Source organism: Chiloscyllium plagiosum, unplaced genomic scaffold (assembly GCF_037043375.1).
Source record: "Chiloscyllium plagiosum isolate Xiang-an unplaced genomic scaffold, Cpla_swu_hap1 HiC_scaffold_14, whole genome shotgun sequence".
Lineage (NCBI taxonomy): Eukaryota > Metazoa > Chordata > Chondrichthyes > Orectolobiformes > Hemiscylliidae > Chiloscyllium > Chiloscyllium plagiosum.
Window position 1 is genome coordinate 95439213 of NW_028270152.1, and position 72089 is coordinate 95511301.

Sequence of the window (72089 nt, forward strand, 5' to 3'; positions counted from 1 at the left end):
ATCCCGGGTTTAGTTACCCGTTCGAGCCTTCTAAGAGAAAAATATAACGCGAAGGATATATAACAGAAGTTTTTTAAATGCATGGAGGCGGGACAGATGGAAGCAAGACGAAGAAAATACTCACTCACTTCGAAGTCATGAGAACGATTAGGCAGAGATGTAGAGTGGTTGGAAAAGGAATAGAAAGAATCACGAGAAAATACAATCGCCCAGGTACTGCAGAGTATATTTTAAAAGAATGACACGTAAGGAAGGTGAACGGATGGAATAGATGGGAATTTAGGTCTGAGATATCCCAAATGTTACAGAGCACGGGTTAGGGAAGGACCTGACTGTAAGCTGAATATTATGGCAGGATGGAGTCATAGAGACATCAGATGTACAGCATGGAACCTATTGTTTCATTCCAACTAATCCAAGTCGACCAGACATCCTGAATTTATTTCGTCCCGTTTGCAAGCATTTGACTCATATCGTTCTCGACCTTTCCTTTTATATGCCCATCCAGATGTCTTTTTAATGTTTTGATTGAACCAAACTCCTCCACTTTATTTGGGAGCTTATTCCATGCAGTACTTCCATCTTTGTGGAAACGTTATTCCTCGTGTTCTTTTTAAATATTTCCCCTCAACGTCCACTTATGCACTGAATTCATGACTCGCCCTTGCTGGCAAAAAAGACATTGTCCATGTACCCTATCCATGCCCTTCATGATTTTATGAACCTCTTAAGGGTCATATCTCAGCATGACGTTTAGCGAAAATAGCCCGAACCTATTCAGCCTCTCTCTATAGATCATAACCTGTCAAATCTTTTCTGAGATATTTCAATATTCACAACACTCTTTCGGTAGCAAGGTGACCAGAACTGCACGTAGTATTCCAAATGAAGGCAAACCAATGTCCTCGATAACATCATCAGTGGCGACCTCCAAGTGAAGCGAAGCTGTTATCTCCTCAAGTCTATTTATATGATTGTCCAGGATGGGGTTCCTGGGATTTGTGGTGATGTCATTTCCTGTTCGTTTTCTGAGGGGATGATAGATGGTACCTCGATCTATGTGTTTGCTTATGGTGTTGTGGTCGGAGTGCCAGGCCTCTAGGAATTCTCTGGCATGTATTTGCTTAGCCTGTCCCAGGATAGGTGCGTTGTCCCAGTCGAAATGTTTTTTTTTCCTCCGTGTGTAGGGCTACGAGGGAGAGAGGGTCGTGTATTTTTGTGGCTAGCTGGTGTTCGTAAATCCTGGTGGCTAACTTTTTTCCTGTTTGTCCTACGTCGTGTTTGTCGCAGTCCTTGCATGGAATTTTGTAGAAGATGTTGGTTTTGTCCATGGGTTGTACTGGGTCTTTTAAGTTTGTTAGTTTTTGTTTGAGAGTGTTAGTGGGTTTGTGTGCTACTAGGATTCCGAGGGGTCTTAGTAATCTGGTTGTCATTTCTGAAATTTCATTGATGTATGGTAAGATGGTTAGGGTTTCTGTCTGTGTTTGGTCTGCTTGTGGTTCGTTCTTGAGGAATCTGCGGACTGTTTTTTTTAGTATCTGTTCTTCTTGAATACGTTGCATAGGTGGTTCTCCTCTGTTTTCCGAATTTCGTCTGTGCTGCAGTGTGAGGTGGCTCGTTGGAATAGTGTTCTGATACAGCTTCGTTTGTGTGTGTTGGGGTGGTTGCTGATGCCGTTAAGTATTTGGTCAGTGTTTGTCGGTTTTCTGTGTATGCAGGTTTGTAGTTCTCCGTTGTCATTTCTTTCGATTGTGACGTCCAGGAATGCGAGTTTGGTGTCGGTTTCTTCCTCCTTGGTGAACTTTATGCCTGTTAGGGTGTTGTTGATGATTTTAAATGTCTCTTCTATCTCGTTTCGTTTTGTGATGGCAAAGGTGCCATCTCTGAAGCGGAACTAGATTTTTGGTTTGATGGTTGGTAGCGCTGTTTGTTCTAGTCTTTGCATTACCGCTTCTGCTGTGAATCCATATAGTGGAGATCCCATGGGTGTGCCGTTGCTTTGTTTGTAGATTATGTTGTTAAAGGTGAAGTGGGTGGTGAGGCACAGGTTCACTAGCTTCAGGATGTTTTCGTTGGTAATGTGATTGATGGTGGTTGGGGTGTGTGTGATGGTCTGTTCTAAAAGTGTGGCAAGTGTTTCCTTTGCCAGGTTGATGTTGATGGAGGTGAAGAGTGTTGTTACGTCGAATGACATCATTGTTGGTGTTTTTGATGATTTTTTAGGAATTCCTGGGTGGAGTGGATGGAGTGCTGTGACTCTTCTACTAGGTATTTCAGTCTTGCATGTACTTCTTTGCCAGTATGTAAGTTGGTGTTCTGGGTAGCGAGACTATGGGTCAGGAGGGCTCCTGGTTTATGCATTTTTGTGGGGTGTTGGTCCCGTCTGGTTTCCGTTTTTGGAATTCCGTCTTGTTTAAATGCCCGGAATTCGGGATGAAGGGCTTTTGCCCGAAGGGTCGGTTCTCCTGCACCTCGGATGCTGCCTGACCTGCTGTGCTTTTCCAGCAGCACACTCTCGACTCCTAACTCATGTGCCCAATGTCCTGCAAAATAACAGGCAAGCATAACAATCGCCTTCTTCACCATCTATGTACCTGCAACTCCACATGAAAGGTACAATGAATATGATCTGCAGTCATTGTTTTTACCACAATGAATATGCAGTCTAAGGTCTCTTTGTTCTTGAACACTGTACAGGAACTTACTACAAAATGTACAAGTCCTGCTCTGATTTGTCTTTCCGAAATGCAGACCTCATATTTCTCAATTTCCATCTTCTGCCACTCCTCGTCTCTTTCGACCATCCAATTAAAATCCCGTTGTAATCTGAGGTGATCATCTTCTCCAGTTTTGATTAGATTAGATTAGATTACTTGCAGTGTGGAAACAGGCCCTTCGGCCCAACAAGTCCACACCGACCCGCCGAAGCGCAACCCACCCAAACCCCTACATTTACCCCTTACCTAACACTACGGGCAATTGAGCATGGCCAATTCACCTGACCTTCACATTTTGGACTGTTCGAGGAAACCGGAGCACCCGGAGGAAACCCACGCAGACACGGGGAGAATGTGCAAACTCCACACAGTCAGTCGCCTGAGGTGGGAATTGTTCCCGTGTCTCTGGCGCTGTGAGGTAACAGTGCTAACCACTGTGCCACTGTGCCACCGTGCCTCTCATTTAGGTGTCACCTTCAAAAGTACTGGCTGTACCTCCTACGATCACATCCAAAACATTTATGAAAATGACGAAAATTAACCCAGAATCTATTCTTGTGGCACTCCAGTGGTCACAGGCCTCCAGTCTGAAAGATAACACTCCACCACCAACCTCTGTCTTTTACCTTCGAGCCAGTTCTGATTTCAAATGTTTGGATCTCCTAACCTTGCTAACCAGACTCCCATGGGGAACATTGTCGACTACTGAAGTCCGCATAGATCACGCACACCTCTCTGCCCTAATCAATCCTCTTTGTTACTTCATAAAAGAACTCTTCCAATTTAACGAGCCATCATTTCCCACGCATAACGCCATTGCTGACTATTCGTAATCAGTCTTGCTTTTCCAAATACATTAATTCCTGTCTCTCAGGATTCCCTCCAACAAAGTGCCCACCACCGACGTCAGACTCGCAGGTCTCTCGTTGCCTGGTTTTCATTACCTCCTTTCGTAAATAGTAGTATCATGTTAGTCAGCCTACAGTGTTGTGGCACCTCACCTTTGATTATCGATGACACAATATTCAGCAAGTGACCCAGAAATCACTTGCCTCACTTCCGACTGAGCTCTGATGTGTGATGTGATCACATCATGGGGATTTATTAACTTGTATCCGTTTCAATTCATCCAGTGCTTCCTCCACTCTAACATAATCTTTATTTCAAGATAACAACATCTATTTCCCCACAGACTACATATTTCATGCCACAGGTCAAGAGTTATCAATTGGGGAATGGCAATTATCATGCGATTTGGCAAAGTTAGGATGCAGAGAATGGGGTAGCAGAATGCAAGGGATGCAGAAAATGGAAACGTGGAGCTGGTTTAAGAAACCGGTATTGCGTGTCCTTGATATGTATGTGCCTGTCAGGCAGGGAGGAAGTGATAAGGTAGGTTTACTAAAGAAATTGAATCTCTTGTAAACTGGAAGAAGGAGGCTTATAAGTTGAGAGACAAATTGTTCAGATGAGGCGATGGAGAGTTACAGTTCGTCTGGGAAGGATTTAAAGAGAAACTTAAGAAGAGCAAAGAAAGGATATGAGCAGTCTTTAACAAATAGATAAAGGAGAAACCTAAAGCTTTCGATAGGTATATGAGAATTAAAAGGATGGCTAGGGTAGGAATAGGGACAGTCAAAGACAGAAGTGGGATGTTGAGTGCGGAACCTAGAGATCGGAGAGGTACTAAACGAACATTTCTCATTGGTTTTTATTCAGGAAAAGGAGAATATTGTAGAGGAGAATAATGAGATACGAGATATTCGACTTAAAACGGTCAATGTTAGTTATGAAGAGGCGTTAGCAACTCCAGAAGGACTGAAAGTAGGCCAGTCACCAAGGCCAGTTGGGATTTATCCGAGTACTCTCTGAAAAGCCATGGAGCAGAAAGCAGGACATATGGCTTTGATATTTGAGTCGTCATTGTCTACAAGTTTAGTACCAGAGGAATGGAGGATTCCAAATGTTGTGCTCTTGTTCAAGGAGGGCAGTAGAGATGACGCAGGTAATTATAGTTCAGTGAGCCTTACTTCTGTTGTAGAAAGGTTTTGGAAAGAATTATAAAAGGTAAGATGTATAATAATCTATAAAGCAACAATTTGATTTCAGATAGTCAACATTGTTTCGTGAAGGGCAGGTAATGTCTCACAAACCTCATTGAGTATTTTTTTTGATAACGCGACCAAGAATGTAGATGAGTGTAGAGCAGTTGAAGTGTTATACATGGAATTCAGTAAAGCCTCTGATACGTTTCCACATGGTAGGCTGTTGGAAAATAATGCAGAGGCATGGGATGGAGGGTAATGTGGCAAATTGGATTGAAACTGGCTCTCTGAAAGAAGGCAGCGAGTGGTGATGGATGGAAAATATTCAAACTGGAGTCCAGTTACCAGTGGTGTCTCACAAGGATTTGTTTTAGGACAACTGCTGTTTATCATTTTTATAAATGACTTAGACTCAGGCATAGGTGGATGTATTAGTAAATTTGAAGATGACAATTACGTTGGTGGAGTAGTGGACAGTTTGCAAAAACGTTACAGGTTGCAGGGGGACTTGGTTAAACTGCAGAATTGGGGTGAGAGGTGGAAATTTGAGTTAAATGCACCTAAATGTGAGGCGATACACTTTGGGAAGAATAACAGTAAGGCAGAGTATTGGGGCAACGGAAAGATTGTTGCTGGTGTGTATGTGAAGAGGAATCTTGATGTCCATGAACATAGATCCTTAAAAGTTGCCACCCAGGTTGATAGTACTGTTAAGATGGCATACGGTGTGTTAGGTTTCATTGGTAGAGGGATTGAGTTCCGGAGTCGCAAACACATGCTGCAAATGTACAAAACGCCATTGCCGTGGCAGTTGACATATTGTGTACATTTCTGGTCGCCGTATGTCGGCAAGGATGTGAAAGCATGGAAAAGGTGCAGAGGAAGTTTACCAGGATGTTGTCCGGTCTGGGGGAAAGGTCTGATGAGGAAAAGCTGAGAGAAATGAGTTTGTTCTTTTCGGAAAGAAGAAGGCTCAGAGGAGATTTGGTGGAGACATACAAGATGATCAGAGAATTAAATAGGGTAGACAAGAAAGTCTTTTTGCTAGGATGATGACGTCAGCTTGTACGAGGGTACATAGCTACAAATTGAGGGGTGATAGCTCTAAGATAGATGTCAGAGGCCGGTTCTTTACTGAGAGAGCTGAAAGGGCGCGCAATGCCCTACCCTCCAGTGTGTTTAACTCAGCCACATTATGGAGATTTAAACAATTCTTGGATAAGCATATGGATGATCTTGGGATTGTGTAGGGGGGTGAGCTGAGAATATTTCAGAGGTCGGCGCAACATTGAGTGCCTGTTCAGCACTGTATTTCTTTATATTCCATGTTGTATGTCCTTCCCCACAGTAAACATTCAAACAAAGGACAGGATTCATATCTCCCCCATCTCGAGTGGCACCAAACAGAGACTGGCTTATTGATTTTTGAGGTGTCCCTCTACTCTTCGCAAACTCTTTTTTGTCCTTAATGTGATATAAAACCAGTTATGACTGATTTCAGCAAAGCGACATGCCGCAATTGAGCGAGGTAGAATTCAAAACTATGATAGTCCGAATCGAATTCAGACGCGTTATCCATTACAACACTGGGCCGACCGAGCGCCGACTTCCTCTCAGCTTTTACTATGTGCAATGGAGACATTCAGATCGGGAGAAATAAGATTGAGAAGGTGAAGAACTAGCAAAGGTAATCAGCGTCACTGCATTAATTCAATAAGTCCCACTTTGTGAAGCAGTGCCTTTCCCTAAAAAAGGAAACACATTTGTCTTCAGGTGCCCCCTTCAGTGTTGTCTGCTTCTCTGCTGAAAGTTTCCATTGTTGTATTCACAGTCACTACAGGATTTCATGATCCACTTCAGTGAAATGTACTTTCATAATTTGAGTCAAGGGCTCTTCCCTTCAAGAGCCTGAACAAGTTCAGCGAGAAAACTCTGTTTATTTCTAGCCCCGGAACTAGAATAAGACGAGTTGAACGGCTCGCTTATTAGTGCCGCCGGCTCACTGGAGGCCAGCGCGTCAAAACGAGGCACTGTGACCATCAGCCTGTTCTGTGCCTTTCTGCAGTACATCTGCTGAACAACATCAGATTATCACAGCTCCGTTTTTTTCACATTGAAACACAAGGCGATAATATGAGCTGTTTCGAAACTTGGGGAAGGCAACTTTGCTGCTGAAGTTGGTTATGGAGTCAACGACAGACACAGGAATGTGTACAAGTCAGGTCACAAGGTTTACGGTCAGCATCACTGGAGGTCCCTGCTTAGGAGTCCGAGTTTTCATCACACAGACCTGGATATAATTCCCACGAAGATAATGAAGATATCTTTCTCGTTTTCTGAATTATTCGAAGGAAAACTAATTCCTGCTTGCGTGCAAAGCACACACCCGGATCATGCCAGAATCGGTCCAATGATTCTTTCCATCCGTCTATCAGGACAATGACAGCAGATTCACGGGAAACTACCACCGCAAATCCCCCTCCAATCATATCACCGTTCTGAGTTGGAAGTATCTGGCTGATTCTTCAGTGTCGCTGAGTGTAAATACTGGAACTCCCCCCATCGGTATCATGGCTGTATGTCCGTGCTGAGGAGTAGAAAGGTTCAGGAAAGTAACTCATCTCCTCCATCACTGTGGTAATTCGGGATATGAACTGAATCCTATCCCATTGAGTGACGACTATATTCCAGGAAAACGTTTCTAAAAGTTGAAGGTTCCTATCAGACACCTGCAATCGTTTGGAAATAAGTTGAGAAGTGGAGCAGGACATTGAAATCTCGTGATCGGCAATGATGGCTGGGAGGCATGAGGCAGGAAGTGAGCGTGGAACTGGTGGTGCAAGACTCAGTGTCAGTGCTAATCGTTAAACTTTTACTGCCCGATGTTAACAATTACTTACACATTTCACCTCGTTAAATCTACACAATGACCTTGTTCCTGTTGTTGAGGTCCCCTCTGTGTGTATTAACGTGTTTCATGGGCCCGGAGAGGATGAACACATCCTCTTTCTTCTGTCAGTTTAAATAGGTGAAGGGATCAGTTTGAAATTGATGTAAGGGAAGATTATCTTTTTCTGTGCCTTTTCAGTGGAGAATGTTCAGCTGTAAACTCTCTGTATTTGTAAATTAGAGGACTGATTGCAATTCTCTGTGAGCAACATTGATCCGAAAACACATTTCCAAGTACTGTGAAGAAGTGGTTAACCAACTTCACATATGGATGAGTAAATTCCCGCGACATGCGGCGCCGTGGCTTAGTTGGTAAAAGAGACTGTTTAGTAAATAGGCGATCCTGGGTTCAATTCCCAGCGGTGCCTGTTTGTTGCATTCGTATTTGGGCTTGGTGTTTCAACTCTTTACAACTGCCGTGTCAACCAAGTCAGCGTCTTTTTGGACATTCACCCTGTTATGAATTGGAGACCAGGTTAAGTTACAACAGTGACTTTTTTTTTAGTCCCGAACTATCAATAAAGTCTGTGGTTTCTTTCCGTTATTCCACAAGCACTTCTGCTTCTTATCCTCTTTCTCCCCCTCCTTCATTCCCAGTTTGGTAGGAATAACGAGATTACGCAGGAGGTGTTGCAGATTTGCCGGGGAACTTTGTGGTAATGACCGAGACACCACCAGCTGATCACTCTCATTCACTGATGTCAAAGTTCATTCATTTAAACCAACAGTGTATACATCGTTGTGCTTCTTTAGTTGTAGTAGACTTGCGTTTTTTTCTTATGGTGGATTCAGAATTCTACTTTGAATTCGAAACAGTCACAAATGTTTGAGGAAGAAATGTCGCCTGATCTGAGATCGAATTGACAGACACATTATCCGGAGAATGTGAGCCCCGATCTACACACTCCAGTCAATGAGCAACAATCTTCTCAGCAGCTGCACACTCAAACTGTCTCGAAATGTCAGACTTTTAATCGAGCAGAAATAGGTAATGAGCTGTATGCACAGACAGAGTGTTGGAGAATGTGAAAGAGAAAGAGGGTGAGGTGGATGCACAGAGACAAATAGAGACAAATGGTGACACATGCTGAGTTAGACACTGAACGGAACAATTCTCCATTCGACATTGCTGCAAACTGACAGGAAGGAAACAAGAAAAGGCAATCATTTTCGCACAGCTTTTTACCAGCTGAGAGCAACGGAGGCAGCATTACAGTCAATAAAGTCCTTTTGAATTTGTAAAGGTGACAGTTGTCAGCCACTGAGTGTTTTTTTATAAATATCCTGATTCTGCAGATAAGACTGATAATTTTCCCAGCATTATAGTATAGAAATGTATAACTCTCGTGTTCTGTCGATCTGAAACTTTAACTCGGTTTCTCTCCACAGATGTTGTCGGGCCTGCTGAGTTTCTCCAACAATTCACGCTTTTTCCGTTCTGATTTACGTCATCAAAGAAAAATGAAACTCAGTATTCTGTTGATGGCTTCATTTTTAAAACTCCTTAAAAAAAAACTGTTTTGCACTCTAAAAGTCAAATATACACTACACTGACTATACACCTGCAAACATGCAAAACCACTTTCAAATTCAGGCCGTAGCAGACCCAAGACCGAACGTCTCTGTATGTTATTGGATTCTCGACAACGGATGGGAAATTACGTTTCCGCGACCTGCCAAATGCACAATTGTGAAATTGACTGACTGTAACAACAAGCTCCATCCATACAGCCTCTCCTTGGCAGAGTGGGAGCGGGAGAATAATATTGCGTCACAGATAAGTTTCCAACTACATATCCACTCTATCATTACGGCCACCTTATTACATCTCAGGAACAGTACCTGACTGTATCGCACCTCAGCAGAAAGTGATGTCTTTAGAAGCTGGAGATCAAAGTCAATAAGTGTAGCACCTGGAAAGCACAGCCTGTCACGCAACATCTGAGGAGCAGGGGAGTCGACGTTTCGAGCATTCCTGATGAACAGCTTATACGTGAAACAACGAATTTCCTGCTCCCCTGATGCTACTTGACGAGCACCACACTTTTTGACTCTATCCCACCTCAGCTCATCTGCTTCGGAAAATTAATGATGAACTTGCCACCACTCAGCTTGATTCATATGTCACATGTTTTAACAGCTTTCAACATTCTATTCCTCATATGAATCAGATAGTCCAGATTACTATATAAAAATAAACTGTGGATGCTGGAAATCTGAAACACAAGCAATATTCGCTGGAGAAACTCTGCATTCTCTCAGTTCAACTGAATAGTTGAACATTAAACTGGGAGCAGGAAATGAGAAAGCCGCAATTTTAAAACTGCGACATTTCTCCAAAAGAATATATAATGTGCAGTGTTTCGATCAGGCTCTCACCGTCTCGAGTGCTGATAGGAATGGGGAAATAAATGTTGGCGCAGCCATTGCTGAACAAATGAAAAAAAGAAGACTTTTTGCGTTACTCATCAGTTGCTACCCCAGCAGACCATGTCAATTTTAATCATTAAGCAGGACAGCCAGACCCCTCTGCATTTTAGACTCTTGCAACGTCTCATTTAAATTAAAGGATCATTATTGAATGTTCCTGACAAATATCTCATGCTTCACTTCATACTGCATGAATCAAAATTTTACTCACAATCTTCCTCATCTCGACATCACTCAATTTTAATACGTTTAACGTTCGATTCACGGCTTAACTTCCTAACTACGTTCAAACAGAAAAATGCGCTTTTTATAAATTGAATATTAAGCTGAAATGATGCCTGTTGGAAATCCAAATATCGCTCGATCACTCTTTGTCCCTTACTTAGATTGTCCGTGTGAGACACGTTAACCTTGAGCGTCCTCTTTTTGAATTCTGCCATGCTGGGTAAAAAGAAGACCGAGGCCAGCCGCCTATCCACCCCTCATCATGATTTCATAAACGTCTAGAAGGTTACACACCAGCCTGGAACTGGCTGCTGGGAAAAGCCCCTGCTCAAACACGTTCTCCTTACAAGCCGTCTCGACACTGCAACATCCTTATAAATCTTCTCCGCACACTTTCAAAATTTACAACATATTTCCTGTTGAAGGTGATCGAAATTGTCAGCAGTATTCTCAGTGTGGCCTCATTAATGTTCTGCACAGCCACAATATGAGATGTGAACTCCAATAATCGATGTTCTGACTAATGAAGGCAAGCGTGCCAAATGCTTTCTTCACGAACTTTTCTACATGTGACACCAATTTTCCTGCTGTTATAATCTTTGCTTTGACTTATAATGTCGTGCTTGTCTTCTTAACTACGCTTTTCTTCTGCCTTCACGCATCTGTGGCTCAAATGCATGAACACTTTGTTCCTTTGGGTTTCCCAGTGCTCTACCGTTCATTGAGTAATCCCATGACGTGTTACTTACAAAATGCATCGCCTGATGTTTTTATTGTTATTTTCAGCTTCCACTATCTGCCCATTTGACAAATCCACCTATAAAATCCTGGAACATAAGACGTTCTGCCTCACTGTTAACCACGTTGCAAATTTTCGTAACCTCCTCACTTTTTCTTGTCATTTCCCCCACATTATTTCTACATTGTTTATGTGCAATCACAACCATTAAGGGACACACCATTGATTCTTGTTGTAGACAACTGCATACCAGGTCCTAGTCACAGAAACAGCACCATCCTTTGTCTCCAGGCACCCAAATAAGTTTGCATCGAACTTACCACATGACCCTGAATCCACTTATTTTAATCCTGTTACCAGTCTCCCGTGTGGAATCTTGTCAAATGCTTTCTATTATCCTCATAAACAAAATCAACTTCACTACCCTCGTTTACACATCTGATCACTTCCTAAAAAAATACTCTGATCTGAACATACTGTTATTTCCGCAGGAGGTGGAATTAAGTGGCTGTTTTATTTTCAGAGGGAGAACACTTAAACCCTGACCTCCTCTGACAAAACCATGCCAACTCTCGCTGGTCAAACTTTATCTGGAGAAGTTGCAATTAACTTTCTCCTTCAGAGGTTTCTCGAAAAGTTTCCCTACTAGTAATAATGGACTCACAGCTCTGTAATTCGCTGCATTATCTCTACAAGCCTTATTGAAAACTGGAACCACGTTAGGAGTCCTGCACTCCTCTAACTACGCCCATCTGGCCACAATGCAATGTAAAAAATTGGTCAGAACATGTGTAATTTCCTCTCTTCTCTCACAAAGCAAAGTGAGTCACAACTCCATCCCGAGCTAGGGGTTTGCCCACTTCGCGCCTTACAAAACCTCTAATACCATCTCAGTTGCGATGTGAAACAGCTCAAGCAACTCTCAGTTCTTCGTCCAGCATTCTGTAGCTATTTATTACCACTCAAGGACTGTTCCCCAGGTGAATATGTAACGTGATTAACTCAAATATCTATTTACTGACACAACTGCACTATTACACTGGAGGGATGTCATTCAGGTATTATAAGTGGAAAATGCCGTTTCAACCTTTGCGCCAACATATCATTTAGCTTTGATAACCATTGGCACATTGTCACAGTGAGACAGGGTTTAAGTGTTCTCCCTCTGAAAAGAAAGCAGTCACTTAATTCCACCTCCTGCGGAAATAACAGTATGTTCAGATTTGACATGAGTATTTTTCTTTCTCTCTCTCTGTTCATCGCATCCAAAATAGAACTGCGGAACAAATCCCATGCACATGATTGCTGTATTAGTTGACCAAATAAGTTGATGCTTATGGCTCACATTGTAATAGGGTCAATCCACAAGAGAAGTTTTTAACAGGAACAGAGTACTGTCTTCGGTACAGGGGATCATTGCGGATGAGCTGAAAATGTGTTGCTGGAAACGCGCAGCAGGTCAGGCAGCATCCAAGGAGCAGGGGAATCGACGTTTCGGGCATGAGCCATCCTCAGGAATGAGGAAAGTGTGCCAAGCGGGCTCAGATAAAAGGCAGGGCGGAGGGACTTGGGGGAGGGGCGTTGGAACTGTGATAGGTGGAAGGAGGTTAATGTGAGGGTGATAGGCCGGAGTGGGGGTAGGGACGGAGAGGTCTGGAAGAAGATTGCAGGTTAGGAAGGCGGTGCTGAGTTCGAGGATTGGGACTGAGACAAGGTGGGGGAAGGGGAAATGAGGAGTCCGGTGTCCTTGCGGGGTTAGTACTGCAAACCCTCTTACACAGATGCCTTCCTTGAAGAAGCTCTCTTTCTCCCTCTACAAGGATTTCAGTGAGTCCCTCTCTCACTGCACACCCCAGGTCATCTCCTCTGCCCAGAAGCTCGTCAGCCACGTTCTCAAACAGACGCGCTACCACAGCAACATCTCCTTCCTCAGCACCTGCCTACGGAACTGACGGACCCCGCACGGACACCGGACTCCTCATTTCCCCTCCCCCACCTTGTCTCAGTCCCAACCCTCGAACTCAGCACCGCCTTACTAACTTGCACTCTTCTTCCTGACCTCTCCACCCCCACACCCACACCGGCCTATCACCCTCACCTTAACCTCCTTCCACCTATCGCAGTTCCAACGCACCTCCCCCAAGTCCCTCCGCCCTGCCTTTCATCTTAGCCCGCTTAGCACACATTCCTCATTCCTGACATCCTCATTCCTCCACGACATCTCTCCCTATCTCGCTAACCACTTCCAGTCCATACACGTCTCTCATCCTCTCAACGACCTCCAGCCCCAACACGACTCTCTATCTCTCTAATCAGCTCCAGCCCGCCCTGCCCTACCTATTGCTTTGACAACGTTTATCCCCCACACGCCTCGCTACTTCTATGTCCATCACAAGCCCGGCATCCCTCCCTAGCTCTCTCACCTCCAGCTGATGCAACCCTCTGCTTATTGTGACAAAACTGCAAAAACACTTGAATAGCCTGTCCTTGCATGGACAGGCATCACTATCTCTCTGAGATCTCCAGCCTTGCTTTTCTCTTTTACTGACATCCTCCAATTTATAAAACCACGATTACCTTCTTCAGACATCACTCTTCGTTATCTTTGTGACTTCCTCCACAACCTACACTCTTTCATCGCCCATTATCGTTCCGATCCCTCTCTCAGTAAAGTACCTCAGACTCAATAACACTTTGTGTCTACTTCAGTCCCTTCAACTCTCCCTATCTCTGTACTCTACTCCAGCACTTGCACCCAACTCTGGTCAGATACCTTGATGACAACTTTGTAATCATTAAAAACACGGAAATAGAGAAAGCACACCGGATCAACAACTCCACACTCACAGGAATCCGATTCACGAGAGCAGAAGGAAAGAACAACCAACTCCCATTCCTCGACGTGATGGTACAGAGAACATCAAACGGTGAATTCACCACAAAGGTAAACAGGAAAGCCACACACACAGACCAAGTCCTGAACTATGAAAGCAACCACCCCAATGCACGCAAACGATGTTGCATCAAGACACTATTCAAAAGGGCCGCAACACACTGGAGCACACCAGTACTTCAAAAAGAGGAAGAGGAACACCGATACAATGTATTCGCCAAAAATAGATATCCTCGCAAGTTCATCAACAGATGCCTAAGGGAAAGACAACGGAACGAGGACATGCCGCATCCCAATGGACTAGCTACACTACCATACATCAAGAACATCTCTGAACTGACAGCCAGACTACTGCGACCACTAGGACTTATAACAGCACGCAAACCAACAGCCACACTCAGACAACTCACCAGAACGAAGGACCCGATACCCAGCATGAGCAAAACTAATGTAGTGTAAAAAATCCCATGCAAGAACTGCACAAAACACTATATAGGACAAACAGGAAGACAGCTAACGATCCGCATCCACGAAAATCAACTAGCCACGAAACGATACGACCAGCTATCCTAAGTAGCCACACACGCAGACGACAAGCAACATGAATTCGACTGGGACAACACGACCATTATAGGGCAAGCCAAACAAAGAACAGCCAGGGAATCCCTCGAAGCATGGCACTCATCCACAAACTCTATCAACAAACACATCGACCTGGACCCAATATACCGGCCACTACAGCAGACAGCTGAAACTGACAACCGGAAGCAGCAGGGACAGGCCACTATAAATGCCGGAGGAAACACCACAGAAGCGCTTCATAGGAGGCTCCCAAGCACTGAGGATATCACCTCGACAGGGGACGAAACGGTTGCAACAAAAACTTCCAGCTCGGCGAACAGAACCACAGCAACTTGCACCCAATAGCCATCCATGTAAAATTCGACAGCACCGAAACCACTCCCTATCCCATTACGATTCTCCAGCAGACACAAACTCTCTCTATCCCATTAACCTTGTCCAGCATTGACACCCAATCCAAAACCCTGGAAGATTCTCCAGCACTTGTAGGCAATCCCTCTTTCCATTTATCATTCTCCAGCACATTCAACTGTCCAATTCCTGCAACATTCTCTCGCTCCAACACCCCCTCCCTATCTTTGTTTAAATTCTCCAGTACCTACACTACTCCCTATCCCTGTAGTGTTGTCCAGTACCGTTGGGTTGTTAAGAAGGCTTACAGTGATTTAGTTTTTATTAATAGAGGGATCGAGTTCTGGAACCATGAGGTTATGCTGCAGCTATACAAAACTCTAATGTGGCTGCACTTGGAGAATTTTGCACATTTCCTGTCACTGAATTATAAGAAGGATGTGGAAGCTTTGGAAAGGGTGCAGAAGAGACTTGCTAGGATGTTGCTTGGTATGGAAGGAAGGTCTTACGAAGAAGGGCTAACGGATTTGTGGCTGTTTTCGTTGCAGAGAAGAAGGTAGAGACGTGATGTTATAGAGACATATGAGGTAATCAGAGGGTTAGATAGGGTGGACAGGGAGAGCCTTTTTCCAAGCATGGTGAATACGAGCACGAGGGGGCATAGTTTTAAATTGAGGTATGATAGATATAGGACAGATATCAGAGGTATTTTCTTTACACAGAGAGTAGTAAAGGAGGTAGGCAAAGTAATGGAAAGGGTACTGAGGGATAGGACTTATGAGTATCTGGAAAGACACTGCTTGATTAGGGACAGCCAGCACGGATTTGTGAAGGGTAGGTCTTGCCTTACAAGTCTTATTGAATTCTTCGAGGAGGTGACCAAGCACGTGGATGAGGGTAGAGCAGTGGATGTAGTGTACATGGATTTTAGTAAGGCATTTGATAAGTTTCCCCATGGTAGGCTTATGCGGAAAGTTAGGAGGCATGGGATAGAGGGAAATTTGGCCAATTGGATAGAAAACTGGCTAACCGGTCGAAGGCAGAGAGTGGTGGTAGATGGTAAATATTCAGCCTGGAGCCCAGTTACAAGTGGAGTTCCGCAGGGATCAGTTCTGGGTCCTCTGCTGTTTGTAATTTTTATTAATGACTTAGATGAGGGAGTCGAAGGGTGGGTCAGTAAATTTGCAGATGATACGAAGATAGGTGGAGTTGTGGACAGTGGGGAGGGCTGTTGTCGGCTGCAGAGGGACTTAGATATGATGCAGAGCTGGGCTGAGGAGTGGCAGATGGAGTTCAACCCTGCCAAGTGTGAGGTTGTCCATTTTGGAAGAACAAATAAGAATGCGGAATACAGGGTTAATGGTAGGGTTCTTAGTCAGGTGGAGGAACAGAGGGATCTTGGGGTCTATGTACATAGATCTTTGAAGGTTGCCACTCAGGTGGATAGAGTTTGTAAGAAGGCCTATGGAGTATGATCGTTCATTAGCAGAGGGATTGAATTCAAGAGTCGTGAAGTGATGTTGCAGCTGTACAGGACTTTGGTTAGGCCACAGTTGGAGTACTGTGTGCAGTTCTGGTCGCCTCACTTAAGGAAAGATGTGGAAGCTTTGGAGAGGGTGCAGAGAAGATTTACCAGGATGTTGCCTGGAATGGAGAGGAAGTTGTACGAGGATAGGTTGAGAGTTCTTGGCCTTTTCTCGTTGGAACGGCGAAGGATGAGGGGTGACTTGATAGAGGTTTATAAGATGATCAGAGGAATAGATAGAGTAGACAGTCAGAAACTTTTTCCCCGGGTACAACAGAGTGTTACAAGGGGGCATAAATTTAAGGTGAAGGGTGGAAGGTATAGGGGAGATGTCAGGGGTGGGTTCTTTACCCAGAGAGTGGTGGGGGCATGGAATACGCGGCCCTGGGAGTGGTAGAGTCGGAATCATTGGCGACCTTTAAGCGGCATTTGGATAGGTACATGGATGGGTACTTAATCTAGGTTAGAAGTTCGGCACAACATCGTGGGCCGAAGGGCCTGTTCTGTGCTGTATTGTTCTATGTTCTATGTTCTATGTTCTATGTTCTAGTAAGGGCATGAAATGCTTTGCTTGTAACGGTAGTAGATACACAAAACTTAAGTACATTTAAGTCGTCATTGGACAGGCAGATGGACGTACATGGACTAGTCGAGGTTAGATGGGCTTCAGGTTGGTATGACAGATCGGCGCAACATCGAGGGCTGAAGGGCCTGTACTGCGCTATGATGTTCTATGTTCTATGTTCTACCGACACCTCTCTCGATCACTGTAGCATTCTCTCTCACTTACACGCCTGCTGATCCTTGTAACGTTTAGCAGCACCTACTCTAATCCACATCCCTGTAACATTCTCCAGCACCCACAGAGTCTGTATTCCTTTCACATCCTCTAGCAACTAATTTACTCCCTATCACTGACACATTTTCTAGCTCCTGCACTCCTCCCTAATTCTGTAACTTTCTTCAGCACTTAAAGGGCCACAATATCCATGCAATCTCAGAACCTAGAACACAGAACATCGGAAAGTACAGTCGACTACAGGTCCTTCGGTCCACGATGTTTTACAACGGATTTATACCAATCTAATATAAAATAACCTAATCTATGCACCTATCAATTCAATGCTGTCCATGTGCGTCTCCAACAGCCGCCTAAATATCCCTAATGAATCTGTTTCCATGACTATGGTTGGTAACGCATTCCATGCACTTAAAACTCTCTGCAGAACGAACCTACCTCTGAAGTCTCTTCTACATCTTCCTCTTAAGAACATCAAACTATGACCCCACGTGGCAGTCAATCCTCGCCCGGGGAAATAACTCTGTTTATCGACTCTTTCCATGCCTCTCATTCGATTAGGTAACCTTTCTTCATCCTTCTCTCCAGAGGGAAAATTCCAAGTTCATCAACCTCTCCTCGTAAGACAATCCCTCAGATTCAGGCAATATCCTTCTCCAATCCATATAACCCTTGCTTTCCCTGAAAAGATCTGCAGAAAAGGCACCCTTGCTGTCCCTTACGATCTGCATCCAATGATACCCCCACTCTCCATGATTATAATATTCTCCAGCACCTCGATCCAATCCCTATCCAAATCTCATTCTGCAGCCACCTACCCCCATTCACTATACTTGTAACATTCTCAATCACAGACAAACGCTTGTTATTCCTGTAATCTGCTCATCCACTCGCACACTCACAATCCCTGTAACATTCCCAAGCGCCGACAGCCCTCTATATTTCTGTAACATCTCCAGCCTCTACACCCAATCACTATTTCTGTATCACTTTCCAGCACCCCATCCCAGCAAACACTCTGCAGCACTTACATCCTCACCTTAACCCTGTAACATTGTCCAGCATCTATGTCCCATCACTGTACTTGCAACATTCTCAATACCTACACCGTCACCTACAACACAGCATTCTCCAGAACCTACAATCCGCTCATCTCTGCAAGCTTCTCCAGCCCCAATACACCGCCCTATCCGTGAACAATTCTCCAGCAGGGACATCCTTCCCTATCCATGTCACATTATCCAGCACCTACAGTCCATGTATCACTGTAGTATCCTCCACTGTAAACACGCCTATTCCTCTAATATTCTCCAGCCCCTAACAACTCCCCACCTGTGTCACATTCTATAAAACCTACACCCACTCCCTGTTACTTTAATCTTCTGGAGCCCCTGAACCCACTTCCAGTCCCTGTCATATTGTCCCGTATCTGCACACACTCTCTATTCCTATCACATTCTCCAGTAACTTCAGCTGTTCCCTATTGCTTCAATATTCTGAAGCAGCCACACCCACCACCTGTCCTTATCTCGTTCTCCAGCACCTGCTGACACTCACTGTCCCTGTGACATTCTCCAGCACCTACACCCACTCGCGATTCCTGTAACAATCTTAACCACCTGCACACGCTGCCTATCTTTGCAAACGTCTCATCCATCTTCACCATTCTCTGTTCCTGCAACATTCTGGAGCACCTCCACCACTCCATATGTGGAGAATATCACCAGTACCTAAAAGTGTTACATTGTCCACCACCTTCGTACAAGCCATCGCCGTCTAAAGTTCTTCAGCACCTGCACATGTACTGACAACCATTACCTATCCTTGTAACATTCTGCAGCACCTGGTCCTGTCGTGGAAATTCAATCGACTTAACTCAACTGTTAGCAAGAGCGAAGAAAGAAGCTTTATTTAAGTTCTGCAGATTAGACCTCAGTACATTCAGCTCGATGCCTCAATGTAAGTGGTATCTGAGCATTGTTCAGATACTTGCCTTATATTGTTTCTTATCACGGTCTCAAGGGCATAGACTGGGAAAGCTCAAGTTGCTATTCTCTCATCCCCTCGTCTTGGACATAATAGTTCTTCAACTTTCGCTGAGTTCGACTGTTGCAAGGTCGAGTTGAATGTTTGCAAAATTCAAACAGATGAGCAAGTGAGGACTGCAGATGCTGGAGATCAGACCAGAAAATATGTTGCTGGAAAAGCGCAGCAGGTCAGGCAGAATCCAACGAGCAGAAGAATCGACGTTTCGGGCATGAGCCCTTCTTCAGGAATGTCGATTCTCCTGCTCCTTGGATGCTGCCTGACCTGCTGCACCTTTTCAGCAACACATTTTCAGCAAAATTCAAACGGAGACAAGCTTGCTGCAAACCTCATAATTTTTTTTTTTTACAAAGCTCAGCACAACATGACATTTTAGAAAATCATTATTTTTCAAATTTCACGACATGGATAATTTTCCATTACATTTCCCCCTTTTTGTCATTTTATGACAACAAGGACAACTACTGCAACAACAAAAAATTACATTGCCAGGATAGCTATATATCAGAAAATGTTTCGGAAATACCAGGTATTTTCTAAGATGCCACCTGCCTGTAACACAGATTTGTGGTGGTATCGTCACTTGCTCTGGCGTGCCCATCTACATATCCCATATTCACACGTCACACTCGCCAACCTCATGGTAGGTTGGGGTCCACGGAATAGGATTTTCCTGCCGTGAGACCACTGACAGTTTTAGTTTTTGGTATTCCACTGCACTCATAAGCAGCGGCGTAGGCAATTACACAAGCAGGGTCCTATACACAACACTATACATTAGATCAGTCCTACAATTAGCAGCACTTGTGGGATCCAATACCCCCTTTCCTCCCCGAAGGGAGTTGAGCTATCAGAACCAAGAGTCAGATGCTGGGAGAGGCGGGTGCACTTCATATGATTTATTACACTAGTGATTGTTTGGGACTCCTCAGGAATATTCAAACAGCATGAGGTACCTAACATTTTGGAGACGCCCCCTCTCCCGACTCTCAGAATATCGAGCACTAACCGATTTTGTATCACCGCTTCCCTACCTGTCGTGAAATTAATGTTAATGAGTGAAAGACCTTCCTTCGTCTCATTTGTTAACAGTACTACACTATATGTGAGGCCATTAATCTTGTTTATTGCCACTGTTGTCCCTGCTCCCAAAAGAATGGACTATCCAATGTTCGGGGAGAAAGTGAGGTCTGCAGATGCTGGAGAACAGAGCTGGAGATTTGTTGCTGGAAAAGCGCAGCAGGTCAGGCAGCATCCAGGGAACAGGAGAATCGACGTTTCGGGCATAAGCCCTTCTTCAGGAATGAGGAAAGTTTGTTCAGCAGGCTAAGATAAAAGGTAGGGAGGAGGGACTTGAGGGAGGGGCGTCGGAAATGTGATAGGTGGAAAGTGGTCAAGGTGAGGGTGATAGGTCAGACTGAGGTGGGGGCGGAGAGGTCGGGAAGAAGATTGCAGGTTAGGAGGGCGGTGCTGAATTTGATGGATTTGACTTAGACAGGGTGGGGGAAGGGGAAATGAGGAAACTGGTGAAATCCGAGTTCATCCCTTGTGGTTGGAGGGTTCCTAGCCGGAAGATGAAGCGTTCTTCCTCCAACCGTCGTTTTGTTGTGGTCTGACGATGGAGGAGTCCAAAGACCTGCATATCCTTGGTGGAGTGGGAGGGGGAATTGAAATGTTGAGCTACAGGGTGGTTGGGTTGGTTGGTCCGGGTGTCCCAGAGGTGTTCTCTGAAACGCTCCGCAAGTAGCCGGCCTGTCTCCCCAATATAGAGGAGGCCACATCGGGTACAGAGGATGCAATAGATGATATGTGTGGAGGTGCAGGTGAATCTGTGGCGGATATGGAAGTTTCCTTTGGGGCCTTGGAGGGAGGTGAGGGGGGTGGTGTGGGCGCAAGTCTTGCACCTCCTGCGGTTGCAGGGGAAGGTGCCGGGAGTGGAGGTTGGGTTGGTGGGGGGTGTGGATCTGACGAGGGAGTCACGGACGGAGTGGTCTTTACGGAATGCTGATAGGGGAGGGGAGGGAAATATATCCTTGGTGGTGGGGTCCGTTTGGAGGTAGCGGAAATGACGGCGGATGATGCGCTGTACATGGAGATTGGTGGGGTGGTAGGTGAGGACCAGTGGGGTTCTGTTCTGGTGGCGGTTGGAGGGGCGGGGTTCAAGGACGGAGGAGCGGGAAGTGGAAGAGATGCGGTGGAGGGCATCGTCGACAACGTCGGGGGGGAAATTGCGGTCCTTGAAGAAGGAGGCCATCTGGGTGGTGCGTTTTTGGAACTGGTCCTCCTGGGAGCAGATGCGGCGGAGCCGAAGGAATTGGGAGAATGGGATGGCGTTTTTACAGGGGGCAGGATGGGAGGAGGTGTAGTCCAGGTAGCTGTGGGAGTCGGTCGGTTTGTAGTAGATGTCCGTGTTGATTCGGTCGCCTGAGATAGAAATAGAAAGGTCGAGGAAGGGGAGGGAGGAATCTGAGACTATCCAGGTGAATTTGAGGTCGGGGTGGAAGGTGTTGGTGAAGTGGATGAACTGTTCAACTTCCTCGTGGGAGCACGAGGCGGCGCCGATACAGTCATCGATGTAGCGGAGGAAAAGGTGGGGGGTGGGGCCAGTGTAGTTGCGGAAGATGGATTGTTCCACATATCCTACGAAGAGGCAGGCATAGCTGGGGACCATGCGGGTGCCCATGGCTACTCCTTTCGTTTGGAGGAAGTGGGAGGATTGGAAAGAGAAGTTGTTCAGGGTGAGGACCAGTTCAGTCAGTCGAAGGGGAGTGTCAGTGGAAGGGTACTGGTCGGTACGGCGGGAAAGAAAGAAGCGGAGGGCTTTGAGTCCTTCGTGATGGAGGATGGAGGTGTACAGGGACTGGATGTCCATGGTGAAAATAAGGCGTTGGGGACCGGGGAAGCGAAAATCATGGAGCAGGTGGAGGGCATGGGTGGTGTCCCGAACGTAGGTGGGGAGTTCTTGGACTAAGGGGGACAGGACGGTGTCAAGGTACGCAGAGATGAGTTCGGTGGGGCAGGAGCAGGCGGAGACAATGGCCGGGGCAGTCACGTTTGTGGATTTTGGGCAGGAGGTCGAAGCGGGGGGTGCGGGGTTGTGGGACTATGAGGTTGGAGGCGGTGGATGGGAGTTCCCCCGAGGTGATGAGGTTATGGACGGTCTGGGAGATGATGGTTTGGTGGTGGGGGGTGGGGTCATGGTCAAGGGGGCAGTAGGAGGAGGTATCTGCGAGCTGGCGTTTGGCCTCAGTGGTGTAGAGGTCAGTGCGCCAAACTACTACCGCGCCTCCCTTGTCTGCTGGTTTGATAGTGAGGTTGGGGTTGCAGCGGAGTGAGTGGAGGGCTGTGCGTTCCGAGGGTGAGAGGTTGGAGTAGGTGAGTGGGGTGGGGGAGTTCAGGTGGCGGTTAATATCGCGGCGGCAGTTGGCTATGAAGAGGTCGAGGGCAGGTAGGAGGCCAGCACGTGGTGTCCAGGTGGATGGGGTGTGTTGGAGGCGGGAGAAGGGGTCGTCAGAGGGTGGGCGGGAGTCTTGGTTAAAGAAGTGGGCACGGAGGCGAAGGCGGCGGAAGAATTGTTCGATGTTACGCCGCGTGTTGAATTCATTAATCCGGGAGCGTAGGGGAATGAAGGTGAGGCCTCTGCTGAGGACTGATCTTTCATCCTCAGAGAGGGGTAGGTCTGGATGGATAGTGAAAACACGGCAGGGCTGGGAGCTAGGACCTGGTGTCGGGCTGGAGGTGGGTGTGGGGGCGGGGTTAGGTCTGGGGGCGGGGACGGGGATCGGCGTGGGGGCGGGGTTGGGAGTGGTGATGGCGATAGGCGAAGGGGCGGGGTTAGACGTGGTGACGGAAATAGGCGTGGGGGCGGCGTTAGGCATGCAGTCGGAGATCGGCGAAGGGGCGGGGTTAGGCGAGGTGACGGAACTCGCCGGGGGGGCGGGGTTAGGCGTGGAGATCGGCGTGGGGGCGGAGACACATGCGGCGTTGTGGGCGTGTAGGTTAGTGAAGTCAGTGGGGGCGTAAGTGGCTGCGGCGACCGTAGAGACAGAGTTATTCCCCATAGCCGTGGAGGTCGCGAATCTGCCTGCGATTGTCTTCACGGCGATCGCGGAGGCGGTTGTCTGGGCGGCGATCGCGGAGGCGGTTGTCTGGGCGGCGATCGCGGAGGCTGCGAGGTCGGGGGGCGGAGGTGACGTCATCGTCGGCGGCGGCGGCAGCTATTGCCGCGGGCGATGTAGCGGCCGCGTGTGTAATGGCTCCAGACTGAGTTCGGAGGCCGATGGAAGATTCTGGAACAGTTGAGGAATCCGGAGTGTGGGGGTAAGTACATGAAAGTTTTTGGTACTTACTGTCTTTGATTTCCGATATGGCCAGGAAGAACTGTTTGTTTAGTTTATGGATCCTTCTGTGGGTGAAGAACAGTAGAGGTCCTTTACAGGTCTGTGAGAGTGTTGTCCTGAGCTGGGGTAGGTCGAGTTGCAGGGAATGTAGGTAGCGGCGCATGGCTGCAAGCGTGGAGCGGAGGATCCGGAGGGAGGTCTGTTGCTGGAGGCTTCGGATTTGTTGTAGGTACTGGTTGTCCTGGTTGGGTCCAAGTTTTGTTGGTCGGAACGTAGTCCGGAGTCCAAGTTTTGTTGGTCAGAACGTAGTCCAGAGTCCAAGTTTTGTTGGTCGGAACGTAATCCGGAGTCCAAGTTTTGTTGGTCAGAACGTAGTCCGGAGTCCAAGTTTTGTTGGACCCTATCCAATGTTCGGTCCTGGTGAAGTTGAGGGGTGGGTGAGTGTGTACCCATTCTAATGCCGTGGCACATCCCTTTAGTTGCGTATGCTACCTGTCCTTGGGACGCACACTGCTGTGCCAGTAGACAATATCGCGGGATAGCAGCACCCCTTTCCTCCCAGTGTAAGGTGGAAGTAACCTTTATCTCCACAGGCCCACATTATACCCGCCATCATGGTCTAATTATTGATAAAGGAACAAGTAATGTTTATGATCATACCATTTGCAAAAGTTGCTGAGCAATAGTCCTTGTTCAAGTACAGCATCGGAGTGTACTGGGAGATTCTCCAAGTCGAGTTTCACCTTATTGTTGCAAATACACTTTTCTGCCCAGCCTTCCACGATGTGGAATTCTGTCGTCGGGAGCGTGTCAGCCTTGAGACTGCAGTTGGACTTGAGTTCGAGTGGTGGCACGAGATTTGCCCTAATTGCTCCCCCTATCAGGGTCAGGGTAGTCGCATCCCGCGGGAGCAGACAGCTAACATTTCTCTCCTGGCTTTCTGTGATTGGGTCGGTAGTACACCGTTGAGCTGTGTGAAAACATATCCAACAAGGGTAGCGAACATCTAAACTCCGGTGTTGTATTAGGGCCAAAGCACATGTTCTGTTCCCTTTGCATTTAGCAGTGTCCGTTCGCTCTTCCCAACCGACTGGCGTCGGATATACGCCATTTATCTCCTGCCGGGCCACTTCTACAACCGAGTTAGACTCGCTATTACACACCGTTAACTCCCTCCCCGTTCGGGCGTGACATTAATGACCCCACCCTGTTTGGGATGAGATCCATGATCTGGTTTGGCTGATTGACATGACCTGGTGCTATTATCTTGTGTCGGAACTTCTGCACTGCATCTCAAGTGGAGTGGTGAGAGCGACTTTACCACTACTTTCACCCGTTAATAGATGTCGGGGAAGGGTCTATCTATTCCAAACCATCATACTCCCTCATCGCTCTTCTGAGTTTTGAATATTATCACCCGTGCCTAGCTACCTCCTACCTTGATCATATAATATCTATTTCCTGTGCCAGGTGTGCCTTTGGCAGTGGTGGCTACTACTAAGTGCCAGTCACCAGCCCGGAAAGAACCCCTGCATAACTATTTATTATCCCATTTATAATCGTCATGGCTTCTAAACGCCGATGGGTCGCGTGTGAATGTCCTCTTCGTAGCCTTAATTAAGATTACCGTCTGCGGCTGTATCCAAAATGCCCCTGCCCTTACGAATACTCCTACCAGGGCCTTTACTAAAAGTGTGATCTGGTGCAGCCCCATATTCGTATGAGGCTTCTAATCACTACTTGCACTTAATTGGTTCCAGTGCTGTCCGATGTCTCCTCATGCCAAACCACACGTTTGCAATTGCTAGCGTGTATCCTCGTGGCTCTTTTTGCGATTTTAACTGCTGTCTGTGTTGCAAGGAGCACTTGAAACGGTCCCAGCCACCTCCTCGCCTTCCAGTTATTCCTCCTGAAGTCTTTCATCACAGTCCAGTCTCCAGGTTCTAGATCTTGCAGGTTCCCTCCTGCTGGTTGGGGTAGAGCTGATTTCAGATCATTCTGTGTTTGAGACAAAGGGGCAGAAAGTTTTATACAGTAACACAACATCTCATCCTCACAGTGCCATGTTATCTGCGTTACCTTAAGTCTTGGGCCAATTCCTGTGCTGTGCTATCTACCAAACAAAATCTCAAACGGGCCAAGATTAACTCTTCCTCTCCTCCCAGATCTCATTTCCATTCGCACAATCGGAAGTGCCTTTGTCCATGTCACCCCAAGTTCCTCACAATATTTTGCCAATTTATTTTTTAGGGCAGCATTTTCTCTTTCCACTGCCCCATCGCTCGCTGGGTGTAAGGGACAGTGTTGTCTCATGTTTATTCCCAAAGAATGACAGATCTGCTGTAAGGCACTATTGACAAATGGTGTTCTATTGTCGCTACTAAGCCTTTCAGGGATGCCCCATCTCGGAATTATCTCAGTTAACAAAGCTTTGGCTACTGCACTGGCATGTTTAGATGTGGGGAACGTTTCCACCCATTTGGAAAACATATCAACTATTACCAACAATACATTTTTCACCTCGCTGAGCATTAATTCAATAAAGTCCATCTGCAAGTGTTCAAAGGGTTTATTGGTTATGGGTGTGTGCTGCCTGACTCATCTGCATTCCCCTCTCCACATTATTAGTGGCACATATAGCACAACCTTCACCATATTTCTGGTAGTAATGAATAAATCGCTTCCTATGTCAGTGTGCCGAAATACTGTCATTTATCCCCCCTTTTGACTCATGGTCCTTACTGTGTGTCAGCATGGCATAGAATGGAAATAATTATCGTGGTCGATAGGGTTTACCATTGGGGCCACACTATATTCCTTTTTTGACACTGCCTCCTGCTTTCGTCCACTCACGCTTTCCTTCCTGTGTGGCCTGTGACTGTTATTCCCGTACGTCTGCTGTTGGGGTACAAATTTTTGTCATGCACATGTCAATCCGCTCACTTGGCGGCTGCTGTGCTGCCGTTCTTGCTGCTGTGTCTGCCCTTGCTTTGCTTTGGGAAATAAAATCATAATGTTTTGTGTGGGCTTCACATTTACACACAATGATTGATTTAGGCAATAGGACCACCTCCAGGAGGTCAACAATCTGGCCACGGTGTGTGATGGGCTTTCCGGTGGAGTTCAAGAATCCGCTGTGTTTCCACAGGTTTCCAAAATCATGTACAACCCCGAATATGTATCTGCTATCGGTGTAAATGTTCACTGTCTTTCTCTCAGCAAACTTACATTCCTTAGTCATGGCAATTAGCTCCACTGCTTGCACCGACAGATGAGAAGGGAGTAATCCCGCAATGATTATCTTGGAGGTAATCACTACAGCATACCAATACAATTATGCCCTGTCTCCTTGCTTCTGTATGCCGCCTCCTCCACAAAAATATCTCCACATCGGGATTCTGAAGTGGTGAATCCTGCAAACCGGATCTCGGGCTGCACATTTTATTAGTTACAGCGACACAATCATGTGGGTCTCCGTCTCGTTCTGTGGGGAGAAGGCTAGCAGGGTTAAGGACGTTACATCCCTTTATTATAATGTGAGCGATCTCCAAAAGCACAGTATTATATCTGAGCCAATTTGCTGCTGACATGCGTGTGGACATTTGTTCGGAAACGAGTAAGATACTGCATATGGTACCAGAAGGGTTTATTCAACATTGCCGACTATATCTTTGATGCTACAGAAGCCTTTTGAGCCGAAGAAATTTAGGCAATGCTGACGCTACGGGGTCCAGTTCAGCTGAAAAATATGCGACCGGCCTCAATTTTCCCCTATCATCCTGCAACAGCACAAACGTCACGCAACCACTCTTCTCATCTACTGTTTTTACAAAAAGCTTGTTTGGGTTCGGAATTCCCAATGTAGGTGTAGTTTGGAGCGCTTTTTTTAATTCAACGCAGGCACTCCTGGCCTCTGGGGTCCACTGCAACGGACTCTGTTTCTGCAAACCTTTGCCATGGGCTATGTCACTGAGGGGCGCCTCAAGGGTTCTGAATTTTGGGATAAACAATCTACAGTAGGAGCACATGCCCAAAACGATAGTAAATATTTCTTCGTGTGAGGTTTTGGTATTTGCTGGATTGTTTGAACTCTGTTTTGACCAATGGTCTTCTCTTGTTCAGATAGTAAGTGACCTCAAAACTTTACCTGTTGTACCACAAATTATAGCTTTGTGAGACTGGCTTTGTGCCCTTCCCACGCTCGATGGCAGAGCAACGCAAGGGAATCCTTCTCACATTGTTCCTTTGTTGGTGCCGCTCACAAACAATCATCTACATACTGCAGAAGCGCGGACCCTGGAATAAGAACAAGAGTTTCCAGACTCCTGCGTAGAGCCTCGTTATATATGGTGGGGGACTCACATTAACCCTGAGAAAGTCGCGTGAAGGTATACGATTTCCCTTTGAATGAAAAAGCGAACCAGATTTAACTGTCTGGATACATCGGTGCACGAAAGAAAACATTTGCTAAATCTACAACAGAGAACCTTTGGCTCTCCGCTGGAATTTGAGCTAATATAGTCTAGTAGTTGGGAATATTTGGGGCGCATGGGACAACAGCATTATTGACTGCCTGCAGGTCTTTCCAAAACTCCATTCCTCCAGTTCACCGGGAATGTATGCCTTTTAGCCCGGAGAAATGGGGGCTCTCAATTGTGAGTTTTCACAGGAGATTATCACTCCAGCCTTTAGAGGGATTCAAAGACTGAAGTAATTCCTTCTATGGCCTTTACAAGGACAATACTCAGACTTCGGGGTTATCCTTATGGGTTCACAGTCCGGTATGAGCCCCACATCATGTTTGCCCTTGGCCCACAACTCAGTCGTGATGATTTTTATTCTTGACTAAGAGGCTTCTATCGCCGTGAAACGCCACGCTATCCCCTTAGGCTTTTCAGGACTGTCCTGACTGCCTGAGCAAGCCAATTTAGTTTCTTCTTTTATGTCCGCACATCTGTATTGAACCAGATACCCACGTTGTCCCAGATTTCCCAACCTCTCGTTCTTTGTGCCCTTAGCACCCATGTCCCAAATTCTGCAACCTGTCACCAGACACCTTCGCCAGTGACACGTGAGGAGCAGAGCCTTCTACATCAAAAAGGTATGGTTTGCCTGCTGTTACAGATACTTGAGAAAAGTTCACACTAACTGCACATCTGTGATCACTCCAATAAAATTCGCACAATAACAAATGATCTAATTTAACCAATTTCCTGAACCAATCCTTCTCATATCGTTCGTCAGGGCCGTCACGGTGTGTGTGTGTTTTGCATTGCAGCATATCTCCAGCAAGAAAATCGGTGTTAATATGATTAACATGGTTGCTTTCTTCCAAGGTGAGTGAATCGCTCACTGAACATATCATCCCCTGGCTTAATTGCCACTCGTAGACATATATCAGGGGTCGTGGAACATAGTTTACAGCGTGTACTGGTAAATCTTCCCGTTGAATTACCTGCTCGTCGGAGTAATGAGCAGGTCCAGCCCCAGTCTCATTATGTGATCCCGAACCAGCAGATTTAAATGATAAAATTCCGACAACAACAAGGAGATTTGGAATGTTTGCCCTGTACTACTTTCGCAGAATAGGGGTGTTGGAAATCTCTCCCGAACCACCACTCCTGGTGCATTCCATTGTGTTCAGGAACCTTTCACTCATCTTTATTTACTTCGATTGACTAAACTGGCAAACTTTAAGGATTGAGTAAGTTGCCCCTGTATCTACCAAAAACTGAAGTGTTGTACATTCCACATATAACATAGAGGTACACATCGACTTATACGCATCATTGTGATTTTGAACAGACTGTCCACTTTTCGCAATCTAACCACTCAACATAGAGGTTGGACATGTCTCAGTGCCCGTACGATCAATAGAAGAGATTCGTATCAGCGAGTCCTCGTTGCCAAGCATAAGAGAAAGGCGCTTGCTTGCACCTTGTGGGTTGCCCACCTCCACCTCAGCCTTTCCCTGTCAGACACCCTGCGGTCCAGCCTCCCGGGCCGATTGAAGCTGTCTGTGTGGGCACTGTCTCGCCCAGTGGACCATTGCTCTGCAAACAAAGGATCTTTCAGATCTACCTCTGCCAGCACCTCTTCCGCGACCACTTCCTCTTCATCTTCAGCGACTTTCACCTCTGCCACTCTCTCTTCCTCCAGCACCTCCCTCCAATGGCTGGGTGACATTTTGCATCATATTAAGTTGAGCTTTATGTGATTGCTGTTCCATTTTTATTTTCCGCTTATCCTTCTCTTGTGTAAGCAATTTTTCAGCATGTATCGCATGTTGTTCTATCAAATTCAGCTTTCCCGTGTCCCAGGTAATACATGTGTCTTTTACCTTTTTCTCTATTTCGTCCTTCATTCCATTGATGAAGCTGATCCTCAGGTGTGCCTCATTTGGCGTGATTTCTGCCGCCATTACGTCGTCGTGTGGTCTCAGTCCACTATGGGCATTATGGACTTCAGTGAGGTGCGCAAGGGACTGGGACACTGTCTCACCTTCCCGTTGTTGACACATTCCTATTTTGGTCATGTCCATTCGCACTGGGAATGCCTCCCTACAGACGGTTGCCAGCGCTGCAGCAGAAGCATTAAAATCTCCGTTCTGCTCCGCTTACGTGTTGGCGACTCTGGCATGGACGTTTGCGGCTGGCCACTTATACTTGATTTTAGTGACATCGGCATCTTGTTTTCATCCCAGGAGACATCTCATCTGATGTGACGTGGGATGAAACTCAGTACAGAACTTTGACACTTCTTTGGTGAAATTTTTACTTCCAACCTCGCGAGGGTCAGGCATCTGCCCAAAGGTAATTTCCAGATCCTGCATGGTCCACCGCCGGTGGACCAACACTGGATACCCTTCTTGACCTGCAAGTTCAAACATAGGGGCTTGCAGAACTACCTGATTAGATGATCATACACCAATACCCTCACTGTCTGTCTCATCAACTGTCGTGGTGTGAGCGCGAACAGGCCCTGGATGCCTTTCATTCTTGGAGTGGTTGTCCTTTTTTTGGGCTTCTTGCTTCAATTGGTTGCAGATATGGCGTGCGACTGATGATTCAGCAGACTATGAGGCGATGGCCGCTGACGTGGAGCCTTCGCCAGGCGGATCTCGTAGGGGGAGCTGTTGATCTCGGAGGGCAGTCATCAAGGTCAGAATATGAAACTTACTTAAGACACTGTACAGCGTCGTTAGGTTGTATTACGCTCGCGTCTGCATGTGTGCTGGTGTTTGTACGTGTATTTGATATATCACTGACTTGAGATTTCCTTTCTCTGATATCAGCCTCATATTATAAGCACTCCAATTCACAGATTCTCGTTTTCCCTTCCTTTTCTCCTTCTCTTTCTCCTCCATCATCGACCTCAATATTTCCAGCTGTCTTTTACTAAAGCTTCCTCCCTGCAGTAAACCACATTCCTTGATCCACAATTCTGCCTTTTTTACAGACACTGGGCCGTCATTATTTAACATGTATTGTATTTTCGGTTCGCCATTTCAACTCCTGTGTGGACTCTCCTTTTGTTCGCTCTTGTTCGAGCCCATTTTTAGAGTAACTGGAAAAGTGTTCAGCTCTCTCTCTCTCACGCGGTACTGTTATCTTTTCCCTTTGACTTGCTTTCTTTCCTCCGGAGGTCCCATCTCGCATTGGACAAGTCCGCCTCAATGCCTTGGTTTTCGTAAACCAAGAAACTACGCATCCAGTCCTCCTTTGGTGAGTCCACCTCAGCCAGTGGTGGCTCCAAGTCTAAAACCACCCTTAAATGTGCTGTCTCTGAAACACTCTCGAGATGGATATTCCCTTTGGCTTTGCTCTAATGCCACGTGAGAGTTCACTGAACCCTGTTCCTGCTTTATTTATTCTCTTAGAATAAGTCTCAATGGAGTATTACTTAAGTCACGACTCTTACCGCGAACCTCTTTGATTCGAACGCCGGCGCTTGGGCAATCAACAGATTCCTGGTCCTCTCACACAAAAGGGCCAATTCAGCGCTCGATATGAAGGTAAACACCTTCATGGTGCGTCCGCCTCCTAGGAATCTTCAGAATCTCACTCATTCACCTGGTACCGGGATGAGCCCTCAGGTTTTCTGTCGTGGAAATTAAATTGACTTGACTTAACTATTAGCAAGGACAAAGTAAGGACCTTTATTTTAATTTAGCAGAATTGACCCCAGTACTTTCATCTCGTTGCCTCAATGTAAGGGTTATCTGAGCATTGTTCAGATACTTGCCTCATACTGTTTCTTATCTCACACTCAAAAGCAAAGTCTGGGAAAACTCAAATTGTTATTCTCTAGTCCCCTGGTGTTGGATATAACAGTTTTTCTGCTTTCACTGTGTCCGACTGTCGCAAGGTGGAGTTGAATGTTTACAAAACTGAAACAGAGACAAGCTGGCTGCAAACCTCACCAAAGTATTGTTTACAAAGCTCAGCACAGCATTAAATGTTAGATAAGCATTCTCTTTCAAATTTCACAGTAAATGGATAATTTTACATTACAGTAAATAAGAGGATTCATGAGGGCGCAGCGGTAGATGTCATCTATGTGGACTCCAGTCAGGCGTTCGAAAAGGTTTCACATGGGAGACTGATTAGCAAGGTTAGATCTCAACGAATATAGGGGGAACTAGCCATTTGAATACAGAACTGGCTAAACGGTAGAAGGCAGAGGGTGGTGATGGAGGATTGCTTTTCAGACTCGAGGCCTGTGACCGTTGGATTGCCAAAAGGATTGTGCTGCGTCCTCTACTTTTCGTCATTCTCATAAATGATTTGGATGTGAGCATAAGAGGCATAATTAGTAAGTTTGCAGATGACATCAACATTGGAGGTGTAGTGGACAGCAAAGTAGGTTACCACAGATTACAACATGGTCTTTGTCAGATAGACCAATCGGTTGAGAAGTGGCAGGTGGAGATTAATTAAGGTAAATGCGAGGTGCTGCATTTTTGGAAAGCAAAGCTCAGCAGGACTTTTCCACTTAACGGTAAGGACATAGGGAGTGTTGATGATCAAAGAGACCATGGAGTGCAGTTCATAGCTCCTTGAAAGTGTAGTCGCTGGTAGACACGATGGTAAACAATGCGTTTCGGTATTCTTTGCTTTATTGTTCAGAACATTGCGTCCATTTTGCGGCTATCCCGGACCTTCCTTAGTCCCCTTTCGGAATATTGCGTGCAATTCTGGTCTCCTTCCTATCTATAAGATGTGGCGAAACTTGAAAGGGTCCAGAAAAGATTGACAAAGATATTGCCAGGGTTGGAGGATTTGAGCTGCAGGGAGAGGCTGAATAGTCTGGGGCTGTTTTGCCTCGAGCTTTGTAGGATGAGGGGTGAACTTATGGAGGTTTACAAAGTTAGGAGGGTCATGGATATGAAAAATAGCCAAAGTATTTTCCATGACGTGTGAGAGTCCAGAATTAGAGGGCATAGATTTAGGGTGAGAGGTGAATGATGTAAGAGAGATCTGAGAGGCAACTTGTTCGCGCAGAGGGTTGTACATGTATGGAATTAGCTGCCAGAGGAAGTGGTGGAGTATGGTACAATTGCAACATGCAAAATTTATTTTGAAGAGTGTATGAATAGGAAGGGTTATGAGGGTTATTGGCTGACTGCTGGCAGGGGGGAGTAGATTGGATTGGGATATCTGGACGGCATGGACGGCTTGGATCGAAGGGCTAGTTTCCTTGCTGGATATCTCTATGATTCCATGACTGTATGACTAGTTCACTACAGATCACACCAGATGGCCGCCTTTCCAAAGTCGCAATTTCCTCTCCCATGTGGTTGATGAAGCCCTCCCACGCATCTCATCCATTTCCTCTACCTTCCTCACACTCGAAACACACCCCTCCAACCACATAAAGGGCAGAAATTCCCAAGTTATCAGCCTCCACCCCGGCTACCTCTGCAGATAACGTACAGCCTTCGCCATTTCTGCCACCTACAAATGGAACCCAACACCAGAGATATATTACTCTCCCCACACTTACCCGCTTTAAAGAAAGTCCATTCCGTCCGCAATCCTCTCCTCAGGACCACTTCCACACCAATCCACCCATCCCTCCTGGTCACTTCCCCTGCTACCGCAGGAATTGCAAAACCTGCGCCCACACATCCCGCCAACCAGTGTCCAAAGCTACAAAGCAGCCTTCCACACCATCAGACCTTTATCTCCATTTCCATACATGGTCAGTAACTGTATCTATTGCTCCCAATGCAGTCTCCTCTACATTTCGATGTCAGGATGCTGACTCGTCGAGAGCTTCAAGACACCTGCACCAAACGTCTCATGAACAAAAACTTTAACTACCCTCCCACTCCACCGAGAACATGCAAGTCCTGGGCCACCTCCATCGCCACTCTCTTACCACCTGACTTTGGAGAAAGCACACCTAATTTTCTGCCTCGGGAACCACCAGCACCATGACATCAATATGGATTTCACCAGTTTGCCCATATCCCCTCCCCCCACCTAATACCTGTTCTAAACTTCCATCTGAGCACCACGCTCATGGCTTTTCCTACATGTCCATCCTACTTCCCAATTATCTGCCCCACGCTTCCCTCTGACTTATCACCATCTCCCCCACTTCCTTTTGCATTCTCAGCTGCTTTCCCCCAGGCCCCCGCCCCTGCCATTTAATCTCTCCACCCGCGAGGTTCAAACCCTCAACACTAATGAAGGCTTTTGCTGAAACGTCAACTTTCCTGCTTCTCTGAAGATGCCTGAACTACTGTCCTTTTTGAGGAACACGCTCCTGACTGTGCTGCAGCATCTGCAGTTCTCCCTTTCAATACGTCATTGAAGCCGTATTTTGAGTGTTAGCTTCATTTTATTTGTGTATTTCACGCTCTGTCCGCCCACAAATCTCAGGCATGAGATCTGACCTTAGTCTTGATTGTAGATGCTGGTTTCATATACTGTTTTAATTCTGACATTTTTAATATGTCACTGTTATCTCGATTCTGTACCTTCATTCACAGGGTTATAACCGATCAACTGTGCATTAGTAGGAGTTAGCTGCACTTTCCCACACATAAAAAAAACATCTCAACTTTACTTTCGATTCCTACAAGACTTCACTGTGCAAGAAAGAGAAAAGAACACCTTTAGTAAGTTAAGACCAGTTGATTTAAAGAATCCCCATCTTCAACTGCTGCGGTCAGATCGACTCGACTCGTCCTTCTGCTGAGGAGTGCCGTGAGTTTATAAAATACTCATACACAGATACATGAGTTTCAAGCAACAGATTAAACATTGGTGTAAAATTTGCCATCCTTTTTATTCATTTGTGTTCGAAATGTGAACAGTTCTTAATCATACCAATCTAATTCTCCTCGCTGCATTCCTGCCCATTTCCGTGAGAATTATCTCTCTTCTGATTGGTTAAAGATAGTTCCCTCCGGGAGAATGTGTCACTGTATTTAGGACCCATTCCAGTACAAGTTCACTGTGAATTCACACGTTCTTTATTTCACATATAACACATCATATCAACACATTTACTGAAGGCTAAATATCGTGGTATGTCTGAAATTCCAGGTGCATTTATTAAAATGAATGTCAGTCACAACAGCTATCTCCGTGGTCCTGCTCTAATTGGTCGTGACGAGATTGTCAAATGTGACTTCCGAAAACATAATTTATTGGCAAACAATCGAAATATCTCCAAGGAAGCATATCAACTTGTTCAAATGATCTTAACTTTCTCGACTTTAATTCGAAGGTTCTCCTAAAGTACATCAGAAACGAATTATTTCATTTTGATTGTCACTTTGAATAACTATTTCATAATTTTATTTGTAAAACTGGAAGCTCCTTGGTAGATTTTAACTTGCATGGTTATTGGGATAGACTAACGCCTGACACTTGCTCTAAAGAGAGCCAATATGACCCAAGATCCCTCTGCTTCTCCACACTGCCAGCAACCCTTTAACTCTGTGTTCTGCATTGACATTCGCACTTCCAAAGTAAACGTCTCGACACTTTTTCGCGTTTAACTCCATCTGCCATATATCGGACCAGTTCTGCAAACTCGCAATATTTCTTTGCAATCCACAATAGCAGAATACACTATCGACAACTCCACCAACCTCCATGTCATCGGCAAAATTACTACGTCACCTTTATTCTTCCTCATTTAACGCATTTATAAAACTCGCAAGAGCAGAGCTCCCCTAACCAATCCCTAAGGAAGTTCACTGGAGACCGACCTCCACGATGCCCTATCCAATAATTTTCAGTGTACACTTGATGGTCACTGTTCGTGAGGAAATGTTTTTATCTAACTTATTAAGCCTGCCAAAGTACACGTTGACAGATGAAAGTTAACTGAGTATGTCCTGCATTACTTTGCCGCTTTGGAAAGTTAAGGAAATATTTCTGTCTCTTCTTTATCCTCCTACATTAAAACAAGGTTATCATGGTGAAGGAAGAAACGGAAATCAATTTGCACATGGTATAGATTTAATGAAGGATTGAAGCATTTCATATCTATCCCTCCTGTCTCTTTATATATTCTCCACTCACCAATATGTTTACATATCATTGGATAAAAATAACAGCTATAGTCAGTGTAACTAAAACATTTATCATCTGCACGGCTGCCAAGATGCCTCAGCATGTCGGAAAATTGTTTGAGACATGTCCAACACGAGGAATGAATGAAAGGCTTCTCACCGGTGTGAACCGACAGGTGCCTCAGCAGCGTGGACGCCTGAGAGTATCCTTTCCCACACACAGTATTTTTTCCGACAGAGTGGTGCAATTATGGAATGAGCTGCCAGAGGGAGGGGTAGAGGCTGGTACAAGTACAACGTTTATCATGCATCAGGATTGGTAAATAAGTAGGAAGGGGTGAGAGAGATATGGGCCAAACGCTGACTGATGAGATGAGAGTTATTAATGATATATTGTCAGCGTGGACAAATTGGACTAAAAGATCTGATTTTGTGCATTCAATTTCTATGACTCTCTATGTCCCTCTCCCTCTCTCGGTCATGTCTCGCTGCGATCTTACCCCAGTTCAGACAGGGAGGTGGTATTGGGTCTGGGTCAGTGGAAATTGGATTGCTCCAACTTCTAACTATTTTTACACAATCATATCCCTGGGAGTGGGAAAACTGAAGTCTACTCCAGTACTGGCAGACTTCGAGTTTGTCCCATGCAGTGAAAGTGTGTGTAACAAAGACATGGAGGGTGTGTGAGATGGAGAGTGGGAGGATGTATGTGAAAAACATGGGGAGGCTGTGTGAGACCAAGCGGCAGATTCAAACCACTACAAATGGCAGAGGAAAGATCACAGAAGCGCTTCACAGGAGGCTCCTAAGCACTGAGGATGTCACCGAGACAGGGGGAGAAAAGTCTGCAACACAAACTCCCAGCTCGTCAAACAGAACCACAACAACTTGCCATTGAATCTTTTGATGGGCAGTTTGCATATCCAGCTGCCATTTGATTTGTTTCTGGAAATATTAGCATGAAATAAATTAAATATAATCCCTCAGCACTGACCCTCCGACAGCACACACTCGTCCAACACTGAACGGGCGACGATGGCATTACTCAGCACTGACGCTGTGACAGTATCCTCTCGCTCAGTACTGACCTTTCAACAGTGCCTGCTCCATCATCACTAACCATCTGACTGTGCCCACTCCCTCAGCATTGACCGAATTACAGGAACCGCTCCTTCAGCACTAACCATCTGAGAGTTTCTGCATCCTCAATACTGATGCACTGTCATCGTCAGCTCCCACAGCACTGAACCTCCAAAAGTGACAGCCCTTTCAGCACTAACTTTTTGCATTGGAAAGAGAAAGCGCCATTCCGTCAGTTCTGGCCCTCTGACAATGCATGCTTTCTTGGCTCTGTCATTTGAGCCTGGTCCTGGTGCACTATTCTACTCACTTGCACAGTGTTCAGAAGTTTTGAAGCAACCAAAGATATCATCTGTGAATTGCTGCACCAAATGATCAAAGCAGTCTCCTGCGAGTGAGGGAAACAGAGGGAGGTGAGCAGAAAAACTATTTGTCACTGTCAGCTTCGATGAATTCCTGCCTCATCCTCAACACATATCCATAACCTGCGGCCAGACTGCCTCTTATTAACAGTCACAGGCCACATTGGATTTGTTACTGGGTAACGGACTAGCCCGGTGTAAGATGTAGAGGTAGGTGAGCAATTTGGTGATCGTGAACACAGATCGCTATGTTTACTTAAACATTAGAAATGGATAATTATATACTGCAGGGAAAGAGTTATATCTGAGGGAAAGGCAATTAGGATGAAATTTGTCAAGATTTAGTTTGCACTTGATGTGGAAGGAAACGGATGGAATGAGCACAATTGGAATGTGGAGCTTATTCAAGGAAATGATATTGCATGTACTTGATGAATGTGTACCTGGCATTTCTAAAGGAAGTTGTGGAGCGAAGCAGCCGTGGTTTACGAAATAACTTGAAGCTCATGTCAAGAGAAAGTAGAAGGCATATGTTAGGATTTGACGTGAAGGCTCAGTTAGGGCGATTGAGAGTTACAAGTTAGTTACGAGCGTCCTGTACAGAGAGTCCAGAGAGCAAGGAGAGGACATGAGAAATCGCTTGTGGATAAAATCTTAGAAAACCCTATGGCTTTCTTCGTGTGTATGAGGAATCAAAGAATGTCGAGAGTAAGAATAGGACAAGTCAAAGATAGTAGAGATGAATTGCGTGTGAAGTCAGAGGAGGAAGGAAGGCGCCAAATGAATTCTTTTTGTTAGTATTCATATTGGTTTTAGACAACGTTGTCGAGGAGAATCTGAGATACAGACCACTAGACTGGATGGGACTGAGATTTACAAGGAGGACTTGTTAACAATTCTGTAAGGTGTGAAAATAGGTAAGTGCCCTCTGTCGGATGGAATCTATCCAAGGATTTTCTGGGAAGCCAGGGAGGAGATTGCAGAGCCTTTGCCTTTGATCTTTATTTCGATATTGTCTACAGGAATAGCACTCGAAGTTTGGAGGATAACAAAAGTTATTCTCTTTTTGAAGAAGGGTAATACAGATGACCCAAGTAATCATAGAGCAGTGAGCCTTATCTTTCTTTCAGGAAAAAAAATATGGAACGGAGTATGTAAGATAGGGTTGATAATCATTCAGCCAGCAACAATTTGATTTCAGAGGGTCAACATGGTTTCGTGAGTTTTTCGAGAAGGTGACCAAGCATGTGAATGAGGGAAGGGCACTTGACGTGGTGTACATGATGCCTGTAAAGCCTTTGATAAGCTTCCACATGTTAGGCTGTTGGAGAAAATGCAGAGGCATGGGATTGACGATGGTTTCGCAGTTTGGATTAGAAACTGGCTTTCTGTTAGAAGGCAGCAAGCGGTGGCTAATGAAAAATATTCAGCCTGGAATCCGGTCACTAATGGTGTGGCACAAAGATCTGTTTTGGGACCACTGTTGTTTGTTATTTTCGTAAATGACTAAGACGCAGGCATAGGTGGATGGGTTAGTAAGCTTGCAGATAACACTAAAATTGGTGGAGTAGTGGACAGCGTGGAAATTTGTTCCAGGTTGCAGAGGAGCTTGGATAAACTGCAGAATTGGTCTTAGCGGTGGCAAATGAAGTTCAATGCAGTTAAATGTGAGGTAATTCAATTTGGGAACAATAACAGGAAGGCAGAATACTGAGTTAATGAAAGGATTCTTGGTAATGTGGATGTGCAGAGTCATCTTGGAGTCCATGTACATAGTTTCCTGAAAGTTTCCAGCCAGATTATTATTTTTTAGATTAATCACATTGTGTAAACAGTCCCTTCTGCCCAACAAGTCCACACCGACACGCCGAATCGCGACCCACCCAGACCCATTCCCCTAACACTACAGGCAATTTAGCACGGCCAATTCAACTGACCTGCACATTTTTTGGATTGTGGGACGAAACCCACGCAAACACCGGGAGAATGTGCAAACTCCACACAAAGAGTTGCCTGAGGCAGGAATTGAAGCTGGGTCTCTGGCGCTGTGACGCAGCAGTGCTAGCCACTGTGCCACCGTGCTTCTAAGAAGGCATACATTGTTTTCGGTTTCATTGGCAGAGGGTTGAGTTCCTGAGTCATAATGTCATGCTGCAACTATACAAAACACTTGTGTGGCTCCACTTGGAATATTTTGAACTGCCATTCGCCCCATTCCAGGAAGGATGTGGAAGCATTGGAAAAGTTGCAGACGAGATTTAACAAGATATTGCCTATTCTGGAGGAAAGGTCTTTTCAGGAAAACCTGAGAGACTTGGGTCTGTTCTGATTGGAAAGAAGAAGTCAGAGAGCGGATTTGATACAGAGTTACAAGGTTTTTGCAAGGTTTCTGAAGGTTTGTAGCTCAGGTTGAGGTTTCGGGTGTAGGTCTGCTCGCTGAGCTGTAGGTTTGAATCAAACCTACAGTGCAGCGATCAAACCTACTCCAGAGAGTTACAAGATGGTAAGAGGATTAGATAGGGTAGATTGTGGAAGTCTTTTTCTTTGGAAGATGATGTTAGCTTGTACGAGTGGTCATTACTACAAATTGAGGGGTTTATAGATTTAAGCCGGATGTATGAAACAGGTTCTTTGCTCATAGAGTAGTAAGGACGTGGAATGCCCTACCTGTCAATGTCGTTAACTCGGTTAAATTATGGAGAATTAAATAATCCTTGGATAAACACATGGATGATGGTGGGATAATATAGGGGGATGAGCTTTGATTAGTTCACAGGTCGGCACAACATTGAAAGCCAAAGGGTCTGTGCTGCGCTGTATTGTTCTATTTTTCTATGTTCTAAAGCCAAATCTCCACATCGGGAACCTCCAACCCCATGGCATCAATTGGGATTTCACCAGTTTCCACATTTCCCCTTCCCCCACCTTACTGCACTTCAAAACTTCCAGCTCAGCACCGTCCTTATGACCTGTCCCATCTGTCCCATTTCCTTCCCATCCATGTGCATCATCCTCCCCTCAAAAAAACTATCAACTTTACAACCTCCTCCGGCACCTATTGCTTTCCCAGCTACCTTCAGCCCGGCCCCATCCTCTCATATTTATCTCTCCACACTCGAGGCTTGTAACCAAATTCCTGATCGAAGGCTTTTGCATGAAACGTGATTTTTCTTCTCCGAAGATGCTGCCTGACATGTTGTGCATTTCCAGCACCACAATCTTGAATCTAATCTACAGCATCTGCAAGACTCACTTTCACCTAATAGTCATGGGTGTCCTTAATTTCCTCTCTCCCTTTCCTGACTCCATTTTCAATAAAGTTTAGAGATGTGTAAACAATACATCAGCTTTGTCCCAAAAACAGCAAGAGACATGTCTTGGTTTTCGATTAATTTGCAGGGCTCTTTCAGTTCAGTCATTTCCTGGGACATCATCTCTTTCAGTATGAGCATTAGGAAAGAACATTCCTTTTAGCAGAAGAAAAACATCAGTCTGTCACTCACCTTTGCTTCATGCACAAGGGCACCCAGACTCTTCCGTACAGGACTTTTTGGAGTTTCTCTTGATTTTAATGGCAGTCAGTCTTTTGACTCTTCCTACCATGTGTTCGACTCAAACGCCCGAGATGCAATTGAACCTGCAAAGATTTTGACCACCCATTCAACCTGTTACTATCCATTTCCAGATTCCACTGTCCTCATCACAAAATGCCCTCCCACCTATTGTGTATCGTCAGTAAATCTGGACACATTCCACTTTGCCAATTCCACCAAGTCATTAATGCAGGTATAAATCATTGAAGTCCTATGACTGACCATTCCAGCACTTTGCTAATTACATTTTTACAATTTGGGAAATACGCAATAATCCAGATTCTGTGTCTTCCACTAAATAAATAACAGACTATCCTGACTTTTTTTTTGCTCAACACCGTGAACTCCTACCTTGTGCAATGGCTTTTGATATGGTCCCTTATGGAATGCCTACCAAGATTTGATCAACTCTACTTGTATTATGATCAAAGAACTATGGCAAAGTTGTCAAGTGTGTTATTCCTTTCAACAAATGATGTTAACTCAGTTTGACTCCAATCATCTTTTCTCAACGTTCTTTAATCTCTTTCTTCATAATGGTCTCTCGCAGTTTCCAAATGACAGATAAGATATTGGAACAGATGGAAGCCATTCGTCCCATCAGTTCAGCTCCACTTTTTAATGAGGTCATGTCTGATTTGGTTAATTCTTAACTGCACTTTTCCGCCTTATCCCCATTCTTCTTGATTCCCAAAGTGACTAATTGTCTCGCCGTCTCAGCCTTGATTATACCCAGCCTTGACAGCCTTCCATTGTAAAGAATTCTGCAGATTTTCTACTCTTTGAAATACATAATATCCTCCTCGTCTGTGTCTTAAATGACTAACGGTTCCCCTGAGATTAGGCTCTTTATACTCTAAGCAAATGTCGTTTTTCATTCCATATCTTAAGTCCCAGTCCTCGAAACTGACCCTGATCGTTGGCAGCATTTCTTCCAGAACATCAACCCACCCCTCCGCACTGTGCCCTCACCCATCAGTATAAACAGACAATGAAAATCTCCAGTTAACCTTCCATTTTCCAAAGAGAAAAATCCCAACCTCAGTAATTTCTCGACAAAAGGGGTTTGCTCATCGCTGGACATAATGTAAGGCGGAGGATTGCCAAGAGGTTTTCGGAAAATATCGCCAGTTGTCAGGTTAAAAAAAAGGAAAAATACCAGTAAACCCATGTCTCCAGCTTTGGGAAAGTTTAGAATATCTTTGGGAAGCGGAATCTGAGGAGAACGAAGGGCAGATTTTCCAACTTAACAGAGTTAGTCTTTAAGAGGCTGGAACGTTGACTCTGTTGTTCTCTGGACATGAACCAATCTGAGACATTGAAAGGATTTTCGTTCCTGCGCGTCAGGAATTCAAACCTCGCCACGGCTACAGGAGCACGAGAAAACTAGTGTACAAACAAATTACCAAAAAGTCTCGAAGAAAGCAGGACTCCGGTTGTACAAAAGTTGGTTTCTGTCACATGGATGTGTTTGCAGAGGGTACAGGACTGTTGCCATTTCACTACAGTGAATGGTCCAGGATTTAGTTTGGAATGGTAAAACTATTCCAATAGAGAACAACAATCAATTTGGGAGGGGTAGGCTGAAGTTTGAATTCGTGAAAAGACTGTTCCATGGATCGTGCAACGAGTCAGTTCACCCGTGTCTGTTGCGTAATTGGTCAACGCGTTCATCCATTAACCGAACGGTTGGTGATTTGAGACGTCCCAGGGTTGGATCTCTCATTGCTCCTATTTCATTGTTTTCTTTCCTATATAGCTCCGGGTTTTTAATGTGATCAGGAAAATGTTCCCCAACAGGAATCTTATCCAGAACCTCAACGGAATTTCTGTATTGTTTTAATGGTTAATGTAAAGGACTGTGGATGTTGGGAATCTGAAAGAAAAATAGAAAATTCTGGGGAATGTCAACAGGTTTGCCAGTACTACTGGGAGAAAGCGGAGTTCTGATAACGTTCTGAAGAAGTTCTGAAACATTGAATTGCCTTTTCCCAGCCTCGATCCTGCTCGACCTGCTTAGTATTTTCCTGCAATATCCGCCTTCTTTTAAGCTGAATATCGATTCCGCCTATCGGGGTGGAACACCCAGACCCACTTTGTCCCGACATTTCATCGATTTGAAAGCTGTGGTTTTTGAATTCAAATAAACCAAACAATGATTCACTACTGCTAAGCTCCCTAGAGTGAGAGACCTGGAAATTAAAGCCCACGCAGTCCATCTGCAGTTGTGGCCGAGTGGTTAAGGCGATGCACTTGAAATCCATTGGGGTATTCCCATGCAGGTCCGAATCCTGTCAACTACGAATGAGGGTGAACTTCGCGATATGCTCTGCTTTTGGAGATTCAGATCGCGGCGGGGAGAATCACTTCATCCACGTCATGAATGGTGCAAATCTCCAGCGCACTCAACGAACTGCACAGATGCACTGCCAAATTTGTTTAGACTCGTTACGACACAGCGTGAACCTTCCTGCTTACTATAAAACCAGCAACACAGAAACGATTTGTGCCGTACAGGAGTCTGCAACAATTCGATTGGTCAAGAACTACACAAAGTAAAAATTAAGAACTTATTTTTTGAAGTAAAAGAGAGAATAATTAACAATCCACGATTGACAATGTATTTCTATTACCCATTTTGACGTTCCCTTCGATAATACTATTCAGATAAAACTCCCAAAATAACACTTCTTTTCTCAAAACCAGGCAGCTGGAGGTTCTTGTCTTCGGATCTTCCTGTGTCTTCTTTTTCCTTGTTAGGACCTTCTGTGTCACAGGTCACAGACCAAAAAGGTATTTTTCTGAGATATATTTTTTCAAGAAGTTTGTTACCTGCAAGAACTTGGCAGTCCTCCTTTCAACTGCTCAATATCCCCCGTCTCATACCCCAGAGCATCTGATTGGGTCATTTTTTTAAGACTTCCAAGGTACGCAATTAAAATTTGAATTGAAATGTATATTTTATTCTAATTAAAATTTGAACTGAGCAGCCAAACTTGAACTGTTTATGACGCCAGTTAATGTACTAATTGAATTGTTCGACCCAATATTACGTCGTTGTTTTACTGAGAACACTTGTTGCTGTGTCTGGTTGTTCTGCTGCTTTTAACTGTCTTAAACGTGCACCAATATGTTTAAAACACCTCGCCTCTACAGGAAAAATGAGCCATCACAATGAAGATATGTTTTCATTTTAATTTTTAAATACTTTACTCTAATATACAGATAAGTTTCATACAATTTCATCTGAATGCCATCAGTTAAATCTGCGATAATGTGTCTGTTAATACATTCTACTGTACGGAAGGTAAGCTAATTGGAATTGGACAGTCAAAACAAAAGAGTTGGCATCTAACAGCTCGGGTTTGAAGGGTAAGTGGATTATTTAAATACCTGTGAGGAGCTAATCAAAGCACATGTGCAAAAATAAAAGCAGTCACAAATTCTTCACATAAAATACGTTGTACCGCTCATTCAGAGAATCATAGAATTCCTGGTTTGTTCACTGGTTTGGTACAATGCGGCACAAGATGCCCAAAATTGCAACATAAAACATACTTAACAGTAGTAAAAAGTAAGAACTTTTCTATTCAACACAGAACCCATTACTAATTGTTTGCTCTGATTATGTCGTTAGTGAGAAGGCCAACCCAATGATAACATCCCTGTGATTACCGTGAAGGTGATTCCCGGGTTTCGGGGACTCATTGCCACACTCAGTTTGCTTCAGGTTCTGAAGTGACCACAGACAAACAGTATCCCTCATCATGGGCCCATTCCACATCGCGAGCGGCTGGCTCATTGATGATCCACTGAAGCTGCAGTGCACAGGGAAAAACATTTGTTTATATCCAGGACAGTAGAGAAAGCAGAGTCAGGGATATGGTCAAAAGGAGACGGGGATAGGGAGGAGAGTAATATAGGTTGTGAAGCAGAAAGTGTGACCTGGAATGAGAGACAGAGACAAGGAGTGTAGAAGGAGGAGAGGCAACGGCAGGATTTCATAAACCCAGTGATTCGTGGAGAATCCTTATGGGGAACCATACAGAGGTGGAGAGGGTGAGCAAAAATGTGAGAGAAATAGAACACAAGAGTTGACGGGGTAATTAAAACATCAAAACAAAAGTAAAAAAAAAAGAGATTCAGCTCTCCTCTCGATTCTGCTGCCTCGGAAAAGTGCTGGCATGTGCAGCCAAATCAACGTCCTTCGCAGTAAGAAAGACATTCGAACGCTCGAAGCACAGTACCCCACTTTGCTCAATCAATATTTGGAACTTTATTGCTGGAACAGCACAGCAGGTCAGGCAGCATCCAGGGAACAGGAGATTCGACGTTTCGGGCACAGGCCCTTCTTCAGGCCTGTGCCCGAAACGTCGAATCTCCTGTTCCCTGGATGCTGCCTGACCTGCTGTGCTGTTCCAGCAATAAAGTTTCAACTTTGATCTCCAGCATCTGCAGACCTCACTTTCTCCTCAATCAATATTTGGGTCCGTGTGAGGTTTGTCCATGGGCCCATGTCTCCAATCAGTGATTGTGCACTTTGGTTTTGGGGGAGCGTGGTGGTGCAGCTCCTGGGGTGGACCTGGGTGTGGTGAATCTGTGATGATGTCTTTGCATGGTTAAATTCTTGCATTTTTCATCGCGATATTTTTCACCACTTAATTGTCAATCTCTGCCTCTGAGGTGATCATCACGTTAACCCATTGATACGGATTAGCTAAATGCAATATTTACAACGTCAAACAAATTACACACGCACACAGCTCAGGCCAGAGTATAGTGCTGATTGAAACATAGGATGCCCATCTGGTAGGATTCACTTTTGGGCTGGTTGGAATTGTTCTTCTTTCTGTACATCTGTACATTGTTACTCTGCCTTCAGTTCAATATTCTTATCTCCTCCTCTCTAATCTCTCAGTTAACCTTCTTCACTCTATGCTTCCAAACCGCTAATGTTCATTGTTAACATTTCACGGACATTTTATTTTATTTCCACCTTTATAATTCCTGACTTCAGTTTTTCCTCATCGTCTCGTGTTCGGAGTGATCAATAATAGACACATGGGGTCATGGAGACACAGACGGAGAGAGAAATATAACGACAAGAAGACGCAAAACAAAGGATTTCTAAAGAAAGGACTGAACGTGGCTTTTGACATTAAAGCCGAAGATTCGTGCACAGTTTCGAAGGTTCTACGATGACTGTTCCACGTTGCAGTCTATGCCCGAGTCTAGATTTTAGATTCTATATGTGGATAAAGGAACTGGATGCATAGCATTGATGTTCCAGCGGTCATTGTTTGGATACAGATGATACAAGTGAAGCATTGATTGCCAGAATGCAATCACTGTTGTCGTAACCTATTGTTACATCTAACCTAACGTCATCTGAAAAAGAAGACGAATCATCTCGTTGTAAGATAATTGAGCTGTATTGGGATTCACGATTTTTCATTTTTGAACACTTGAAATTTCGGCTCTGTAAATTATTATATCTTGAATGACATTTAATTAGCATCGCAATTATGTTTTATGCAGATTTCGTCTCATCTCAATGTTATGAACACATTATGGACCTTGCAGAGAGCTACGATATATTTATATTTATCGTTGAAATGATACCAAAACGTCTCCTTCAAGCAGGCCAACAACGTTTATCTTTCCCGAGGCGTTTCCTTCCAGTAAGACAAAGGAAAGTAATTGAGCCCGATAAAGCGCACACAAATCTAACGTAATTACTTTGGTTCTCTTGATGGCTTTTTGCAGGCTGTCTGGGCTGAAAGGGTGAATTCTCTGATCCTGGAATGAGGGCTTAGACAGCATGGCTTTCTCTTCGAAATCAAAGGCGGAGAACGTTTGTTTTGGTGCTTCTTCTCCTGAACTTGATAGAAACAGCTGATGAGAATGTTAATTGTGTTCGCGAGTTCACTTGCAAAAGGCATGTTTATGGTGAATGTGGCCACAGTGACAGAGCTGACGGCGAGTGCTTGGTCAATATATTACCTTGTTAAATATGTCAAAGGTTTCGAGTTCTCCTAAATCGTTTTGTGTGTGTTTGTGTTATTTTAGCAATGCTGTAAACATACCGCATGTTTTGCTGAAAGCTTTGTGGTCGACATATCGAATCACACATAGTTTCCAGCGCATGACTTTTGCGTTTCAAAAAGTATAGAACTTAGGTCATGCCAACCTCTAAAATGCTTTGTACAAGGCTGAGTTGAGGGTAGTTGGGATCTGGTTTGCTTTCTTCCATAACAAAATAAAGGGTAAGCAAACTTCTGCCTTTAAACGAAGTCATGAAGGTATGATCACACGACGAGAGCAGAAACAAGGAAATCACTAAATTTTCACTCATCTCTCTCACATTGTATCGTCAAACATTGTGGTGCTGGTAAACGCCTGCAGATCAGGCAGCGTCTGGGGAGCGGTAGAGTTGATGTTTCGAGCATAAGGTCTTAATCAGGAATGTATGGGATAGGAACAAGGAGCTAAGAGATAAATGGGAGGGGCTGAGTCCTGTGATATGGGAGTGAGGAAGTCGAGAGATGTTCATAGATGTTGGTGGATAGCGGTGTCAGACTGGAGCGGAGGGTGCAGTGGTCAGGTGCAAAGGAAGTTCAACAGCTCGAACAGTCCAAGTGAGCGATCACAAGAGGGAGGGTTGGATCCTGGATTAGGTGGTGTGAGTGGAGATGAGTAAACTGGTGAAATAGACATTGATTCACCTGTGTTTGGAGACTGGCAAGGTGGAAGACAAGCAGTTTTTCCCCCAGGTGACGACTCGTTAAACTTTGGCGGTGGAGGAAGCAAAGGACTTGCATTTCCTTGGGAAGTGGGGGGGGGGGGGGAGTGAAGTGGTCAGACTCAGGCGGTGGGGTGTAGGCACTAAAGAAAACTGCGACCCTGTGGCAGAACCCAATAAAACCCTCTCCCATTTCAACAAAGACTTGACACTCCTAGACGTCCTCCACCCGCCACCTTCAGGGGGGCACTTCAAAGGGACACTCAAAATGTAGTAAATATTTTTATATAGATATAAACATATAAAATTAAGTTTTTAAAAAAATACGACACTTTATGCCAGAACCAAACCTTCATCTTAACATCATCTTCTTGAAATGTCCACCATCAGCTGCACCCTCCCCTCTGATAAATCATCATATCCCAACACCTTCACCGACAACATTCGCCTTTCGAGCTACCATCCTCCACCCAAATCTCCATTCCAATGAACTATCTATTAGTCCCCTTACCCTCAAATGTCGAGTGCCCTGCTCTCCACATGCTGCCTGAAATGCTGTCCATTCCAACGCCAGACCGTTCACTCTGATCTCCTGCATCATTACTGAATACTTTCTCCTCGTCGATGTTTCCTACGACAAGGACGTTTGTCATAGTAAGCATCCATATTGCTTGAAGAAACGACTGTCAGGTATTAATGTTAAATCTTGAAATAATTCGGCCAGTAACACAAACAAGCTTCCAAATCACCTTTAATCTCTCAGGCTGCTGCATTATTCCACACCTGTCAGTTATTCTATTTTAAATTAGAGTCGTCACTCCTTTACGCCCTCATCAATGTTCCATGCACGTGGACGACCCCACATCTATTATCTTAATCTGTCAAAGGATACATGTAGAATCACATGGAAAGCTGGAAAGCACTATTATTTCTTGACGGAGTGAAATAACGGGGGATTGGGGGGGTGGGGGGGTGTTGGTGGCAGTAAGGGAGCTTGGTGTGCAGTGTGGATCATTTTGAAAATCAAACAATATGTACTTTCTCCAGTTGTAGCTTAACATCCCTTTCAGCCGTTTCTCATTCGCAGTCATCCTTACCAAAAAAAAGGACAGTCTGATGAAAGTCTCAGATTTGAGATGAATGGAAGTGATTCATACAGGGCCAATTGGTACACCGTACTAAATTGTAATTTAGCTATTATGAATCAAGATTATAAATCAATCACCTAAGGGATGACCTCTCATCTGGTTAAAGCTGGGATAATACTTATGTTCAGTACTCCATTGTATATTAGATTTCGATTTTAGGAAATCAATAAAAACTAGGTTCAGATGAATGGTCAGGGATGGAGTTCTGTTCAAAGTTAGCAATGCATTTTACGTAGATTTAGAATTGCCTGTTGGATAAACAAGAACACGATGTTGAATTCCAGGAAGGAGGTCGACGAGTTTTATATTTTGGATTTTGGATAAATCACAAACATATATTGCTCTTTGATTGGGTGTCGGCATAAAATTCAGCATTGGAATCATAGAGAGGATTTTAATTCGTATTAAGGCAGAAATAAGGATCAAGAAGGTTTCTAGTTATAACTTTAACATTGTTTCACTTTAATGCTGAGTTTCGATGATGGATAGATTTGCACTTTTGAAAGAACATGCAGTTACTCTGAAAAAGGAATTGCGAGGATTTCAGATGGTGGAGATCAGAGTCGAGAATTTGTTGCTGGTAAAGCACAGCAGGTCAGGCAGCATTCGGGGGTGCGGGACAATCGAATGTTTCGGCTCAAACCTTACGTCAGGAATTTCCAATGAAAGGCTGATGCTCGAAACGTCGATTATCCTGCTCTTCTGATATTGCCTGTCCCACAGTGATTTTTCAAACATCACACTCTCGAAAACTATTCAGACGGATAGGTTAAGAGTTTAGCATGTAACATGGAGTTGTTCTTTGTCCGTTTTGGTGTTATTCTAATTCACGATGTTAGGTTTGATTGCAAAGAAATTTGTATGTTGTAAGAAGTGTAAGGCAACTATTTATGAACGAGCGAGATGCTAACGAAAGTACAGTGACAGTAGGGAAGTATTTATCAAGAAAGCATAGCATTTGCTGAGGAAGAAGTGCTTGATGAAAAGGTGTAGCGAAGTTGAACAACAATTTTTTTCCAGATAACATTCATTCAAGGACCTTGAAAAAGGGAGTTGAGGGAAATATATACTTTAAAGAAATTCTGCTTTTTCTTTAATTAGCAAAAGTTGGGGAGGTGCCGGAATATTGGAATATTGCAACGGTATTGCTGAAAAGAGGTTGCAAAAGTAAAATCCGAAATTACAGGCTGGAATCACGACAGAAATTATAAATCAGGAAAGATTTGTTCATCACATGTCAAACGGTAACACGATTAGGAACATGGTTTCCCTCATGCAATTTGTGTCTTCAAAATTGCCAGACGTTTTAGAAGAGGCAACAGAAATTTTGGACGAGTGTTGACGTGTTATCAATCATGCTTTATTGAATTTCCACAGAACTTGTCATACATTAAATTAAGAATATGTGATGTAGTTGTCAGTATTACACCAAAAGCGCGAGGAGATGACTCCAGGTGCTCTCAGTTTTCCTCTTTCTAAATCAAAGTATTTATTTGGCAGCATATTACATTGAACTCTTAAGTTCCTCCCTTAACGAGGAATAAGTCAATCCATAAATAAATGTGTTCATGTCACAACTCAAGTTGCGTGGCATGAATCCACCTCTAAGTCATATGAATTCAGACTTGCTATAATTCCTTGCATTTGCTCCTGTAATGGTAAAAAAACAGAAGAATGCAGCTGCCAGATATGCTGCCGAGGAAAAACACAAAGCTCATTCAACTCTCCATTTCAGCGTCTTTACACTTATCTTTGATGTTCTGACCCCTCAGTCTCTAACGGATGTGACTACTTAAATTTATGTGGCGAAGAGTCAGAGCGTTCGGCAGCAAAACTAAAATAAATGGGAGCAATTGGATTGAAACCATACCAAAGTAAATATTTCACATTCATCCAAGATCAGTGTTATAGATTGGCTTTAAATAGCAGAACCATGGAACGTTGTCAGTTACATATCCAAATTCCTGGGAAAGCGAGTGAGGTATTTTTTGAAAAGGAAAAATAAAAACACTGGTTGTTGTGAGACCTGCAGCTTCAGTTCTCTCAGTACAATATGTTGGGCTTTGACAGTGACAAAGAAAAGGTCATAAGTCGTTCAAATGTGAAATTAACGTTGATTTAAACTCAACTTTCTGTGTATACCCGACGAAGAGCATGGACAACAGTACACATGTACAACAGACAACAGTGTAACGGTAAAAAAATATAAGGTTAAATAATCCGCTGTCGTATTGGATCTGCCATTTCTAAAGGCAGAAGGTACTGACTGGTACAAGTCGAAAGGTCACAGTTTTCAAGGACATGATCAGTATCATCGCAAATTTAAGTGCAAGTGAAAGAGCGAAACAATATAAATATTTTTGATCAATTCACTGTGACAATAATGCAGAACCATCACACGGATTTGGTTGATCATTTGGTTACACATTCAAAAATCTCTGGTGAAGAAGAGTGCCAGCAATAATTATGAAATATCAAAATATCTTAAAACAATTTCAAATGGTGGTTTCATCGTACACAAGTCCCAGACGGTAAAAGCTGAGCCATTCGTGTTCAGGGACCTTCGTGGCGTTGTTTTGACAGCTTCTGGAAGAGAACGGTCTACTCAAAATATTTGAACATATTTCATAATTAGTAGCTAGAAGCAACTAAGTTAATGTCGTTTATTCTGATTTCCACAATCCTCACAAGTTACAATAAAAGAGAAGGGAGAAGTTAAAATGAACTGATGGTCGCTGCGAGAAAACATGTGTTTTGAAACTCAAAACAGCTTGTCATGCGTAAAGGAATTCTAAGGAATGGTGATGAGTTCATTGTCCTTTGCAATTTTCATAAACAGTACGGCAATGTAAAGTAGAAACACATCATCAAAATAAACAGACATATAAAAAATTGAAATTATGCATAATTCGAAGAGATTTGTAAAGTGTTCCAAGAACGAAAGTTCAACATTCTACCTTGCAATTTGCAGACATATGAAATAGAAAGAGGCGCACTAGATTCAGATCGCACAGGTTGCTCTGTCATTCGGTGGTACTTGGCTGATCTGGTTGCAACTCCAGATCCACATCCCAACTTCCCTTGTTCAACTAGATATTATTCCCATTTACCTTAAAAATAGTTAACCACGTCATCGGAGAGTCAACCAGAAATATTGATGACATACGAGGGTAAAAGAAATCATGTTTTTCTTAACGAGTGTTAGTCCAATATCCAAACAGTGTTGTTCAGTTCTAGATGCGTCTGAAAGTGAAAATGTTCTCTTCACCTTTATTATTTTAAACAGCCCTCAGGGCAGTGCACGTTTCAATCAAGACGTTTTAATGTCAGTAATCTCAGAGTTAGATCACATCTTAATGCGGTACGGAAAAGCTTAGTCTGCAATCTTTTTTTCCCTAAAAGAAAGAGCCCGCTCATTTCAGGTAATATTCTGTTAAAACATATTGAACTGTTTCCTTCCTTGAATTAGGTGAACAGTATGAGTCCAGTCCTCCTATTGTAGTCTCATCAACGTGCTCTTTAGCTATGGATTTCAATATGATAAAATAAGATTCAACATATGTTTTGCTAATACAGTGAGTATCACGCTGGAAATCAATCTGCACTGTTCCCAGCATCGACATGCGATTGCAAAAAATTAGACTGTTAGAGAAATTGTACACTTTGCCTGCGTTTCAGAAGCAGTTTAATATGAAACACGTTAAAAACTGGGGACTGCATCAATACATTATTTGAACGTGCTATATATCACTTCAGCAACAAATAACTACAAAAAGCAGAAGTATATCTATACAACGTTATCCAGAAATACGGGTAACCAATAAACATAATCCACCACTTCCTCAAAAACAAACGCAAACAAGTAGACACAACACAAACAAAATCTACAGCTACATTACCTTACTTCAAATGCATATCGGAAATTGCATCCAGACCACCCAGACGCCTTGGCATCCTGGGAGACCATAAACCTTCCAACACACTTAAATTGTCGACTGATGATCCTAAAGGAGTCATTAGACACCACAATCAAAACTAATGTCATTTACGAAATACCATGCAAGATCTGTAGAAAAACACACTACATCGGACAAATTAGGAGGGAACTGGCCACCAGGATACATGAACAATAACTGGCCACGAAACATAAGACCCACTATCATTAGTTTTCACACATACCGGCAAAGAACGACAACATTTTGACTGGGAAAGCACACATACACCACAAGACAGACACAAGGAAGACCCGCATCTAAATTCTTAAAGGCATGGCATTCTAACCAGAACTGCATCAGTGAACGCATATGAATATCGACCTGATGTACGATCCCTTGAAAGAATGAACGGGAAATGACATCATCCACCTTAAGAATCGAAGACCTGTAAAAAGGAAGGCTGGACATACCACCACAGCTTCCCTAGAGAATCTCACTAAAAATGTTCCCTACTTTATAGTTGCAAAATCTCTGAAAACAAACTATCAAGCTCAGCGACCCTCCTTACATACTTGTCATCAATCTGAGCATCAGAATTTCTCAAATATCGGTAGCATCAGATGATAGAGAGGTATGTCTGAGGAAGTGCTAACTCCTGAAGAATGCTGCATATGCTTGCATCCCAGCCATTGCTGCTAATTTCTGGTGAATGAATTAAATGCAGCTAGTACAGCTTTTTTGCATTTTTGGCATGATTTTGCACAATCACGCCCAGTGCATTTATAAATACTGCATGGATCAGAGAAATATTGCCATCTCGTTGTCAATACAGATGTAGGAAAGATGCCAGAAATGCAGTTGCACTCGGGCTACATGAAGATGGAGACTGTGAAGCAGTACATATTGCTAATTCAAATTAGGACGGGACATATGCAATTAGTGGCAGGGTCTTAGGGAGTGTTTCCAGACTTAGGGAACATGCGGTGCAGGTTCGGAGATTTTTGAAGGTGATGCAGCAGGTAGACGTGATCGTTTGAATATTGAAATCGGAATGCCATTTTGCTGCTCTGCACTACATTGGTTAGGCCGCTTTTGGAGTACTGCTTTTAGGTTTTGTCTCTGTGCTTTGAAATTATTGTGCTCAATCCGAAACGATGCAGAATTGATTCACATGGACGCTTCCAAGACTGGAAGGTTTCAGCTCGAGGGAGGGGCTGAATAACCTGGGGCTGATTGACTTGGGGTGTCGGAGTATTAGGGATCCCGTGTCGAAGTTTCTAAAATCGTGAGGGGGCGTGGATAGCTGATGTATTTTTTCAAAGCATAAGTGAGCCCAAAACATGCGAACATGCCTTTAAGGTGAGGGACGATTTTATACGTTCCTAACGAAATGCTTTTTCATGCAGAGTATGGTGCATCTATGGAATGACCTGCTAGAGGAAGTGGTGGAGGTACATTTAATTATATCTTTTAAAGTGGCATCTGGTTGCTTGCATACTGTTTCCTGAAAGATGGCAGAATTTCATTCTAGAACATGTGTCTGCACGTATGCAGCTGCGTCAATGGCATTTAAATTATACCACTGCGCTTTATCCGCCTCTGGTCAAAACCAATCAGACTACTTAGGAAGATGTTATGGAAGAGAAGACGAGACGATTATATTGGAAACCAATGGTTGCCAGTTAAGAAATAATACAACTAGCTGACTGAGTGTATTACTTTCTCTTGAAAAGGAAATCGAGATTAAATTATCTCTTTTTCATCCCTGTGGAGGGATAGTGACTTGACTGCATTCAAACCATCACCTCTTCGAAACTAAAAAGCAGCCCAGTGCAATCTGAAATTCCTGATTAAAACACAGAGAGTCGAACATTTACCAAAGTAGCAGAGGTTCCAAGCATGACAATTCGAGGAACAGAAAATTAAACATGCAGGTGCTTCAGAAGTCTACGAACTGGAGAATGTAAAAGGTATAAAATTAGAAGCTGATCTGGGAAAGATGGCAGATACATCATTGGACAAGTGCTGAAAGGACTGACAATGACACTTCCATTTCGAAGAAACTGCCTTCCAACACCACTATTGGAAGTGCTTGCACATCCAGCTATGTTTCATCAAAATAAGTGCTTCTACTTCTGAAGAAATTTCTGATGCGAATATATTTATTAAATGGTTGTAAGTATTGTTCGGTACGCAACAATTTGTTGATTTCCTGCGTCTATATAGTCAGAGCCAATATAAAGTTCCTTCCATCACTTAACGTATATGCTATGAAGCGTCCTTTGGCTCTTCGAGACAGAAGCTTGCCCTGATAAGGAATTGTGCAAATCTGCTATTTGGCTGGTGAAAGAGACTTCTCCCCAAATCTTGCATCGGTTGCTCTTGCTGGTGAGTCATTTTACCGTGGCACTTGTGAATTAGTATAAAGTATTTTCTTGTTCATACCTTATTATTGATAACATTGAACATTTACTGGAACAAACAAATCAATTCTGTTTCTGCAAGATTCATATCTCTCTTTCGAAATGTTTTGATACCTATTTATACATTAAATGCCTGAATGAAAGATTTATTGAATGTTGAAACTATCTTATAACTCAATTTACGGATGTGTCTGGTGTACCATATTCATTCTATTCAGTATGTCAGTCGTTCTCACATTTACATGATTATACTGAACGTGTTTACCTGCTAGCAGCAGGTATTTCTGTATTTGTTTTAGTCAGAAACTGGAATATGAATTGTATCATCTGGTTGTCTTCGAGCGAACTTGGTGACAATAATGATTCTCACAAGAGGAAGATGTGGCCTTTCTAAATGTATCACTTTTTCCATGCTATAAAAAGGAAATAACAGGTCTATTCATGATTAACATCAATATGTTACTGTATCGTGTCTTCAGTTACTAGTTTCCCCTTTCATTCTTGGCCCCCACAGCAAGCTGCAGGGTAATTTATATCTGACTGCTGTCAATCTTGATTTATATCTTTGATGGATTGTCTCCTTCACATTTGATCAACTTGCCGTGATTTGCTTCCAGAGGTTCCAATGTATTGCACAAAAAGAATAGCAGTAACGTTTACAGTAACCTTTTTTTTGGGTCTAACTCTGTTAAAGGAAATGCCAGTTTATTTTTTTTTAATTCACACCTCGCCAAATATTTCATCAGGTGCAGTGGAGCGGTCGTCAAACAGCTTCACCTGCAGAAATAGCATTTGGTTTGTGTTACACGGCCTCAGTCGTTTGGTTTCCATTTTGTCTGATCATCCTGTTTAATTCAATGAAAGTATGACGTATTTTAGTGGCCAATAGAACTCTTTCAGGACTTCAGTGTTGACGGAGTGAGAATCATAGCAATTGGGAGACTGAGAATGGAAGAATGGAAGGAAACTCATCATTTTGCTTCTGTCTGTGACAGTAAGTTTAATATTGCGTTGGTTCACAAATTCTGTCAGTGTTGTAATCAACATGTTACTATGCCCTATTTACTGCCAGGGTAACTACAATGGCCCTAGTTATATCTCAGTGAAACACGAGAATTCATTAAGATTACAGTGGTTTTGGAAAAGTGCAGTAAGTCAGACCGCATCCAAAGAGCAGGAAAATCAAAGTTTTGGGCAAGTGCCCTTCATCAGGAATGTGGCAAGGAGCCACTGTAGTGGAGAGATAAATGGGAGTGGGATGGGGATGGGGCGAAGGTAGCTAAGAGTACAATAGTTGATTTGAGGTGCGAATGAAAGTGATATATCAGAGAGGAAGGTGGAGCGGGTAGGTGGGAAGAAAGTTTGGCAGGTAGAACAGATGATGAGGATGGTGCTGAGCCAGCAGTTTGGAACTGGGGAAAGGTGCGGGGATGGTAAATGAGGAAGCTGGGGAAGTTCACACTGATGCCCTGGCATTGAGGTGGTCTGAGGTGAAGATGAGGCCTTCTTCCCCAGGCATCGTGTGGAAATGGAGTAGTGGTGGAGGAAGCCCAGGAACTGCATGTCCTCGGCAGAGTGCGACGGAGAGTTGAAATGTTCGGACCCGGCCTGTTCGGGTTGATTGGTGCTGGTGTCCCGGAAATGTTCCTTCGAGCACTTTGTGAGTAAGCATCCTGTCTACGCAATGCAAAGGAGACAACATCAGGAGCAACAGATGCAACACATGATATTTGTGGAAGTGCAGGTGAAACTTTGATGGAGGTGGAAGGCACCTGTTGGACCTCGGATGAAGATGAGTGGGGAGGTGTGGGCGCAGGTTTTGCAATTCCTGCGGTGGCAGTGGAATGTGCAAGGAAGGGAGGGTTTGTTGTTGGGGGCGTGGGCTTGAATAGGCACTCAAGAAGGGACTCCAAACCCTTCATATTCATATACCCATCCAAATGCATCATAGATGTTACAATTGTACCAGCCTCCACTACTTCCTCTGGCAGCTCATTTCATATACGTACCACCCACTGTGTGAAAAAGTCGCGCCTTAGGTCTTTTGTCGATCTTTACACTCTCACCCTAACCAATGCACTGTAGTTCTGGACTGCCCGAACACAAGGAAAGGACCTGGGTTTTTTTTTGCCCTGCCCGTCATAATTATGTAAACCACTATAAGGTCACCCCTCAGCCTCTGCAGATTTAATGATTCTTCCCAGCTTCTATCTTTTCGGGTCTCTTTCAAAATACGAGATTGTACTAGTAGGTGTATGTCTTATCATGAAGTTGCGTTTCTCTTTGGATAAGTTGAAAGTGATCTCAACATAAATACCGATTAATAATTTTACATTTTGTGCCGGTTTTAATTGGGCACAACAATCAGTAGCTATCTAACCTCTCCTTCTTTTATGTAAGTCGTGAGAAATCACACAGTTTCCTTTAACGCTTTATTTCAGAATCTGAAGGACAGCAAAGAATAGTATTAATACCCACGTGACATCATAAAATTACAGAATAAGAAAAGAAACACATGGTTTTCATTCAGTTGTGTTGCAGAAGGAGGCTATTTGGTCCTCTTTGTGTAAGTGGCGTCTCTGTGATGTAATCATACCAGTTCATTCTCTGCAATTAAAACATTAAAAATGTAAATTTTTTATCGCTCAATTTTTCTGTGAAATCATTGCTTGCAGTTGTTTTCATCACACTAGTGGATAGAGTCGTCGAATTAACTGCTATACATCGCATCAAGTAATCATGAAGTATGTATGCTATTGCTAATTTTGCAGTAGTGTAACGTGTATGTTATTGATTGTTGTGCCAAACATACGAACACAGGTGAATAGTATTTTCATCTCCCGAGCAGCAAAAGTATCTATTTGACAGCGTTATTCTTGTTACTTCATTTCTTTACATTTATTTCCAGTTCTGATTCGGTACGAATTGATTGATGCCATCTTAAAAAGCATAAAAATATATTGGAGAAAGTATGATCTGAGACGATTGCAATTTGAAGTCTTTTGGGGTAAGGTAAGTCAGTTTTGATACTAATTATCTGTTTATGTAGAATATACCACAACCCATCCATCCATATGCAATTTTCATGTTTTCGCTTGTAACCGCTTTGTCATGGTCTTGTGGGTTTTCACAAACTACGTTTCCTCTGCAGAGAGATTTGCTTCAGAAAATTGAGCTCTTTCGTCAAGCATGAAAGGTCATCCCTGAAAGTATGGCATTGCCGTAAATGCAGATGAAAGTCATTTCACCCAACAAGTTTCCATCTCCACCCGAGGAGCACGCCACCCTATTCAAGTAAACCAACATTTCGATAGTTAATCCACCTGAAACACCATGCTACTGTTTAATTGTGCAAGTCCAGTTCACATAAATTGCACGTCACTGGACTATAGGAGAAAGCAGAACATCCAGAGAACGTACAAACTCCACAAACTCTGAGGCGAGAATCAAAACTTGCAGTCGTGCCCATAACTGCACTATTGCAACGTTATGTTTGACACTTCTTCTTTCCAAAATGTACACATACTCAATTTGCATCTTTTTGACTCAAACGAATTTAATGTCAAAATAACTAACACAAGTATTAACATAGCTCCCTTGATGTACTTTCATGACTATGTGTTTCAGTTACTATGAAACAACGTGGCATCTTGTGAACGTGCCAGTTCGTCTCTGTCATTTTTTTCCCATTCATTCAGCAGACGAGGTTGTGGTTGATGAGATCATCATTTATGGCCAATCTGTAACTGCCAAGAAGCCAGTTACGAATCAACTACATTGTTGTGGGTCTGGATTCACATGCATGCCAGGGCAGGTAAAAACAAAAGTATCCCTCTCTCGAGACGATTCCTCACATAGAATTTTATCCTGAAACTGATAATTGATTCATGAATATAGAAAAAATTAATTCCAGATTTTTGAAATAAGTTTTAACTTTCTGCAGGAATTCCAGCTTTGCGTCCCCAGAATGCTGCCTGTGTCTCTGCATTAATTATCCAAATATAATACCACCAGGCCATCATCTCTCCCTTATCTCGGGTTATTGTTTCCTAATACTAGAGTCTCTTCTGTATACATGGTAACACCAACAACTAAAGAGAAGCTTGTTCTCAGCTGTTCCTTTAGCGACATCTTCACCAATCCATTAAAATCTGCTGCAATTATTATTAAAAAATCTTTGTGACACATTTCTGCCAACTTTAACTTTCATACTACAACGACAGATCCATTATGACCCAGAAATTATTCGTGATTAATGATGTTGTTCAACTTAACACAGTCAATAGATTTTCAAAGAACATTCACGGGCATTTCCACAACTTCTGCTTTTTAAAATATCTCGTGCTGCGATCACTTGCACTGACAGTGTCGAAATGGCAGAGATTCCGCATTATTGGAATAAAATAATAGTTTGTAAGTGAGCTTACATATTATACTGAATGCCATCAAATCGGAATAGGGTTGCAAAATCGAGATGATATTCAATCTTAAAACTTGGTCATCGGTAATGAGAGGACGTTATTTATTAAAAGGCCCTTTGCTGGACAGCGATCTATTCTGATGAATGCATCGCATTCTCATGTCACGACTTTCTTCATTATCATTAATTGGGTGACATCAACGTGCATGAGTCGCTGAACATGACACATCAAGACACAAGAAGCAAATAAAACTGCTGCAGAGTAACATTTGACCCTTCAAACCTTCGTGGATCCACATCCACTGTCTAAATCTGTTTCTAAGAGTCTGTGTCACATCGGTCCCTGACCAGTCATGCATCTATCCAGGTGCGTCTTGAAAGACGCTATCTTGCTCGCCGCTGTCACTTCCACTGGCAACGCATTTTAGGCATCCATCACCTTCTGTGTTTCGAAACTTCCATGCATATCTCCCCTAAACATTGCCCCTGTCACTTTGAACCCATGACCCCCAGTAATTCAGCTCCCCATTTCTGAGAAAAATCTTCTTGCTATCCACCTTGTGCATAACTCTCGTTATTGTGTGGACCTAAATCAGTTCCCTCCTCAACCTTTGTCTTCCTAAACAAAATAATCCTTATCGACCCAATCTGTCTTCATAGCTGGCGACCTCCCATATCAGGCAACTCCGGGAGAACGTCCTCTCTCCAAAGAATCCATATAGTTTTGGTAATTTGGCAAGGAGAACTGTCTACAATATTACAAATGTGATGGAACCAATGTCTGAAATAACTATAAGGTGACCTGTCAAATTCTGTACTCAGTATCCCGTCTGATGAAGGCCTCACAGACCACTCTATTGACCTGTGTTGCCACCTTCAGGGAACAATGGAACAGAACACCCAGATCTCTCCTTACATCAATTTTCTCCAGGAGATTTCCATTTACTGTATAGTTCGCTCCTGAACAGGATCTGCCAAAATGCATCACCTTGCATTTTCCCGAATTGAACTCTGTCTGCCAATTCCCTTCCCAACTGTCCAACCTATCTGCATTCGGCTGTATTCTCCGACGGTTCCCTTCATTATTTGCAGCTTCACCAATCTGCTTCATCTGCAATCTTGCCAGTCAGACTATCTATACCTTCCTCCAATTCATGTATGTTTGTAGCACAAACTCCACTAGTCACAGGTCTCCCTTCTGAGAAGCTCCATTCTACTATTACTCTTTGTTTCCTGTGGCCCACCCAGTTCTTTTTAGATCGACCTTGTACACCATGGTCACCATTCGACTTCACCTTCTCCAGGAGCCTTACATGGGGTAAGTTTCAAACACCTTACAGACGTCCATTCGTATGATATGTACAGCCATTCTCTCATCAAACACCTTTGTCAAATCCTCTATTCTATTAATGTTGTAAGACATAACCTTCCCTCCACAAAACCATTATGCTTATCACTGATAAGCAAATATTCATCCAGCTGGGAGTCGATCCTGTCCCTCAATCTTCTCCAGCAACTTTCCTACCGCAGATGTCAGGCTCACCATTCTATAATTACGTGGATTACCCGTGCTACACTTAATAAACAAGTGGACAGCATAGGCAATTCTCCAGTCCTCCGGGACCTCACCCATGTTAAAGGATGCTGCAAAGATATCTGTTGATGCCCTTCTCTCGCTTCCCTCAGCAACGCGGGATAGATGCGATTCGGAGCTGGGGACTTGTCCATCTTAATGCCTTTTAGAATATCCAGCACTTTTTCCCTCCATAAGCTGACTTGAAGTAGAGTAATCAAACATCAGTTACCAATCTCAACATCCATTATGTCCCACTCCTCAGTGATTGCGAATGCAAAGTATTCGTTAAACGTCTCAACCATTTTCTCTGGCTCCACACGTATCTTTCCTTTTTTGTCTGTGATTGGGCTAACACTTTCTCTAGTTTTCCTGTTGTTCATTACATATGAATAAAACGTTTTGGGATTTTTCTTAACCCTGTTTGCTAAAGATATCTCTTGCCCACTTTTAGCCCTCTTAATTCTACGTTTCAGATTTGTCCTGCATTCTCGATATTCTTCCAAAGCTTCGACTGTCTTCAGAATCTGCCTGCCTAGACCTTATGTATGCGTCCTTTTACTTGCAGCTGATTTTACACTTTAACCTATCTTCTTTGCTTCCCTAATTTTGATACTTCCATCCCTCATTTTCAAAAGAAAATTCCCTCCTGCACTCCAGTTAAACACTCTTTAAAAGACTCGCTCATATCAAACGTGGATTTATCTTCAATCACCTGTTCCCAATATACTTGCCGCAGCTCCTGCCGAATTTAGATATAGTTGACCTTCCCCCAATGTAGCAATCTTCCTTTCGGACCACAGTCATCATTGTCCATGATGATTCGAAATTTTACGGAATTGTGAATACTATTCCCAAAGTAATCGCCATTTGAAACTTCAACCAACTTTTCCGAGCTCATTCCCCAACATCAGGTCCGGAATGGTCCGTTCCTGTGTCGGATTACTTACAAAATGCTCGAGAAAGTCTTCCTGGATTCTGCTAAATATATTTACCACCTTCTAGACTTCCTAGATGGACGGGATCCCAGTCAAAACTGGGAAAAATAAAATATTCCATCTGCACTACACTTTTTTCTCCTGCATTTTTTACATATATATTGACATATTTATACCACTATCTCCCGCTCGCTGTTGAGAGACCTGTCGTAAAGCTCCAACATTTATTCCGCATCCTCCCCATCTCTGAGTCCTGCCATATTGCATCATTGTTTGAGTCATTCATCGTGACCTCCTTCAGTATGGCTGTGGTATCCTCTTTGACAAGTAATGCAAGTCGTCCACCTATTTTAGCTCCCGCTCTATCCCGACTGAAGCATCGAGATCCCGGGATATTTAATTGCCAATCGTGTGCTTCCGTCAAACAAGTCTCAATAATGTCAATGACATCATAATCTCAGGTGTCATTCCAAGCCCTAAGATCATCTGCCTTACCAATTACACTTTCGGTATTAAAACAAATGCACCTCAGACGACCAGTCCCTTTTGCGCTTTTCATCTGCTCTCGACCTACTGACTTCATTGTCTAGTTCATTAAAGCTTTAGTTACCGCCAAGTTACTGTCGACTAATCCCTCTTTAATTCCCAATCCCCTGCCACATTAGTTTAAGCCCTCTCCAACAGCGTTCACACAAGCATTGATTCCAGTCCGGCCCAGGTTTGGACCGTCTAATTTGTAATCATCCCACCTGTCCCAGAATCGATCAGAAGGTCCCAACAAACGGAAGCCCGCTCTCTTGCAACATCCCTCAAACCACACATTCATCCTGCATGTCCGTCACTCCTATTCTGTTTAGCACCGGGCACTGTTGGCAATCATCAGATTATTATTTGGGAGGTCTTACTTTTTAGCTTGGTTCACAAATCCCTAAATTCTGATTGTAGGAGCTCCTCATTTGTTTTTTTTTTTCCGGAATTTCTGGCATTGAGTTCAGAGGGAAATCAGGCTGGTTAAAACAGGACAAAGAAGGCAAAGAATATGAAGGAGATTCCAAAGAGACCGTGCAAATACATTAGGGCGAGAGACTAGACAGGGGCACAATAAGCCCCTTTAGGACCAATAAAGCCGTCTATTTGTTAAACCGCAGGAAACGAATTCTCCACATTGTACAACTACTTTACTGCATTATTTACTGTGAAGTACGAAATGTAAGTTAGTGAACTTTGTTAAATTAACAGTGATGTCTCGAAAAGCGTCCACATTCCGGAGGAGGAAGTCCTGGAGACCTTAAGGGCAGAAAAGTAGATACATCTTCGGGTCTTGAAAAGTTGTAACCCAGATGCTTGTGGGTAGCTCAGGAAAAGATTGCTGAATCCGTTGCTAAATTATTCGCATTATCGACAGTTCCATGTGGGGTGCTGGAAGAATAGAGTACACGTAATGCTGTGCCTTCTTTTTTTAGAAATGTTGCAAGAAAAAGCTGGAAAATTCTAAACCTTTGAGCCTGGCGTTAATGGTGGATGGATTGTCGGAGGGGATACTGAGGGACAGCAAATCAATTCAGTTGGAATAGCAAGGACAGGTTAGATACTGTCACGAAGGGGTTGTGGTTGGGAAGTCATGTCTCACTTCTGCACTGAAGATTTTTGAAGAGTTGACAATGAAGATTGATGAAGGCAGAGTGGAAGACGTTGTTTCTTTGGACCTCAGCAAGGCGTTCTACAAAGTTACATATGCTAGATCTGTTAATATGTTTGAATCCCAAATGATCGAAGGGGAGGTAACCAATTGGATGCAAAATTGGTTTGAATACAGAAAGAAAGGACAGTGATTGGCGGTTGTTATTTCAGGATTCAGGACCTTGAGCAGCGATGTGCTACATCAACTTGTGCGGGGTCCACTATGTTTTATCGTTTCTCTAATGATTTGAATGTGAATACAAGACGCATTCGTAAATCCATAAATTCACTCGGTGCAGAAAATATTGATTTTACACCGACATGTCGACCATTGAAAGTGTGCTAAATCTGCCACAGGTACACACAGTCTCCGAACACTCACGCAATGCCCCTGCAGGTTTCTATGGTAATCAACTTAACCCACACTCTTCTGGATATTATGGACAATTCAGCATGGCGAATCCACCTAACCTGCACACATTTGCAAAGTTGGACGTAAAAGGAATTTTGGGAGGAACCCCACGCAGATGCCGGGAAAATGTGCAATCTCCATAAAAATGATTTGCCCGAGGCTGGAATTCAATTTAACTCGCCAATGCTATGAGGTAACTGTGCTAAACTTTGAGCACAATGCAGCTCATACCCTTGAACTTTATCATATTTGATGCAGTTATGCAATTTTTTTTAAAAAATGTTCAGGCCAACAGTACCTTCCCAGGCAGTTTTTCACCACATGCTGAGTGAAAACGCTTCTTTTACCCAAATTCCGTCGCAATCTTTGGGCCGTTGCCCAAGCTTATGCTGTCTCATGTCTGACTCCTCATTGTAGCAAAATGTCTGCATTATATTCGCTGTGTCCAAACGCCTTACGAACATATGCAGCTCAATCATGTACACACCTCCGTCATCTCCGAACAATGGAAAACTTTCCAAATCTATCTTGTCTCCACTAACAACTCAATTTCTCCATTCCAGGTAACATCCTGGTGGACCATCTCTGTATGTCCTCCAAGATCAGTTATTAATTTCCCAATCGCACTTCGATGTCCAGCAATACATGAATTGGTAGATTAAAGAGAGTTTATAAGTTACTGCGGATTATATCAGCAATAAATGCTGTTGGTTGTGAATCCTATCAGATCTAATGGACCGGTTGGAGAGACAGTTAGAGGCAATGAGAAATTTGCAACAACAACAGTATGTGATAGATGACAGTTATATGACGTGGAGAAACGTCTCAGATATCGTCACATAGATGGATTAACTCCAGGAAAGTTAAGGCAGTTAGGCAGTTGTTGCAGAAATCTTCTGTGGCTGTCCCCATTTCATGCAAGTTCTGATTTGGAAAATGTACGGTATGATCGATTCACAAGGGAACGTAGCACGAATACCCAAGTTTCTGGTACTGAGACTGGCTCTAACGCAACGAGGGGTACGTCCGGTTCCAAGAGATCAATTGTGTTAGGAGATTCTCTAGTCCGCGGTCCAGACAGACATTTCTGTTGCAGGCAGCATAAAATCAGAATGGTGTGTGGAATGTTTGGGGCCAGGATCAAGGATGTCTCAGAGAGGATGCAGAACGTTCTCAATGGGGAGAATGGTCAGCAAGACGTCATTGTCCACAGTGGAACCAAAGAAATAGGATGGGAAAAGGTTGAGATTCTGACGGGAGATTACAAAGAGTTAGGCAGAAAGTTTGGAAGGAACATCTCAAGAGTAGAAATATCTGGTTTGCTCCGGTGCCAGGGCAGGAATAGACGGATAGAGCAGGTGAATTCCTGACTGAGGAGTTGCTGTGTGGGAGAAGGATTCACGCTTTTGCATCATTGGAATCTCTTTTGGGGAGGAAGTGACATGTACAAAAGGGTGGAATGCCCATATATTGGAATGAGACTAATATACTGCCAGGGAGATTTGCTCGAGCTGCTATGGAGCATTTAAGTTAGTAAGGTGGGAGGGTACGACCCGGGGAGATAGTGAGGAAAGAGATCAATCTGAGACTGGTAAAGTTGAGAACAGAAGCGAGTCAAACAGTCAGGGCATGGTTAGGAAGATGTGACTGGAATATCATAGCAGTTACAGAAATATGATTCAGGGCTAGGCAGGGACTGGCTGCCTAATATTCTGAGATATAAATGCTGCACGAAGAATAGAAAGGTAGGTCAGAGAGGACATGGAGTTGCGCTTTTGATAAGGGAAAGCATTACAGGTGTAGTGAGGGAAGATCTTCCTGGGAAATACATCCAGTGAAGTTATTTGGGTGCAACTCAGGAAAAAGAAATGGACAATCACCTCATTGGGTCTCTATTAAATAACCCCTAATAGTCGGAGCGATATTGAGAAACAGATTTCTAAGGAGATCTCAGCTTCTGGTTATGGTGGGGTGTTTTAATTTTCCGAACATAGCCTGGGACTGCATAAAGGTTTAGATGGAGCTGAATTTGTTAGGTGTATACAAGAAAATTTACTGTATCAGTATGTGGACGTACCTACTGGAGAACGTGCAATACTTGAACGACATTTGGGAATTAAGGGAGACCAGGTGACTGAGGTGTCAGTGGGGGAGCACATTGCGGCCAGTGCCCATAATTTAATTAAATTTAAATTAGTGAAGGAAAATGATAGACCAGATCTAAAAGTGAGTGTTCTAAATTGGAGAAAGGGTACTTTTTCCAGTATTAGCAAGAACTTTCAAAAACTGTTTGGGGCAGATGTCGCTGATAAAGGGCTGGTTGGAAACTGGGAAGCCTTCAGAAATGAGATAACGAGAATCCAGCGACTGTATACCCCTCTTCGGGTGAAAGGAAAGGCTGCTAAATATACGTAATGCTCGATGACCAAAGAAGTTGAGGATTTGGCAAAGTAAAAGACGGGAGCATATGTCAGATATATACAGGATAGATCGAGTTACCCCCAGAAGAGTATGAAGGCAGCAGGAGTATACTTCAGAGGAAAATCAGGCTGGCAAAATTTGCACATGAGTTTGCTTCGGCAAATAGAATTTAGAAGAATTCAAAGGAGTTTTACCAATACATTCAGAGCAAATGCATAACTAGGGAGAGTGTAGGGTCCCTCCAAATCAGCAAGGCGGTCTTCGTGTGCAGCCGCTGAAAATGGATCGATACGAATGAGTATTTTGCAAAAAACAAAGTTTACTGTGGTAAAGGATATGGAAGATATAGAATTTCGGGAAATAGATGGTGACACCTTGAAACAATATCCATATTATAGTGGAAGATATGCTGGATGTCTTGAAACACATGAAGATGGATCAGTTCCCAGGACCTGATCAGGTATACCTTTGAACTCTGTGGGAAGCTGGAGAAGTGATGACTGGGCGTCTTGTTGAGATATTTGTGTCATCAATACTCACAGGTGAGGTGCAGGAAGACTGGAGGTTGTCTAACGTGGTGCCAACGTTTAAGAAGGGTGGTAAGGAGAATCCAGGAATCTAAACGTCAGTGAACCTGACGTCGGTGGTGGGCAAGTTGTTGGAGGAAATCCTAAGGGACAGGATATACATGTATTAAGACAGGCGATAACTGATTAGGACAGTCAACATGGCTTTGTGCGTGGGAAATCATGTCTCACAAAATTCATTGAGTTTTTAGAAGAAGTTACAAAGAAGAGTGATGATGGCAGAACAGTAGATGTGATGTATGTGGACTTCAGTAAGGCATTCGACTAGGTTCCCCATGGGAAACTGGTTAGCATTGTTAGATTTCACGGAAAACAGGGAGAACTAGCCATTTGGATACAGAACTGGCTCAAGAGTAGAAGACGGAGTGTATTGATGGAGGGTTGCTTTTCTGACTGGAGGCCTGTGACCAGTGGAGTGCCACAAGAAAGATACCTGTATTCCTCCAATCTTCCCAGCGTCCTGCCTTTCATTAAATTCCACAAAATCTTTATTTCGTTAACAACCTATAAAACCATTTGCGATTGGCCTGCCAACCTGATCAACACTTCTAAGCTATGCTTCGTACTTTCGCAGATGACACCAAAATACGTGGTGTTGTTTATAGTGAAGCCGTTTATCTCTGATTACAGCGTTACATTGAGTCAGATCTGCCATTGGGTGGAAGAGTGGAAATATGGAGCGTATCTTAATTAAATGTAAGTTAATGCTTTTGGAAAGTCAAATCACCCAGACATATACACTATCAGATCAAGGAATTTGCCCGATTCCCCTGCTCTTCGGATGCTGCCTGACGTGATGTGCTTTTCCATCATCACACTCTCGACTCAGATCTTCAGCACCTTCAGTCCACAGTTTTCTCTGTACACTTAATGGGAGGGACTGGGATGCGTTAATCTAAAAAGAGACCTTGAATTGCAGGTTCATAGTTCTTTGAAAGTGCAGTCGGAGGTTGACAGAATAGTGCAGAAGGTGAATTGCGTCCCTGCTTTTATTTGGCAAGGCATTCAGTTGCATGTGTGTGCAAGACATTGGTTAGGCCACATTAAAATAGTGTGTGCGATTCTGATCTCTTTGCTATCGAAAGGAAACCGTTGAACATGAAAGTTCGGAAAGGATTGCTTGGAATGCTGAATTTCGAGGTATCAAGCTCGCTGAAGCACAACAGGATGACAGGTGACCTTATAGAGATTTATAAAGTCATGAGGATCATGGGAAGCGTGAGTAACTCAGGTCTTCTTCCACTGTGGAAGTGCACAAAACCTGACAGTATACGTCTAGTGTTAGAGGAGAAAGAACTAAACGGAAAATAAGTAATGTTTTCACTGAAATTGTGATGCCTGGAGAAGTATTGGACGCCGCTACAGTTCCTGGATGATTTTCATGAATAGGAAACGCTAACAGAGATATGGCTAAATTCTGACAAATGGGAGGAGATCAGTTTAGGGCATCTACTCGGCATGGCCATGTTGAGCCAATGATGTGTGTCATGCTTTTAATTACTATGACTCTTTGATGGATTGGCACTCATGCTCTCTCCTTCTGGTAATCTTAGTGGATTTATTAATTTGAACTAATAATACGCCAGATAAATTCGAACATCAGAGAGAAATCCACTTGGTAGATTCATTTTTTAAATTTTTTGCTCATCGTTTTATGCGTGGGTTGCTGCTCAAACATATTAGCCAAATGTCATGAATGCACTGTTCATGACAAAAAACAGAGATTATTTTGTAGACGTAAAAAAGAATTGGCATCCATACATCGGAGTTGACATTTACAGGAGCGATTGTAGTGTGAACATCAGAAAGGAAAATATAATGTATTTGTCAAATCGATAGCCATACGGAAACTCGGAGGCATGAAGATATCTACCTATCGATGTGTTAAGTATCGTTGTCAGCTCGCAAGTCTGCAATCCACCTCCTTTCCGGAAATTCATGTGTTAACACTCGTTGCAATCTTATTCAGGAAATATCCCTCCCGATTATGAAAACAACTGCACACTCGGCTCAATTTCCTTGAACATTGGCAATGAACAAAAATTCAGCCCCATGTTCCTCCACTGTAAAGCCAAGTCCTCAAACCTCAGAAGAAGAAATATTGAAACTTCATAAAAGAAGAAAAAGTAAGAAGACTTTTAACTCTCCACTGAAACATGTCACATGTGAAATTCTGTGGACACGCGTCCGAATTTTGCAGCTTTACCATGTTGATCTGATCATATGATAACAGTGTCAATTTTTAAAAATCACACGACTCCAGGTTATTGGCCAAAAGGTTGAATTGGAAGTACTGGATTTCGGAGCGCTGCTCCTTCAACAGGTTGTTGTGCAGTATAAGATCTTATGACATAGAATAATAACAACGTTTAAGAGTGATGTAGCTGAAATGATATATTGAAAACAAAGGACTATTTGTTTACTCTCTTATCTTTTAGAATGCCAATGTTGCTTTCAGTTCTTTCATATGAAAATCTCAGAAGATGTTTTAAAGTTGCATTCTCAAGTGAACAGTAACAACATGTGCTATGGCAGCGCCGATAACGCATTGGAGGTTTGTGGTGCCTGTGTGAGGTGACCTGAGTCCCAATGTTCAGACTGAATCGCATCTTCAAAACGGATTCACAGAATCTTACATTGATTCATGCTGTTTTTAAGCCAAGTAAAATATAATTCTGCAAGTACAAATTCACCTCACAAATTAGGGCGGCACAGTGGTTCGCACTGCTGCCTCACGGCGCCACAGACCTGGCTTCAATTCCCGCCTCAGGCAACTGTCTGTATGGAGTTGCACATTCTCCCCGTGGGTTTCCTCCGGGTGCTCCGGTTTCCTCCCACAGTCCAAAAATGTGCAGGTTAGGTGAATTGGCCATGCTAAATTGTCCGTAGTGTTAGCTGAAGGTGTAAATGTATGGGTGGGTTGCTCTTTGTAGGTTTGGTGTGGACTTGTTGGGCCGAAGGGCCTGTTTTCACGCTGCAAGTAATCTAATCTAATTAAATTAGTATGTGTGTGTGTGTGAAAATGTGTCTATCTGTGTTGGGAGCATGAATGTCTGTGAAAGAATGTGTGCATGTGTAAAGGGTATACGTGTGTGAGAGACTTCGGTGTTGGTGTGAGTACAGGAGTGCAGCTGTGAGCGTATGAGAGAGGGCAGCGTGAGAGTGCGTGTCTGTGGGAGAGTGGGAAGGAATGTCTGTGTGTGTGTTGTGCAATGCGGTCACCTGTAGTGTGACATGAAACTAAGGTCCCGGTTGAGGCAATCCTCATCGGTACTGAACTTGGTTACCAGCCTCCCTCCATTGAAAGCAATGATTTGGCGATGCCGCTGTCAGTGAGACAGATTGTGTGGTTAAGTGTGATTGTGAGTGTAAAGGCGTAAGACTCTGTGAGAGGGTGCGTGTTTGAGTGTGGGATCGTATCAAAGGGGGTCTGCGTGAGTGTATGTGTCTGTAACAAAGTTTGAAATTGATTTTGCCTTAAATTTAAGAGGAAACGTTTCAGTCCAGCGTTGTAGAGTATTAAGTAAAAATAGGTTGAGGAGAAAGGGGTTGCTAATACTTGTTGGTTTTAATATTCTCTTTTGGGTTTACAGAAAACAAAAGTTATTTTTCTTTAAGTTGTGCCATTCTATTTCTCTTCAAATTTAACAGATTACCGTGCCAGGTGAGATTCTCTGTGTGCCTTTTTTTAAAAATTGGCAGTGTGTTTTATAGTGTGGAGGTTCTCGCCTGTGATTTCGATACGATTAGACAGATCCATTCTGAGATTTGGACAGGTTTCAATAGATGTGTGGATCGAGAAAATAACAGTAGATTAAAGCATTTGCCGGTTAGTGTCCTGGATCATTAAATCAAACATAGGCGGGATAATTTGTTTAATTTTAGTTACTTATGGTTGGTTAAATTAAAAGTGAGAGTAATGTCTGTTAAAATTGGGGAAAAGTATCTGGGGTTTGAATATGATTCCAAGTTTGCAAAGATTGTTTGGAAAGAAAAGATTAAAAAAAAAGTCACGTTGGAATTAAAAACAGAGGTTAGAATTTTGTTTAACCAAGGACAAAATTAAAGCTGAAATTGTCAGGGAATTCCTCAGGAGGGCAAAACGGACAGTGAGATTGCTTTGGCAAATAGAATTATGGAGAATCCAAAGGGTTTTTACAGATATATTAAGGACAAAGCGGTAACTAAGGAGAGAATAGGGCCCCTCAAAGATCAGCAAGGCGGCCTTTGTGTGGAACCACAGAAAATGGGGGAGATATTAAATGAGTATTTGACATCAGTATTTACTGTGGAAAGGCATATGGAAGATATAGACTGTAGAAAAATAGATGGTGACATCTTGCCAAGTGTCCAGATTACAGAGGAGGAACAGCTGGATGTCTTAAAACGGTTAAAGGTGGATAAATCCCGAGGACATGATCAGGTGTACCCGAGAGCTCTGTGGAAAGCTAGGGAAGAGATTGCGGGGCCTCTTGCTGAGATATTTTTTATCATCGATAGTCACAGGTGAGGTGCCAGAAGACAGAAGGTTGGCAAACGTGTGCCAAAGTTTAAGAAGGGCGATAAAGAAAAGCCAGGGAACTATAGAACGGCGAACCT

General features: G+C 43.7%; 1 non-coding gene and 1 pseudogene across 1 annotated transcript; one reads left to right on the top strand and one right to left on the bottom strand.

Annotated features, from left to right (window-relative positions):
* Nucleotides 1–8005: 8005 nt before the first annotated feature.
* On the top strand, nt 8006–8079 carry trnat-agu (transfer RNA threonine (anticodon AGU)). The gene has a single exon. It is a non-coding gene; the product is annotated as a tRNA-Thr (tRNA).
* A 17308-nt stretch (nt 8080–25387) lies between these two features.
* Nucleotides 25388–31669, bottom strand: LOC148148057 (uncharacterized; annotated as a pseudogene).
* Between the last annotated feature and the right edge of the window lie 40420 nt (nt 31670–72089).